At 46.3% G+C, this 71,839-nt stretch overlaps 3 protein-coding genes across 4 annotated transcripts; all 3 read left to right on the forward strand.

The window, feature by feature from the left end:
• The first annotated feature begins 36,055 nt into the window (after positions 1-36,055).
• On the forward strand, positions 36,056-40,320 carry LOC136463983 (cytochrome P450 87A3-like). Its single transcript, XM_066462940.1, has 9 exons — positions 36,056-36,285; positions 36,430-36,757; positions 36,915-37,064; positions 37,417-37,668; positions 37,856-37,945; positions 38,337-38,415; positions 38,535-38,641; positions 40,006-40,136; positions 40,230-40,320. Exons 1-9 carry the CDS (start codon positions 36,074-36,076, stop codon positions 40,318-40,320), a joined length of 1,440 nt encoding a protein of 479 aa, XP_066319037.1. The 5' UTR covers positions 36,056-36,073.
• A 5,315-nt stretch (positions 40,321-45,635) lies between these two features.
• Positions 45,636-50,629, forward strand: LOC136463984 (E3 ubiquitin-protein ligase At1g63170-like). Of its 2 annotated transcripts, XR_010761130.1 has the most exons (6): positions 45,636-46,236; positions 48,021-48,140; positions 48,260-48,392; positions 49,425-49,589; positions 49,994-50,224; positions 50,476-50,629. XR_010761130.1 is itself a non-coding variant. In XM_066462941.1 (5 exons), exons 1-5 carry the CDS (start codon positions 45,704-45,706, stop codon positions 50,168-50,170), a joined length of 1,128 nt encoding a protein of 375 aa, XP_066319038.1. In that variant the 5' UTR covers positions 45,636-45,703; the 3' UTR covers positions 50,171-50,387. The 2 variants fall into 2 exon arrangements, 1 of the variants encoding a protein (XP_066319038.1); XM_066462941.1 differs by lacking the exon at positions 50,476-50,629 and having other exon boundaries at positions 49,994-50,387.
• An 8,355-nt stretch (positions 50,630-58,984) lies between these two features.
• Positions 58,985-60,043, forward strand: LOC136463985 (uncharacterized). Its single transcript, XM_066462942.1, has one exon. The coding sequence runs from the start codon at positions 59,157-59,159 to the stop codon at positions 59,472-59,474; it is 318 nt and encodes a 105-aa protein (XP_066319039.1). The 5' UTR covers positions 58,985-59,156; the 3' UTR covers positions 59,475-60,043.
• Positions 60,044-71,839: the final 11,796 nt, after the last annotated feature.

The raw sequence follows: 71,839 nt of genomic DNA on the forward strand, positions 1-71,839 counted from the left end.
GCATGAGACTCATACTATGTTTCTTTTTTCAGTCTAAGATTAATTGTTCCATAAATGAGAAATAGTTCTTGCATATATTCTTCAAAACCATGACACGGTGACGTTGGTCCAGTGAGTTCTCCCTATCCACAGATTGAAGAAACCAGTGTTTTTCACTAACATTATGCATCTTTTTAAGTGTCCTAGACATGTATTTGATTGATTGAAAAATAACAATTTGACCACATCACCACAGGCCGGTACTTGTTACATCTGTCAGATAATAAACAGTGGATTTGCCAAGTCCATCTTAGTGATAGGTAGAAAACTACTCATGGCTACTCTTAGTGACTTTATCTTGCCTTTTATGATAGACAAAGCAATAGCTCAAAAAATAGTTTTGATTATGCAAAATTATCTTTGGCTGAACTAACTATCAGCTTCAACTAACTACCATCAATGTCTCTGTTAGTTACAAACGCCTTGGTGAGATTAATAATTTACTGGAAAGCACAATTGAAACGCTGACAGAACAAAGTACTACAGTACAAGGTTTTAGTATAATGATGCTCCAGTTTGCTTATCCCTTCTTGATGCCAGCACTCAGCGAAGATCGAGATGAACTGGCCTATGAAAGGTTGGCGCGGGGCCGCGCCGGTCTTTCTAGTGGGTGAACGAATCAAGGCACGGGGCATCTCCAGGTCAAAGTGTCAAATGGGGGAAAAGAACGACAACGCAGATACAGGCGCGTGCTGCAAATTGCGTTAGTTTTCGTGCTCCCGAGGCTGGTCATTGGCAATTGGCATGCATGTCCAAGGTTCCCTTATAGACGAATCTTGCAACAAATATATCACCCTATTCTTCGGCACTACTTTACCGGTAAATCAGCATCAGCATCAGCCAAATTTCCCCAATCATGTAAATCTTGATCTCTTGCACTTGCACACCGATCAATCATGAGACCAACCACTTAAGGCCTTGTTTAGATGCGTATATATTCATTTCAATCCACGTGTGTTGGAGTGGATTGGAGTAGAATTAAATTAAATTTTATTCTAATCCACTCCAATATATATGGATTAAAGTGAATACGCATGTATTCAAACGAGACCTAAAATGGGAACACCTGTCGGAAGATGCTTCCAGCTTTATATGATGTCACTTGGAGTCTCAAATTCGGTGCTTCTAACAGTGTCCGATAGCACAGCGAAGAATACAACGTGCATATGGAGGCATGCAAGGCAACTATGCAAGCATGGGTTGAGCAACTTGCCACTAGAGCCTGATGCATCAGTGCAGCGTGCATGCTAGCCTGCTGGCATGTTCACTTTTGGATGGTGCATGTTGGCATGTCTTAGGGTGGTCGGATCCTGATAGAGTGATATGGTAGCAATTCAATAGTCACCGCAGGAATCTGTTGTCTACTTGTCTTAGCTACAGCCTACAAGTCACAAGTGACAGCTCTAACAGGCTAATTCTGTTCTACACCAGTTGGATCAGTGGGGTCGCTTCGCTTGTGTGTACCATGCCACACTGTCACAGTTTGAGTGCATTCAGAGACGTCGCCTTGTCATCTTGTGCTTAGCAGCGCCTTAGCCATCCACTGTCGTATCGACAAGCGCTAACTTTTTAGGTGACACGATGTACGCCAAGCAGCACACAGCGTCGAGGCCAAGGTTTGTATCAGCTACGAGTACTTTAACTATTTCCTAATCTAATTAGCTGTTTGGATCAAACAATTGTCCGGAGTCAAACACTCAGAGAACCCTTTCATGCTGCGCCTTTTGTATGTGCTGGTCCCTTCACGCCAAATCATCTGAACTTTTGGTCAAAACGTTAAACCTTTCGAAGAATCCAACAAACTAGAGCTAGCTGAGTCAAAGAACTGAATACTTTTAGTGTGCCGTGCAGTGCTTGCCTACCGACACAACAAAACGAAGCCTCACAAGTAATGGTTCTGAAAGCTGATTGCATCTCCTCTTTCTCCTTCTTCTCATCGTTTTGTTCAATCCATGCATGGAGCTACCTTATGCTAATTACCCCAGTAACAGTTCATTGGATATTTCACTCGGCTGAATATTGTGGTATATATACCAGACATTTTTTATGGGGTTGTACTTTGTTTTCATCAATTGATTAAACACAACTATAGGAGTCGGTCCATGGGCCCGTGTTCTTGCATGGCCTAGAAATTTAGGCCATGTTCGTTTCTCTTATAATCTGTCTTTTTCGGCTTGTTTTTTCAGCGAAGCGAATAGAACCTTAAGAGATACAAGCATTAGAAGTCCGTGAATACTTCTCCAGATGAGCAGGCATATGCAGGGGCTGTAATTTAGTCGGTAGTCTATTTAGGCCCTGTTCGCTTGTCTTATAATCCGTACTTTTCGGCTTGTCTTTTCAGCCGGAACAATATTTTCTCCCTCGCAATATATCAGCTGGAACAGTATTTCAGCTTATTTTTTCAGCGAAGCGAACGGGGCCTTAGTAGTTGTGTTATCTAATTTCTTGTAAATCTCCTTCATGTAACATCAGGGGTGGCGAGGAACTCTGAATTCGAGTCCCAAGCAAAATCAGTGTGGCGTAGCTTGTGACACATAGGATCTTTTTTCTCGAATACGCAAAATGTTTGCGTATCTTTGTATTAAGCAGGAGAAGTTTTACAAGATGTGTCAGAAGTAGGTTTCATTTAAGCACAGCCTCCCTAGCAATGTGTTTCATGGGTGACTACTTGCGCACTAGACAACCTAACTTGCACGTCCCGGCGTCAATCACACATAGGACCTTTGTAACTATGTTTCTCTCGTATCAATAAAAACCGGTAACGGATCTTTCAAAAATAAAAAATCCGTGAATAAATTTAGAGTTCATCAGTAGTCAGGATTATTGCTTATATTATTTGCCTCTCTCATTTGGTCGTTTTTCCTAACACGATACACATTAGATATTTTTTGTAGTTTTTATCCATGTGTTAACTTCGGTTATAAGAAATATATGTTTTCTCATCATCCTTCATAGTATATCTCATTTACAATGCACTTTTTTTGAGCAATCAAAAGGGGACAGGGGCTCCTACTTGTTAATTTATATATAAAAATATGTAAAAAAAAAGGAGTAGCAGTTTCACAAAACAATAAAAAGAAAAAACAAAAGGAACAAAAGGTATAAGAAAGAGGGGAGGGGAAGAAAACTACTCAAGGGAACAAAGAAACAAAGAAAAGCCAGGAGCTTAGGAGAAGTTTTCTATCCATAAGCCTAGAAGGGGTGCCGTTCTTTTCTTAGCCCTGAGTAACAACAGGGATAGCTCCTTGATATAGATAAAGCTTGCATTCGGCTGGTCTACTACCGGATTGTTTCCGCTTGTTTCAGCTTATTCTTTCTCACAGAACACTATTGAATCATCCAGAATCATCCAAAATTCACTGTTGAGGCCACCAGCCGAACGGCCTGTTTTGCAGCCTGCTGATGGGCTGCAGAAGGTGGGAGTCGTTAATTCTGGCAGGCTTGGCGAAGTTTGGTTGGAGGACTAGGAATCGTATCGTGGACGAGTTTTTTTCCTTGTTTGCCGTGCTCACTAGCTAGGCGGAAGTTTGTTTTTCTTGTGTGTGAAGCTTTATGGCTTTGTTTTGTATTCCTGACTATCGGTTGTGTATCATCTACGAACGGTAGAGGCTGAAACTTTATTCCCTTATTTTAAAAAAGGTATGACCATATGAGAACAAAATCCTATTTTTGGTGTAGTTTTCTATTCTTTTGCGATTATTGAAAATATTTATTAAGATGGTCCAAATCAATTTTTAGGGGTGATTTCTTATAACAACTGCCTCTAGAATATTGATTTTCAGAGGTGGTTGTAGGCCCGCCTTATAAACTTGAAAAATAGATATTATTATACACCCAACTCCCAAAACAGATAAATTACCTCCTTGCAACATTTTAAAGTTGTTTCCAAGGTGGTTTTGCTAAAACTAGACACCACACACCCTCTCAGCTCTCAAAGTCAAACAAATTAACCCTCCATAACAATTCAAAGTAATTTCCAAGGTAGGGGATTATGACATGTGCGACTCATCGGCCAGGTCATCTTTGGAAACTACTTTGAGCTACCATGGAGAGTTTGGGGTGTGTGCGATGTCTAGTTTTTGATAAAACCACCTTAAAATCCACTTTGAATTGCTAAAAGGAGTTACCTATCCTGAGAATTGAGATTGTATGATGTCTTTTCGAGTACCCAAATTCTATCTCGAACTTCCTATTTTGAAAATAAAAATAGAAAAATAGGAGAAAAGTACATGACACAAAAAAAAATAGGAGAGAAAAAAAAAAGCCGAGAGAAGCAAAAGTAACTTTCGAAGGTTTAGTTACGGCCCAACGGAATGTTCGAGTTCGCCTAGAGAATGACACGATCATCCTGGGCTATATTTTAGGAAAGACGATGTCTTTTCGAGGCAATATATTAAAGGTCACCGTCGGTCTAGCTAAAAACCAACAGCGTGATACTACTTAAAAATAAAACAAAATGTTTATTTCCTAGGACTCAAGCTTGATGCATAGCATTCTTACCTTCATTGCTACACAATAACTTGTGACTACATGCCCAATGCTACTATTTTAAGTTCATATTTACGAATCTTGTATTGCATATTTGATACTCCAAAATGATCTCAAGTGAAAAAAAAATAAACTACAAAGTTGTAGATCATGTCGTGTACTACAGCTTTGATGCTGATTTTCTCTCCTTCCGAGATTGTTTGACATGTCCAAGAGCTTATATTGAATATTTAGACATCTAAATCATTTCTAATGAAAAAGTTTTCAACTAAAAAGCTCTAGATCTCGTTGAACTCTCCAATTTTAATATGAAATTTGTTTTCTTTTTTTGTGAAACATATAAAATTTGTTTTCATCCGACTTCAATTTTATATGAAAAAGTGAGTTCTTTCGTACAAGTAAACGAGTGTTTTGAAGTAGTGTTAGCCATGGCAACTACCGCTGAGATCGTTAGGAAGCCATGTAGGCATCATTGTGATTCACCCGTGTGGATGCAATCTAACAGTTGCTAGCTTATCTTGCTGTGACGTACGTTATCTTCAGTGGCATCGATCGATCGGTTGTGATCTGGTGGCGAAGCTCATTAGCATCAGCTAAAAGATGTCGTGTTGTACTAGCTAGCGCGTGAATCCTATATATCTGTCGTCATCTGAAGAGTCTGTTTCCTGCGCATCCTGTTACGATCGGACGGTAGTTGTGGAGCAGACTCTGCCGGGTCGTCGCCCGTAGGCCATATGCGTATCTTGACGAAATCTACAGCTCGTGTTTTAAACTCCTCGGCCGGCGCTAATAAACTCCCCTCGCGAACAACGATGCATCTTAACAAACGGGAATCATGGCATATATGGAACCAGCCGGGTCGTCCCTGCAACGTCAGAGGCTCGTTAGTCGCTGCATTGCATCCGCATCCTCCTCTGCTGGTGAAGCCGTGAGACGTGAGTTCAGTGCTGCCTGCTGGCTTCTTTTTACTGGCAGCAGCAACGCCTTTCGCTTTCGCTTTCGCAGTCTCGCTGGTGTGTGCAGTGGTTCGGTTCAATGGGTCTCCCGGCCGTCGGCATGCATAGCTGGTCGTCGTCGTCTCCAGTATTTGTATTTTGGGTCTAAATTACTCACCGTCGTCGGTCGGCAGAGGGTCTGTGGCATGCAGGACCATCCATCACTTTCTTTGAATCATACGAATGACTTGTCATCAAAAGCTCATGTCATGCGCGCCTACGTGGTGGGCGCTTTAGCGAAGAAGCAAGGAGCTCCGACTCCGACGGCCGGCCGCGGTTTCATACCTGCAGGTGCAGTCATCGATCATGCCGGGGCGGTGCGACGAAATCAATGTCCATATGGGTAGATATAACTAATGACGACACGTACGTGCGCGTATGGTTGATTGCTGGTCTAGGTGCATGCATGAACAACAACCGCCCTATTCGTTTGGCTGATAAGCCATGCTTGAAAATACCGTTGGCTGATTTATTGTGATAGAAAAATACTATTTGTTGATTGAAAAAGTACGACTTATAAGTCAAGCGAATGTGACGAACATCCCAAGAACGCACGACCACGATCGACAGACACGCATGTGGACAAGATGCATGGCCGGGGGGCAAGAGCAACGATAGCATACAGGTGGCCGGACCTGGACAAAGGCCGGCTGTGTTAGAACCGTCCGAAATAACATGCTTACGGAGGTGCTCGTTTTGCACCAGACACTAAGCACCCCGAAAGCAAGATACAGCGGACGGTATCCGTCGGGCACACCCCAAGAGAGAACCCGAAAGATCCACATTTTTCCCACTGATCCAATAATAAGAACGAATTACAATACTTGTCCATTTCATACAACAGAGTTTCTTAAAATTACATTATTACAATACCAAATGGCACAGTACAGAATGATAAACATCGAAATTTAAAATAAACATCTAACGATAAGAACGAGGATTCGTCTGAGCCCACCAGAAGAATCATCCACACAACGGTACTTGTCAAGCATCACTTGCAACAGGGGTATATAAACCCTGAGTACATTGAGCCCACCAGAAGAATCGTCCACACAACGGTACTTGTCAAGCATCACCTGCACCAGGGGTAAATAAACTCTGAGTACACAATGTACTCGCAAGACTTATTCGACTAGTGAGAATAATTTCCCGACTCCAAGAAATATGATAAGCTTTATGGTTTGCTAGTTTCTTTTGACAGAAAGCAATACTACTAGTGAGTCCTTATTTATATTATTATTATCAGCCGTATTAAGTTATTATCTATCCAGTCTATATAAGCACATGTTCTACTTTCAAGTAAGGGTTGAGCAATCAGTTCTATTTTATCATCTTTCATCTTTCAGTTCTTACTACGATGCTAGAGTTAAGACAAGTCGTACTGACTCGGCGGCGATTCGCGAACCAATGTGCCCAGCTGGGTGCTCCAAAAACACATGTCCCGCTTGTACCCCAGGCACAAGTAGGACTAACCTATCACCCTCCTGTCCTGGGTGTCCAGGTCTCCATCTAAATTTAGACTCCAAGCCCCCACTCCTGAGTCCCGGACTCAGTGTGGTGCAAGGATCTCCACCGTCCCCGCCTCCAATCAATCGGTCCGGAAAGAGACGGATCCACGACATAAAAGCAACAAGTCTTCCCTGCGCTCATACCCAAGTATGCGCTCAGGACAATACATCTGTGACTTGTCTAGCGTCCGTTGCAACGACCGGTCCTTAATTGACACAGACAGAGAAAAAGTGTAACCGAGCCATGCCCTGTTGGCCGCAGGACACAACCCTTTACACCCACCAATACCCAAACCATATCCCTGCCCGGTCACTATTTTTCCTTTCCACCATTTTATCATGAGTGATCATATTTATCATCTATTTATGAGTAACGGCAGGTTACTCACGCTACCGATATCCTGAGCATAGCAGCTACTCGACCTGTACTAGTAGGACTCATAGGTAGATATATTTATGCATATAGTTTTCATAAAATACCTGTAACGTAAATGCACATCATATATATATTCAGTGATCATTAAAAATAAGGGTTATGCATCGGGGCTTGCCTTGGGTAGGCGATGGGTCAGTAAGGTCAGCACCAAACGGCTCCGGGGCTTCCTCCTGCACGAGGATCTCCTTCTCGTACTCCTTAATGACTTCTTCGTACTCCTGTTCATCGACGGGCACGAATTCTATCAGCTCGTGATCTACATGCATGAAATGATGATGCCATGCTTAGTAACATAGCAACAGCAACTCTTAAACGTACATCTGTTTAACTACTAAGCTAGTGCTACCGACCATGGTACTACGTTATCTATTGCTACCGATAACAAGTATGAGGTATGGCATACATTATTATAGCAACTACCGGTATTCTTACTCCTAATGTTGATTTACGCTATATATGATAAAGCAAGGATAATAGCTACTCTATTTATCATCCTACTCTAGGGCTACAAAATTTACAGCAAGTACATAATAATCTAGTGAGCCTACTGTAAAATTTTCATAGCCATATATATCACCAATCTATCACAAAAATTCCTACAATTATTAATTCACATAATATTAAGCACTCCAGTTTGAATTTATGAACCTACCATTGTCATAGTTAACTGTAGTCTAACTATACTAACAGGTAGACGGTATTTTTATGAACCTCACAAAATTAGTTTCACTATTTTTGGACAACTACACAATTTACTATAATTTATCAAAGTTCAGCTAGAAATTATATTGAATAAATGTTGGTATTTTACTGGAGAATTGAAAAATGAATTCACCACGCGGCCCACGAGCGATGGCTCGGCCCACCCTGGCTTCTCGCCCGCACGCTCACGCAGCAACCGGCGTGGCCCACTTGGCGTCGCGCGACGCGGCCCAACGCAGGCAGCCCATAGCGGAGCCGCGCGCGACTGGCTTTTTAGCGAAAAAGCCCCTGTTCTCTACCTCATTCGCAAAACCCACTCGAGCACTATTTCACCGAGTCACAGAGTTTGCATCTAGGACCCTACTTCCACAAGAATTCGCGTTTTACGAAGCCCCTGGCCGGACTAACAGGGCCACGGCCTCGCCGACCAAACGCCGGCGAGCACCGACCCCTCCGGCACACACCAGCACCCCAATGAGCATCTACGTACCATGTGCGACCGATTGAGGTAACAAATGCATAGAACGGCGGACCACGCCACGTGTCACGGCGGGGTCTAGCCGTGGTAGCCCGATGTCGGCGAAACCACCTACCCGAACGCCTCTACTGCTACTCGGTGACCATCTGCAGTCTAAAAGTAACCACCTTGAAGCCCTAACTGAGTAGCTGCTACGCCCAACCAAGCTGGCCATAGTAGCGGCATCAAAGCCAGTTCACTGGCGGCCGCCCCCACGCTCCGACGAGCCTTGGCCCTAATTGAGTCAACCAGCTACTCTAGAAGTAAGAGGACCTAACCAGCGATGTGATAGATGGGCTGGGTGAAATCGCGAGGAACGGCAACAGCCTGGCCACGCACATGAGGTGGTTCCGATTCACGCTGGCCGCGGAGAAGACGTTCCCGAAGACCTGTTGCACCATCATCGGGACCACTGCACGGGCGAGGCAAATGAGTCAAGGAGAGGCAACAGCCGAGCTTGATTGAAACAAAAGAGCAAGGAGCAGTGCCCTAGGCCGAGAACTCATCTTGCCAGCCATTGCGGACCGCCTAGGGGAAAACTCTCCCCATTACCTCACCGAAAGACGGAAACCCATCGAATTGACTCCAATCGGAAGCTAGCTACTCTAGCTATTTGGGCGCAATGTGAATTGGAAAGGGATGGACGGTACACAGCCAATTTGAGGGCGATGGCACTCGGCTTAGAGGTGACAACGTCGACAGCGAAAGCTTAAATCGGCGCCCGACTACGTACTACCGCCCCAGGCAAGTTAGGCCTGACATTGTACTCCCACTCATCCTCTAAACGTGGGCAAATGCGAGAGGGGACAGGCTCCTGGAGTTAGGCCTTGGCCTGGTGTGGCTAGCTGGTGACTCTCCAGGCGATGCGATGGGAAGGCATGGCGTGTTCATGCACGCAACCATGAAGACGAGGGCCAGTGGGGCCAACCCATGCGTGCACAGTCGTAATGTCAATGGGAGTAGTGGCTGTGAAGGCGGTGCATGTGAGCGTACTCGGGCGAGTGGCGATGCTAGTTCGGACGAGCCGAACACGTCGGCAGACGCGATGGCGAGCAGTGGCGCAGACGGACGTGATTGAGGGCAAAGCATCCAGTCTCGCTGGGCCCCAGTGCGTGCAAGTCGTGAGCCAGACGCGCTAGAGCGGTGATGACCGGGCGGCTGAGACAGCCAAACGGCTAGCGTGCTGCGATGACGGCGAATAGCGGTGACTGGGCATGTGCAGCGTGCGCGAGCTACGCTAGAGCTTGGCGGCAGGAGGCCATGGCCAACAATGTTGGGAGACACGTGCGTGGATGTGACTGCACAGGCGCGATAGTGGTGACACAGCTAGCGTGGTAGCGTGCGCTGGGTAGGCTAGAGCAGAGGCGCCAGGCCGAGCGGAGGCGGTGACCGCGCCCGGAAGTGGAAGACGTGTCGTGCACGCTTTTAAAGCTGCTACCACAACCCATTCGACTATCCAAAAACCAAACTAGCCATTCTATCCTCAAGGGTTTATGTAGGGCTATCGACCTAAGCCACGACATCTTGCCACTTCCAAAGCCGATCGCTCTGCAAAAATTGTCGAACATGGCTTCGTCGACCCTTTTATCGACTTACGCAAAATGACTAAACCTCGAACGGTTTCGCATCGAATCCCTTTTCCAAGCTACTTGTTACACTAGCTAGCGAACCCCGTCTTTGACCGCATATATTTCATCGTTGCCTACGAAGTTTGTACTACAAACTTTATCAAAGTTCGCATAAACGTTCTATAGTATTTTTGTTCGATAAAAATTCACTTAGAACCCTAAACCATATGAAGAGACATGGAATGTAACATTTGTTTCTTGTTTCAAATGAATGTTTCAAGTTCCAAAAATTGATGTATACTCTATATTACACACATTTACACACAAGTATGATGCTCATGCAGTGTTTTAGCAAAAACTATACAATGTAACACCAAGAGTGTTACAAATCTCCCCCCTAAAACAAAATCTCGACCCGAGATTTCCTGTGCCTAGTGTGAGGAGATAGGAAGTACATTTCGACGCAGCAACTAACTATCTAAAATAGAGAGGAGATGGGGGTAATGCTTTAATAGGTAACTCTCCTGTTCCCACATGGCCTCATCCTCAGAATGGTTTTGCCATTGCACTTTATAGAATTTTACCACACTGTTCCTGGTTACTCTTTCTATCTCATCCAGGATTTTGACAGGGTGCTCAACATAAGTCAAATCTAGCTAGAGGGGAAGCCTTTCAATTTCCACAGCTTCATCTAGAACCCGCAAACATTTCTTCAATTGCAATACATGAAACACATTGTGTACCGTAGATAAAATGTCGAGAAGCTGTAGACGATAAGCAACTGGGCTACACTACTTCAAGACTTTATAAGGACCCACGTATCGGGGAGCTAGCTTACCATGGATACTAAACCAATGCACCCCTCTCATAGGAGACACCTTGAGGTACACATAATCCCCAACTTCAAACTCCAAAGGCCTTCTACGCTTGTCTGTATAGGCTTTCTATCGGTCCTAAGCTGCCTTCAAATGGCTCTGAATGAGGATGACTTGCTCACGAGCCTCCTTGATGAATTCTGGCCCAAAGTATCCATGATCTCCCACTTCAACCCAGTTGAGTGGCGTCCTACACTTTCTTCCATATAGAGCTTCAAATGGTGCCATGCGGATGCTTTCTTGATATCTATTGTTGTAAGAAAATTCAGTTAACTTCAGGCATCCATCCTACTTCTCAGGAAAAGAAATGGCACAAGCTCTCAATATGTCTTCGAGCACTTGGTTCACCCTTTCGGTTTGGCCATCAGTCTAGGGGTGATAGGCTGAACTACAGAGGAGACTAGTTCCAAGACAAGCTCCTAGAAGTGAGACAAAAACCGATCCCCTATCAGAGATGATAGTGAGGGTAACTCCATGTAGAGTCACAATTAGATCCAAGTACAATCAGCATACTGCTTGGTAGAATATTTAGAATTCATGGGGGAGGAAATGAGCAGACTTGGTGAGGCGATCCACAATGACCCAGATAGAGTTATAGCCCTTGGTTGTGCATGGCAAACCCACCACAAAGTCCATGGAGATATCTTCCCACTTCCAAACAGGAATGGGCAAGGGCTGCAAATATCCTGAGGTACGCATATGATCTGCCTTAACTCTGCCACAAGTGTCACACTCTATGACGTGTCTGGTGATGTTCTGCTTCATGTTGGACCACCAGTACAAGTGGCGCAGATTATGATACATCTTGTTGCTGCCAGGATGGATAGATAGCTTTGAATAGTGAGCTTCATTCAAAATCTTTCTTTTCAGCTCCTCATTGGATGGAACCACCAATCTATCCTTGTACCTTACTACTCCATGCTCATCAACACTAAAGTGAGGGCCACGCCCTTCGGCAATCAATTTTCTAATGTGGGGAATTTCTTCGGGGTCTTGCCTTTGCTCAAGAATAATCTGCTGCAGCAATTATGAGGTCAATGCAATGTGAGCCAACACCTCTACATGGTTGAGAGACAAAGGTGTTTCCTCAACCTGGTGTGACTTTTGGCTCAATGCATCAGCCACTACATTGGCCTTTCCTAGGTGATAATTGAATTCCAAGTTATAATCCTTTATCAATTCTAATTATATCCACTGCCTCATGTTCAGCTCAGACTAGATAAAAATATACTTGAGGCTCTTGTGATCAGTGAAAATATATACTTTGTTACCCAACAGATAGTGCCTTCAAATCTTCAGAGAGTGAACTACAGTAGCCAGCTCTAAATCATGGATGGGGTAATTTACCTTGTGCTTTTTTAGTTGGCACGAAGCATAAGCTATCACACGCCCATCTTGCATAAGCACACACCCTAGCCCCATCTTTGAGGCATCACAATATACATCAAAGGGTCAATCAATATCTAGTTGGGCCAACACAGGGGCAGTGGTCAGAAATGTCTTCAGAGATTGGAAGGCTTCTTCACGGCGGGGCTCCAATCAAACTTTGCTTCTTTTTGGAGCAGCTTGGTCATTAGCTAGGCTATCTTGGAAAAATCTAGGATGAAACACCAATAGTACCCAGCTAGACCAAGGAACTATCAAATCTGGTGCACAGACTTGGGGGATTTCTAATCCAACACATCTTGCACCTTGATGGAATCTGCTGAAACGCTGTCAGGTATCAACACATGCCCCAAAAACTACACTCGATCTAACCAAAATTCACACTTACTGAATTTAGCATACAACTTGTGCTCCCTTAGTCGAGCTAGTACTATCCGAAGATGTTGGGCATGCTCTTCATTATTCTTGGAATATATCAGTATATCATCAATGAAGACTACCACAAACTTGTCCAGCTCCAGCATAAAGACTGAATTCATCTGGTACATGAAGAAGGCAGGAGCATTGGTGAGACCAAAAGACATCACTAGATACTCATATAGCCCATACCTAGTAGAAAAAGTTGTCTTTGGTATATCATGTGGTCTGATCTTGATCTGATGATAGCCTGATCGGAGGTTAATCTTCAAGAACACCTTGGCACCAGCTAATTGGTCGAACAAAGTATCTATGTGGGGTAAAGGATACTTGTTCTTAACTGTTACCGCATTAAGAGGGCGGTAATCCACATACATTCGTAGAGTACCATCCTTCTTCTTCACAAAAATAGCTAGGCAACCCCACGGTGAAGAACTAGGATGGATGAAACCTTTTTCCATCAACTCTTCTAGCTGCTTCTTCATCTTAGCCAATTCTCTCAGAGCCATGTGGTATGGGCGTCTAGAGATAGGAGAAGTACCAGGCTCAAGCTCAATGGAGAACTCTACCTCTCTGTCTGGTGGCAATCCCAGAAGATCTTTGGGAAAAACAACCAGAAACTCACACACCACAGGGGTGGGGGTAAGATCAGGAGAGGCTTCAGCATGGGCAGCAACATATAAGACTGGATCTAAGGGTATAAACAGAGACATCCTATCCTCAGAAGACGGAAGCCGTAACTCAACACTTCTCCGCTTCATATCCAAGACTACCCCATACACCCGCAACCAGTTCATTTTAAGAATAGCATCAATACCTTGCCCAGGCATTACCATGAACTATAGGTGGTAAGTATGGGTGGCTAATACCAAGCTTACTATGTCCATTTGGGTATTGATGAACATTTGTGAACCCATAGTATGGATTCTATAGTCATACGTGAAAGCATCTAGGCCCCTAGTTGGGTTTCGGTGATTAATGACAATATAAGATTACTGTGACTAATGTGTGTCTTGCAGATGCAATTAAGTTAGGTCATGGTAATGGAGATCGATCGGGCAATCAAAGTTGTCATGCCCCTACGATGGAAATCGTTTCGATTTTCAAAGGAAACGACAAGGTTAAGGATGACTAGTTCTAAGTGTTGATTGGAGTTGGAGAGACACTTAGAGTAGTTTAGGACTTTGTTTTTCCTTTATCCATACTATTAAGGGGGGTATGGACGGGTAGCTTGACCTAGTTGAGTCTAGTGAGTTAGGTGTGGTGCACACTTGTTAAAACTAGCTCTAGGTAGCTCCTAAGAAGTCCTTTGATCCCATGGAGCAAACTTCATTCACAAATGATCGAGAGTTGGAAGTGAATGGAGGGTCAAATACTGACCGGACGCTGGCTCCGGTGCGACCGGACGCTGGCCGTAGGGTCCGATCAGTTCATTTGACCGAGGAGATCAAGTCTGGTGTGACCAGACGCTGGAAGGTCAATGTGACCGGACGCTGAGGGCCAGCGTCTGGTCGACTCCAGTAAGGGTCCAGACTTGAGAAAGTGTGACCGGACGCGTCCGGTCAATACTGACCGGACCCTAAGTATCCAGCGTCCGGTCGAGTCCAGTAAGGTTCTAGTAAGGGTTTTATGTGACCGGATGCATTTGGTCAGTGCTGACCAGACCCTGCCAGTGTCCGATCAACTCATTACTACTGGTTCGTTGGTTGAACTGACCAGAGCATCCTGTCAAAACGATTGGAGCGTTCGGTCACCCCACAGAAGCTCATAACAGTTCATTTTTCAGGCTGCCTTATAAATAGAAGCTCCACTTGTGTGTGGAGTGACTTTTGCCCATTTCAATAGCTGAGAAACACGTTTGTGAGTGCTAAGAAGAGCAAGGTCCTAGTGAGGTGTTTGTGATTTGAGAATCCAAGAGTGAAACCTCATTAGTGAATCAAGAGTAGACAAGTGTGCATCCATCTTCTCATTAGGCTTCGCGTGGTCAAGTGAGAGTTCATGCTTGTTACTCTTGGTGATCGCCATCACCTAGACGGCTTGGTGGTGATTGGGAGCTTGGTGTTCACCTGGCGGAGCTTGTGGGTGACCCAACTCAAGTTGTGAGTGGCTTTGGGTGATTCGCCACGATGGAGTGTCGAAGAATCAACCCGTAGAGAGCACTTGATCCTTGCGCGGATCAAGGGGGAGCTACACCCTTGCGCGGGTGCTCCAACGAGGACTAGTGGGGAGTGGCGACTCTCCGATACCTCAGCAAAACATCGCCGCGTTCCTCTCTCCATTTACTTTGAGCATTTACTTTAAGTATTTACTTTGAGCAATTCAATACTTGTCTTTACATTCATAGAATTGCCATGCTAGAGTAAGTTTGGAACATAGGTTGCAAGTCTTTTGTGCGTTAATTTGATAGAAACACTTTTCTAGGCACAAGGGGTTAATTGGGCTATCTATAGGATTTGATTATTACAAGAAAATTTAGAATTAGCCCAATTCACCCCCCCTCTTGGGCATCTTGATCCTTTCAATTGGTATTAGAGCCTCGTGCTCACATTTTTAAGCTTAATCGCTTAGAGTAAGATGTCTCACGGGGATGGACCTCCTCTATCTTCGAAGAGGATGATTTTCCATATTGGAAAATTCGCATGGAGGCATACCTAGAAGCTCTAGACATTGGAATTCTTAGAGCCGCCTCACAAGGGTTCCCAACACCTAAGAATGCCGCATAACTTCAAGGTGATGAAGTAAACTATGAAAAATGGAATGCAAAGGCTCACAACACCATCTTTAGAGGCCTTTGCAAAGATGTGTTCAATTGTGTAAGGAACCACAAAGACGCCCATGCACTATAGTCGGATGTTTGTGTGCTCCATGAGGGAACCAAGAGTGAGCGTGAGGAACGCTATCATCTCGTAATTAAAAAGCTAAATTCTTTTGAGATGCTTCCCAAAGAAAGTGCTAATGAAATGTATTCTCGTTTAAATGTTCTTGTAGAGGAAGTCAATGGGCATGGACTTACTCAAATGTCACCATCCGACATTGTGAGAAAGATCTTGAGTGTCCTCCCCATTAACAAATATGGGCACATTGTGACCGTGCTACATCAAGGTGATCTTTCCGCCGCTACACCGACACAAATCTTGGGAAAGATCAATGCTCATGACATGTATATGCACATCACGCCACAAGATGGCTCATCCTCTACAAAGAAGAAAGAGAAAGACTTAGCATTCAAAGCTAGCCAAGATAAGGGCAAGGCTAGACTTGAGTATGAGAGCTCAAGTGATGAAGATGATGAAGAAAGTCTCGCTCTCATGGTGAAGAAGACCGCCAAGATGCTAAAGAAGCTAAACAAGAGTGGCATCAAGTTTGACGGCAAGAAGAAGAAGTTCTTCACTAGCTCAAGAAGAAAGCCAATCTCCAAGATGGATTGCTACAATTGTGGCAAACTTGGTCATCTAGCTCATCAATGTACAAAGCCCAAGAAAGACAAGTTCAAGAATAAGAACAAGGGCAAGAAAGATGACTCAAGCAATGAAGATGAAGATGAGAAGAAAAAGAACAAGCCATACAAGAAGAGAGATGGCAAAAAGAGGGACTTCTACAAGAAGAAGAAAGGTGGAAAGGCCTACATTGTCGGTGATTGGCTCACGGACATTGATTTATCAAGTGGATCATCCGATGATGACAGTGACGATGAAAAGGTGGCCGCCATTGCTATTGACCTTGCATCCTCACTGCCACCATCGCCATCATCCTCTACACACCTATGCCTTATGGCCAAGGGTGAACGCAAGGTAACTAAGAGTGATGATAGTAGTGATGATGATCAAGCTAGTGATGATGATAGCGATAGTGATGATGATTCACCTACATATGATGATCTTGTCAAAATACTAAGAAAATACACTAAGATCATTAGAAAGAGAGAGCTATAAATGAAAAACTTGATGCTAAAAATGATTCACTCTTAGCTAAGTGTGATACATTAGAAAAGGCTAATGATGAGCTTCGAGAAACTAATGATGCTATATCATCCAAACTCAAGGAGCTCAAATCCTCCAAGAAAGAGCTTAAAGATAAACATGATAAACTTGAGTGGGTGCACAATGAACTCGTCACTAGCCACAATAAGCTAAAAGATGAATACACTACTCTTAAGATTAATCATGATACTCTTGTTATTGCTCAAGAATTTTTACCAAATGAGCCACATGATGCTACTAACCATATTGTCAAGATTGATATAGCTACTTCATATGATGATTTAATTGATGAAAGCATTGAGCATGGATCTAGTAGCAAAGGCAAGCAAGTGGTTGAGTGCAATGATTATGATGAGTATGTCTAGCTCAAGAGTGACAATGAGAAGCTCATGAAAGATCTTGAAGAGATGAAAAGTCACAACACCATTGTGCTAGAAACTCTTGATCATGACAAAGAGTTGATCCTTGAGAATGAGAAGCTCAAAGAAGAAAACAAGAAACTCAAGGAAGAGAAGAACAATGATATTCTCAAGGAAGAGAACAAGAAGCTCAAGATGGAGAAAGAACATCTCAAGGTGGGATTGAGCAAGTTTGCTAGAGGCAAGCATCTCCAAAGTGAGCTACTCATGAATACCATCATAAAGATAGATAGAAGTGGCATTGGATATATGGCAAGTGTAGAGAAGATGAAGGCCCAAGCTCAACACCAACAATCAAAGCCAAAGCCAAAGCCAAAGAGATGTTTTGAGTGTAGACAAGAAGGCCACTTTGCTCATAAGTGTCAAACTCCACCACCACAACCCTTGCCCAAGCATGCTAGACCCTTTACTTTCAATGCTCACTACATGCTTAGAAAAGATTCTAGTGGAAATATGAAAGTCATGTTCTTAGGACCCCCCCAACAAGAGTAGGCCTAAGAAGATTTGGGTGGCCAAGTCACTTGTTGAGAAGGTGAAGGGCCCTCAATAAGTTTGGATCCCTAAAGCTTGAATCTCTTATGTGTAGGTGAACTATAAGACCGGTGGAAGTCATTGGGTTATTGATAGTGGTTGCACTCAACATATGACCGGTGATCCTCGTATGTTCACCTCACTAGATGAAGAGGTAGATGGACAAGAGAAAATAACATTTGGAGATAATTCAAAGGGCAAGGTTAAAGGATTGGGCAAAGTGGCAATATCAAATGATCATTCCATCTCCAATGTGCTCTATGTTGCTTCATTGAGCTTCAACTTGCTATCCGTTGGGCAATTGTGTGATCTTGGCTTTCAATGCTTGTTCACCGAGAAGGAGGTTGTTGTATCCAAGGTAGATGACAATCAAGTGATATTCAATGGATTTAGATACAACAACTTATACCTAGTTGACTTCACCTCCGAAGATGCAAACTTGAAGACTTGCCTATTCACCAAAACCACACTTGGGTGGCTATGGCATAGAAGATTTGCTCATGTTGGGATGAGCTCACTCAAGAAGCTTATGAAGAATGATTTGGTGAGAGGGTTGAAGGATGTGAAGTTTGAGAAGGACAAGCTTTGTAGTGCATGTCAAGCCAGCAAGCAAGTTGCAAACACTCATCCAACCAAAGCTTTCATGTCAACCACAAGAGTGCTAGAACTCCTACACATGGATTTATTTGGACCAACAACATATAAGAGTTTGAGAGGAAATCTCTATTGTCTTGTGACTATGGATGACTATTCAAGGTATACATGGGTGTTCTTTCTTCATGACAAATCTGAAGTTGCATCTTGCTTCAAGAAGTTTGCCAAGAGAGCTCAAAATGAATTTGAAGTGAAGCTCAAGAAGATAAGAAGTGACAATGGCAAAGAGTTTGACAACACAAACATAGAAGCTTATTGTGATGAAGTTGGAATCAAACATAAAGTCTCCGCAACTTATACTGCTCAACAAAATGGTGTAGTTGAGAGGAAGAACCAGACTTTGATCACTCTTGCAAGGACAATGCTAGATGAGTTCAACACCCCCAAAGTTCTATAGGCGGAAGCAATCAACACTGCATGTTATGCATCTAATCGCCTATTCCTTCAAAAGTTCCTTAGTAAGACACCTTATGAGTTGCTCAATGGGAAGAAGCCGGACGTCTCATTCTTTAGGGTGTTTGGTTGCAAATGCTACATCTACAAGAAGCGACAACACCTAGGGAAGTTTCAAAGATGTTGTGATATAGGTTTTCTTGTTGGTTACTCATTGAAGTCCAAAGCATATAGAGTATTTAATCATGCCACCGGCTTGGTTGAAGAAACATATAATGTGGAATTTGATGAATCTAATGGCTCCCAAGCAGCACATGAGAATCTTGATGATGTAGGTGATGAACCCTTGAGAGAGGCTATGAAGAATATTTCGGTGGGAGACATCAAGCCAAAAGATGATGAAGATGATGTACAAGTCATTAACCAACCTTCTTCATCAAGTGTACCACAAGATGGTGAAAAAGATAGGAGAGTAGAAAATGAAGATACGCATATCTCCCATGAGCAAATGGTGGTACAAGCACAAGATGTTGATGCTCCACAACCTCCTCCTCAAGTGGTCAATAGAAGAAATACACCTCTCCTACAAGATCATCCACAAGATCTCATCATAGGGAGTCCATCAAAGGGTGTAATGACTCGATCTCAAAAACTTACTTCATTTATTGCTCATCACTCTTTTGTCTCTTGCTATGAGCCTACCAAGGTAGAAGAAGCTCTTAAAGATCCGGATTGGATCAATGCCATGCATGAAGAGTTGAACAACTTCACTCGCAATGAAGTTTGGACTCTTGAAAAGCGACCAAAAGGTGCAAGAGTCATTGGAACAAAGTGGGTGTTCTGCAACAAGCAAGATAATCAAGGTGTTGTTGTGAGGAATAAGGTAAGACTAGTTGAAAAGGGGTTCTCTCAAGTTGAAGGCTTGGATTTTGGAGAGACCTTTGCACTGGTTGCAAGATTAGAAGACATTCGTATCCTACTTGCATATGCATCACATCATGAAATAAAATTATATCAAATGGATGTGAAAAGTGCATTTTAAATGGCTTTATTAATGAACTAGTCTATGTTGATCAACCTCCTGGGTTTGAAGACCCTAGATATCCTAATCATATTTATAGGTTGTCCAAGGCACTATATGGGCTTAAGCAAGCCCCAAGAGCTTGGTATGAGCGCCTTCGGGACTTCCTTATTGAGAAGGGCTTCACCATTGGAAAGGTCGACACTACACTATTCACCAAGAAGCTTGATGGGCATATCTTCATTTGTCAAGTATATATTGATGATATCATCTTTGGATCATCAAATGAAGACTCATGCAAAGAATTTAGTGAATTGATGTCAAAGGAGTTCGAGATGTCCATAATTGGTGAGCTTACATTCTTTCTTGGTTTTCAAGTCAAGTAAATAAAAGAAGGCATCTTCATCTCTCAAGAGAAATACACTAAAGATCTTCTCAAGAGATTCAAGATGGATGAATGTAAGCCAATCAAGACACCAATGCCTACAAATGGACATCTCGACCTAGATGAGGGAGGTAACCCGGTTGATCAAATTCTCTACCGTTCTATGATTGGTAGCTTGTTATATTTAACCGCATCTAGGCCCGACATCATGTTTAGTGTGTGTATGTGTGCTCGATTTCAAGCTAGTCCTAAGGAAACACATTTAATTGTCATAAAAAGAATCCTTAGGTACCTTAAGCACACACCAAGCATTGGCCTTTGGTATCCCAAAGGAGCTTTATTTGAATTAATTGGCTATTCCGATTCGGATTACGCCGGATGCAAAGTTGATAGAAAGAGCACATCCGGAGGGTGCCATTTGCTTGGTAGATCACTTGTGTCTTGGTCCTCCAAGAAACAAAATAGTGTGGCTTTATCCACCGCCGAAGCAGAATGCATTGCCGCGGGTGCTTGTTGTGCACAAATACTATGCATGAAACAAACTTTGCTAGACTATAGTGTAGTTCTAGAAAAGGTACCTCTTTTGTGCGACAATGAAAGTACGGTAAAACTTGCAAATAATCCAGTCCAATACTCTCGCACCAAGCATATAGATATCCGCCATCACTTTCTAAGAGATCATGTGGCTAAAAATGATATATCACTAGAAGGTGTAAGATCTGAAGATCAATTAGCGGATATATTCACTAAGCCGCTAGATGAGGCTACTTTTTGTAGATTGCGGAATGAGCTCAATATACTTGATTTTAGTAACTTCACTAAAAATTGATCTTGTGTTGTCCCTTGCATTCATTGTAATTTACAACATGCTTAATTTGTGGCAATGCATATAGGGCTTGTCTAACATGGTTAAGATAACCGCCGCAAAGCGTGTGAAGAAGCTTAACCTTGGATCAAACTTGACAAGCAACTAGATTTACTTACAAGTATTGCATATGCATGAATATTGTTTTGTCGTTTTGTTCCATTTGCCCTCTTGTTGCCTATTTTCTTAAAAAGAATTATAGCCTAAGGCAAAATATTTTGAAAAATATGAGGGTTTGAGAGAGGTCACTCATATCAGTCCCAATTGGTGTTTATTTGGATCTTATTCATGTTGGGACTTGATTGGGAATAGGCAGCGTGAAGGAAGTTTGAAGGTTTGCTAGAAAAGGTGCATTGGACGCTGCTGTCCAGTGTCCAGTCAGTTCACAGGAGGTGAACAGCTGCCGAAGGAGTGACCGGACGCTGCGTCTGTGCGTCCAGTCAGGAGGGGATCCAGCGTCCGGTTGATCGAAGGAAGAACAAGTTGTACTGACTAGACCCTGCCTGCATCCGGTCATGGACCACCGGACACGTTCGGTCCCTATTCTAGAGGAACTGGACCTCTCTGGAATCGACCAAACGCTGGGTGGTAGCGTCCGGTCGCTACCACCGGAGCATCCGGTCAGTGGATCTCGCGCGGCTTCAGGACTTTTTTCTCCGTTTCCTTATCTGTCGCATGTGGGGAATCTATTTAACTTCAGCCGTACCCTTTTCGCCCCTCACCTTGCCTCTACCCTAGCCCGAGCCGCCGCCAAATTGCCGCCGCCTTACTTGCTGCACCACCACAACCCCGCGCCAGCCACCTCGCGCCCAAGCCTCAGCGCCCAAACTCGCCATGCTGCCGTAACTCGCCATGCTGTCACAGCTCCGAGCCACCCACCTTGCGCTCGCCTCACACGCCACCGCGCCTGCCCTGCCCTACCTGCGCTTGCCCCTATGCCATGCCAACCCTAGCTCGCGTGCGTGTCTGCTCTGTGCGGCTCTCCGTGTTAGCGCCGCCGTCGGTTCCTCTGGCACCAAGTTTCATTCAAAATCGATTCCAGTGCCTTTGGCCTACCTCCTCTCGGTAAGGCTAGCTCCTTGGTTCAATTTCGATTTGCTTAGATCAAATTGCATTACAATGTGTTGATTTCAAAAAATTCTAGGGCCACCAGTTCATCGCTGTTCCTCGCAACCCTAGTCCCTACCAGTTCCAAGGGTTCCCCCGCGTGTCGCCTTTCCTTTTCTCGGATCACCGGATCGTCAGGTAGCTTGCCCGTCGTCTCAATTTCGTACCTACATTGCTTGCTTCCTAGGGTTTCGCATCTATTAGATATATTGTATTTATTCGTATATCTATCTATTCTATCGTGCAGTGAGTCAGTGCCATTGTGATTCTCGTGGCAGTTGGCAGTCAACTCGGAGCCAAGCTCGTGAGTAAGGATCAAGGCCAAGCCTTGAGAGTGTCAGTTTGTCTATTGATCTTCATCAGTGTCAGTTCATCATCTTGTCAGTTCAGATGGCTCACACCAAGAACGTTGGTGGTGGCCCAGGTAATGATGATCGGAGGCCCCTGCCTCGCCAGCCAGCAGGATCGAAGGGCAAGTCAACCAAGCAGGTGACATCCAAGAAGCGGAAGTACCCTGATGCAGAGATAGCGAGAGCAGCAGCTGTTGCAGAGGCCGCAGAGCATGCCGAGAGAGGTGGTGCCCACAGCGGAGTTGTCATTACAGATCAGCCAGTTTCACCAGCTATGAGAGCTGCGCTTGAGGAGGTTGAGCGTCATCACAGTAGTCCAGCTAGGACTGCCATGCTTGTAGGACGATGGGTTGCCATTGAGGAGGGTCAGTCAGCAGAGCAAGAGCCAGTTCAGCAGACTTAGGAGGGCGAGCAGGCACAACAGACCCAGGAGGCCGAGGCGACAGAGCCGGCACCCCAGCTTCGCCGCTCTAGATGGACCCGTGTACCAGTCTCGCTGAGGCCACCGACACAGCGGAGGGGATCACGTCCACCACCTAGACCACAGGGTCCACCTCCAGTGGTGTATCTTGACTTGAGGGCCGCCACTGCCAGACAGGTTCAGCAGCTACGATTTGTAGAGTTTGAGGTTTGGTTTCCTCCGAGGAGGGATGATAGAGCAGCTGAGGGTTTCTACACGTCACTGTAGGAAGATTTCTACAATGCTTATCTTAACGGTGGGGCAGTGTTCAGATCTCAGAGGGTCTGTTGGATAGAGTCTATTATGGCAGCAGCCAGAGAGCACATTCGGCCTTACTTATCATATTTGCCAGGGTTGACAGATTTGATTGGACGGACAGGAATATATGTACCATCTTGGGTTCATCAGTTTTATGCTTCACTCTTCATTGATCCACATCACAGATTTATTCACTTTGCTTTCAGAGGCAAAGACTACAGAGTGATGAGTGGCAGGGCCAGAGAGGTACTGAGGCTACAGGAATAGCCTGTCAAGATGCATGAGGTTTGTTATGGATAGCGGGAGCCTCCTAGGCATCCTCATGGAGGGCAGGTGCCCCCTATAGATTTAGTGCGACATTACTTCAAGGAGCCTTTTGGAGAGGGGTCGAGCAGGAACCCCAATGACTTGACTCCTACAACGAGAGTACTAGAGGCCATTATCAGGAGGACACTGCTTCCCAGGTTGGGATACAAGGAGGGCCTGACTCGCTTATAGCTCTGGCTTCTCAATGCCCTGATGCAGTAGACAGTATTTGATATCTGGGATCTCCTTCTTTCAGAGATGGAGGATACAATAGCTGAGGGATTCAAGGGTCGTAGGCAGCTTCCCTATGCTCACTGGATCATGTTTCTCATCCGCAGAGTAGTGCTTGATAAGCCCCTAGGTATGATGGATGAGTATACAGGTGCCACCATAGAGTTCCCAACTTACAACCTGTCATAGAGGATCAAACACAGCACTCCTCAGGCACCTAGACAGCCTAGCCATCGTCCCAACGTGCCAGAGTCCGTAGCTCAGTAGGATGAGATTATTAGAGGGATTGCAGCCACTGAGGAGGAGGAGCTAGAGGCACAGTAGGAGGTGAGCGAGTATAGTGATAGCTCTGACGACGACTACTAGCCTATACCTCAGATGCCTCCACGCAGACATGATGCAGAGGCCGGTAGCTCTAGTTCTGCTCCACCTGCTCCGCAGACAGACCTCGCTCTCATTGCTATTCTTGAGCAGATGCAGCAGACACAGGACAGACAGGCACAGGAGACAGCTGCTACTTTTGCCCAGTTTTAGACTCGACAGGACGAGTTCTAGAGGTAGCAGCAGGCCATGCAGTAGCAGCAGCAGATACTCTTGCAGCAGCAGCTTATGGGTTTTATGCAGCATGTAGTGACAGCTCTTGGGGCCCCATAGCTATAGTCTTTGCCCCAGCTTGCTCCGTCTGCCACCACTTCGACGACTCTAGCAGTACAGCCCAGTGGGCTCCAAAGTCAGGGACAGTCTCTAGCTCAGTTTACTTCACCTCTTGTACAGGTGTCCCAGTGGTTAGCCTCACCTGTGGTAGCCCTGCAGTTCACTCCACTTCAGATGGGCTTCACACCAGAGCAGTCTTCCTCGCTATTCGTGCCTGACACGTCAGTCTCTAGGAGTCTTGGAGCATCCTTCAGTGAGTTGACCGGCATGCCTACACTGCCTCATATGCATACCGCCGGTCCATCTACAGTAGCTCCAGTTGCAGTGACTACTCAGAGGCTCCCCTCGTCTATCGCCTCGTCAGATCCTACGATAGACACACTAGCAGCTTCACAGGCAGCACCAGCCCTAGCTCAGACCCAGACCGCTTTAGTGACACTTCCTGCCACAGAGGGTCAGTCAGTTCAGAGCTAAGGGTCAGATGATGATGGTGCCTAGTTCCAGCTTGCCCCATGTTCTTCAGCGCTCGGCTCGTCCGCTATAGCCCCGCCGACCGACCCTTAGGTTTTGGTGTTTGACGCCAAAGGGGGAGAGGGTTCGAGTATGTAGTCTTAGGGGGAGCTACATTTAGGGGGAGCTAGTTATTTAGTATTAGCTTATTATATACATTTGGAGTTCTATTTGTGTGATACACTATTACTTTTGCATTCGTGTGTTTACTTTCACGCACATTATTATATATATGTGATAGTGCTATCTATGTGATTGTGATATATGACATGTGTGCTTTCTACTTTGCATTATTTAAATGTCATATCACTTGTGTTATGCTCATTTGCCTTTGCTTCCGTGTTTATACTCTGATGCAAATGAGCTTTGTTAATTGTACCCATGCTTAACTCACATCCGTTGAGTACATTGTGTTGGTTTGGGTCATATAAGCTTGACTAACACTTTTGTTCTTATTGACAAAAGCTTATATGAACCAAGCCCATCAAAAACCTCACTCTTTCACATACTCGAGGTGGTATTGTCATCAATCACCAAAAAGGGGGAGATTGAAAGCATCTAGGCCCCTAGTTGGGTTTCGGTGATTAATGACAATACAAGATTACTATGACTAACGTGTGTTTTGTAGATGCAATTAAGTTAGGTCATGGTAATGGAGATCGATTGGGCAATCAAAGTTGTCATGCCCCTACGATGGAAATCGTTTCGGTTTTCAAAGGAAACAACAAGGTTAAGGATGACTAGTTCTAAGTGTTGATTGGAGTTGGAGAGACACTTAGAGTAGTTTAGGACTTTGTTTTTCCTTTGGTCATACTATTAAGGGGGGTATGGATGGGTAGCTTGACCTAGTTGAGTCTAGTGAGTTAGGTGTGGTGCACACTTGTTAAAACTAGCTCTAGGTAGCTCCTAAGAAGTCCTTTGATCTCATGGAGCAAACTTCATTCACAAATGATCGAGAGTTGGAAGTGAATGGAGGGTCAAATACTGACCGGACGCTGGCTCCGGTGCGACCGGACGCTGGCCGTAGGGTCCGGTCAGTTCATTTGACCGAGGAGATCAAGTCTGGTGTGACCGGATGGTGGAAGGTCAATGTGATCGGACGCTGAGGGCTAGCGTCCGGTCGACTCTAGTAAGGGTCCAGACTTGAGAAAGTGTGACCAGACGCGTCCGGTCAATACTGACCGGACCCTGAGTATCCAGCGTCCGGTCAAGTCTAGTAAGGTTCCAGTAAGGGTTTTATGCAACCGAACGCATCCGGTCAGTGCTGACCGGACCCTGCCAGTGTCTGATCAACTCATTACTACTGGTTCACGGGTTGAACTGACCAGAGCATCCTGTCAAAACGATTGGAGCGTCCGGTCACCCCGTAGAAGCTCATAACGGTTCATTTTTCAGGCTACCTTATAAATAGAAGCTCCACTCGTGTGTGGAGTGACTTTTACTCATTTCAACAGCTGAGAAACACGTTTGTGAGTGCTAAGAAGAGCAAGGTCCTAGTGAGGTGTTTGTGATTTGAGAATCCAAGAGTGAAACCTCATTTGTGAATCAAAAGTAGACAAGTGTGCATCCATCTTCTCATTAGGCTTCGCGTGGTCAAGTGAGAGTTCGTGCTTGTTACTCTTGGTGATCGCCATCACCTAGATGGCTTGGTGGTGATTGGGAGCTTGGTGTTCACCCGACGGAGCTTGTGGGTGACCCAACTCAAGTTGTGAGCGGCTTTAGGTGATTCACCGCGACGGAGTGTCGAAGAATCAACCCGTAGAGAGCACTTGATCCTTGCGCGGATCAATGGGGAGCTACACCCTTGTGTGGGTGCTCCAACAAGGACTAGTGGGGAGTGGCGACTCTCCGATACCTCGACAAAACATCGCCGCGTTCCTCTCTCCATTTACTTTGAGCATTTACTTTAAGTATTTACTTTGAGCAATTCAATACTTGTCTTTACATTCATAGAATTGCCATGCTAGAGTAAGTTTGGAACATAGGTTGCAAGTCTTTTGTGTGTTAATTTGATAGAAACATTTTTCTAGGCACAAGGGGTTAATTGGGCTATCCATAGGATTTGATTATTGCAAGAAAATTTAGAATTAGCCCAATTCACCCCCCCTCTTGGGCATCTTGATCCTTTCAATACGGTATAGCCATAAGTGGTAAGTTGTGCCGATCTACAAATCCCATGCTCATAAAGGAATGTGATACACTAGAATCGAACAACACATAAGTGGGACGAGAATCGATGGTAAACATACCAGTCATCACCGGTTCCTGCTGTAATATCTGCTCATCATCTATGAAATTCACCTGTCCGGATCTGCTAGACACTTTCTTCTTGATTATAGTCCTCCTGACAAGCCTGGAATTTGCCGTTGGTTGAGCAGACTGAGTTGACTGATTCTGGGGACACGCTTGGGCATAGTGGCCATCTTTGCCACACTTGAAGCAAGCACCAGGCTTGTTCCCAAATCTTTGGTGAGGTGAAACCTGCTGTCCTTGAGGCTGCTAGGGCTACACCTGCTAAGTGGGTGCATGGTACTATGTGAAAGAAGTCTAAGAAGTCTGCTGGGGCTACCGAAACGAAGGCCCGCCTGAGGATTGATAGGGCCCCACTGGACAACCTATACCTTCTAAGTATGAGGGTGGCTGGAAGACCACGTAGCCACCCGCTTCCTCTTCCACTCTGCTTGGGAATCCCGCTATAAGCCCTCCATGGCGATGGCAGCATTCATTAGTGCCCCAAAGGTCTAATAGTTCGTTGTGTATAGCTTCTCCTGAAGGATATGAGAGAGGCCATGAAAGAAGTGGTCCTTCTTCTTCTTGTCAGTGTCCACATGAATGCCAGCATACTAGGACAAGTGATTGAACTTATTCACATAGTCCATCACTATCATACTCCCCTATCGCAGCTTTAGGAACTCAATCAGCTTCCGGTTGATGACACCAGTAGGAATATAGAACTCTCTGAATGCTATGGTGAACTCCTGCCAGGTTGTCAGATGATCTAGCTGCTGCATGGCATGGAAGGTATCCCACCATGCACTTGCGGACCCCAAGAGCTGCTATGCTTCAAAGCATACTTTCTGCTCATTAGCCACATTGAGCAACAAAAACTTCTGCTCTAATATGTGAAGCCAGTGCTCCGCATCCAGAGGCTCATCTGTTGGCATGAAGGTGGGTGGGTGGGTCTTGAGGAAATCCTGGTAAGAGGAGGGTCCCTCAGGATGGCGAGCACCTCACCCGTTCCCACCATTGCCCTCGTGGCCTCCTCGAGCGAAGCCAGCAACAGCTTGTGCCATGATTTCCATGGCACGGGATGACTCTCGGCGAGTAGTCAATAGTTCCACCATCATCTCTATGTGAGCCATCGGTGGTGGCGGTGGCGGCAGAGGAGGAGGAGCCAGAAGTGGAGCCCCATGGCTCTCCCCATTGTGCTCATGGGCTTGGCCACTCTCGCCTTGGCCCTCGCTAAGCCCATGAGCCACCCTAGCACTAGTGCTCCCATGTCTGGACCTTAGATTCATCTGTAAGAGATATGAACCATCCATTTAGAACAACCTTCTTGATCAGAAGCAAGGGGTTAGAGAAATGATAGCACATTTAATTAAAGCATTCTTTTAATTAATCATATCACTTTACTAATCCAATTATACGTGTAGGGGGAAATTTTAGTTTAAGCAAGATGTTATTATTATGATGCATGCTTCGGCCTATACGTTCACTCAAGCCGGAATATAGCGGCGTTCATAAAATTTTTGGCACATCACACACTCACTTTCCATATACTAAGCGATTTCTTATGCAACATAAGTCAGTGTACCTGCAGAAAACTAATTACATAAAACCAGTGCCGCTATCCTAGATAGACCATATTGCTAGGGCTTATACTTATTTAACTAACTTAATCGCATCATACTTTTCGCAAAACTTTTGTTGGTCAATTTTTTAGGTTTTGCAAAAGAGTGATGAAACTCGTAATCAATATTGCTTCTGGTACCAACTGTGGTAGAACCGCCTAAAATAACATGCTTACGGAGGTGCTCGTCTTCAACCAGACACTAAGCACCCAGAAAGCAAGCTACAACGGACGGTATCCATCGGGCACACCCCAAGGGAGAACCCGAAAGATTCATATTTTTCCCAAGAATATGAGAATGAATTACAATACTTGTTCATTTCATACAACAGTTTCTTAAAATTACATTATTACAATACCAAATGTCAGAGTGCGGAATCATAAACAACAGAATTTTAAATAAACATCTAACGATAAGAACGAGGATCCGTCTGAGCCCACCTGAAGAATCCTCCACACAACGGTACTTATCAAGCATCACCTGCAACAGGGGTAAATAAACCCTGAGTACATAATATACTTGCAAGACTTATCCGACTAGTGGGAATAATTTCCTGACTCCAAGGAATATGATAAGTTTTATGGTTTGTTGGTTTCTTTTGGTAGAAAGCAATACTACTAGTGAGTCCTTATTTATGTTATTATTATCAGACGTATTAAGTTATTATCTATCCAGTATATATAAGCACATGTTCTACTTTCAAGCAAGGGTTGAGCAATCAATTCTATTTCATCATCTTCCATCTTTCAGTTCTTACTACGATGCTAGAGTTAAGACAAGTCCTACCGACTTGGCGGTGATTCGTGAACCAATGTGCCCAGTTGGGTGCCCCAAAAACACACGCCCCGCTTGTACCCCAGGCATAAGCAGGACTAACTCATCACCCTCCTATCCTGTGTGTCTAGGTCCCCGTCCAAACTTAGACTCCAAGCCCCCACTCCTAAGTCCCAGACTTAGGGCGGTGTAAGGACCTCCACCATCCCCGCCTCCAATCAGTCGGTCTAGAAAGAGCTGAATCCACGATAAGAGAGACAACAAGTCTTCCCTACGCCCATACCGAAGTATGCGCTCGAGATAATAGATCTGTGACTTGCCTAGCATCCGTTGTAATGACCAGTCCTTAATTGACACAAACAGAGAAAAAGTGTAACCGAGCTATGCCCTGTTGGTTGAAGGACACAACCCTTAACACCCATCAGTACCCAAACCATATCCTTGTCTAGTCACCATTTTTCCTTTCCACCATTTTATCATGAGTGATCAAATTTATCACCTATTTGCGAGTAACGGCAGGTTACTCACGCTACCGATATCCTGAGCATAACAGCTACTCGACATGTACTAGTAGGACTCATAGGTAGATATATTTATACATGTAGTTTTCATAAAATGTCTATAACGTAAATGCACATCATATATATATTCAGTGATCATTAAAAATAAGAGTTCTGCATCGGGGCTTGCCTTGGGCAGGCGATGGGTCAGTAAGGTCAGCACCAAATGGCTTTGAGGCTCCGTCCTGCATGAGGATCTCCTCATACTCCTCAATGACTTCTTCGTACTCCTATTCGTCGATGGGCACGAATTCTACCAACTCGTGATCTACATGCATGAAATGATGATGCCATGCTTAGTAACATAGCAACAGCAACTCTTAAACGTACATCTGTTTAACTACTAAGCTAGTGCTACCAACCATGGTACTACGTTATCTATTGCTACCAATAACAAGTATGAGGTATGGCATACATTATTATAGCAACTACCGGTATTCTTACTCCTAATGCCGATTTACGCTATATATGATAAAGCAAGGATAATAGCTACTCTATTTATCAACCTACTCTAGGGCTATAAAATTTACAGCAAGTACATAATAATCTAGTGAGCCTACTGTAAAATTTTCATGGCCATATCTATCACCAATGTACCACAAAAATTCCTACAATTATTAATTCACATAATATTAAGCTCTCTAGTTTGAATTTATGAACCTACCATTGTCATAGTTAACTATAGTCTAACTATACTAATAGGTAGACATTATTTTTATGAACCTCACAAAATTAGTTTCACTATTTTTGGACAACTACACAATTTACTACAATTTATCAAAGTTCAGCTAGAAATTATATTGAATAAACGTTGGTATTTTACTGGAGAATTGAAAAATGAATTCACTGCGCGGCCCGCGAGCGACAGCTCGGCCCACCTCGGCTTCCCGCCCACGCGCTCACGCAGGAACCGGCGTGGCCCGCTCGGCGTCACGCGACGCGGCCCAACGCAGCCGGCCCACAGCGAAGCCACGCGCTGCTGGTTTTTTAGCGAAAAAGCCCCCATTCTCTACCTCATTCGCAAAACCCACTCGAGCACTATTTCACCGAGTCATAGAGTTTGCATCTAGGACCCTACTTCCATAAGAATCCGTGTTTTACGAATCCCCTGGCCGGACTAATAGGGTCGCGGCCTCGCCGACCAAACGCCGGTGAGCACCGACCCCTCTGGCACACACCAGCACCCCCATGAGCATCTACGTACCATGCGCGACCGATTGAGGTAACAAATGCATAGAACGACACACCACGTAGGCGTGGCCACGTGTCACGGCGGGGTCTGGCCACGGTAGCCCGATGCCAGCGAAACCACCTACCCGAACGCCTCTACTGCTACTTGGTGACCATCTACAGTCTAAAAGTAACCACCTTGAAGCCCAAATTGAGTAGCTACTGCGCCCAACTAAGCTGGCCACAGGAGCAACATCAAAGCCAGTTCACCGGCGGCCGTCCCAGCGCTCCGGGGAGCCTCGACCCTAACTGAGTCAACCATCTACTCTAGAAGCAAGAGGACCAAACCAGCGATGTGACGGATGGGCTGGGCGAAATCACAAGGAACGGCAACGGCCTGGCCACGCGCCCGAGGTGGTTCCGGTTCACGCCGGCTGCGGAGAAGACGTTCCCGAAGACCTATTGCACCGTCGTTGGGACCACTGCATGGGCAAGGCAAATGAGTCAAGGAGAGGCAACAACCGAGCTCGATTGAAACAAAAGAGCAAGGAGCAGTGCCCCAGACCGAGAACTTGTCTCGCCGGCCATGGCGGACCGCCGAGCGAAAACTCTCCCCATTACGTCACCGAAAGATGGAAAGCCATCGAATTGACTCCAATCGAAAGCTAACTACTCTAGCTATTTGGGCGCACGATGAATTGGAAAGGGATGGACGGTACACGACCAATTTGAGGGCAACGACACTTGGCTTAGAGGTGACAACAGCAACGGCGAAAGCTTAAATCGACGCCCAACAATGTACTACCGCCCCAGGCAAGTTAGGCCCGACGCTGTACTCCCACTCGTCCTCCAAACGTGGGCAAATGCGAGAGGGGACAGGCTCCTGGAGTTAGGCCTTGGTGTGGCGCGGTTGGCCGGTGACTCTCCAGGCGATGCGATGGGAAGGCGTGGCGTGTTCACGCGCGCAACCGTGAAGATGAGGGCCGGCGAGGCCAACCCATGCGTGCGCAGTCATAATGTCAATGGGAGTAGTGGCTGTGCAGGCGGTGCGCGTGAGCGTGCTCGGGCGAGTGGCGACGCCGGTTCGGACGAGCCAAACATGCCGGCACACGCGACAGCGAGCAGTGGCGTAGATGGACGTGATGGAGGGCAGAACATCCAGGCCCGCTGTGCGCGAGTCGCGAGCCAGGCGCACTACAGCGGTGATGACCGGGCGGTAGTGATGGCCGAATGGCCAGCGCGCTACGACGATAGCGGACAGCAGCGACTGGGCGCGTGCGGCGTGCACGAGCTGCACTAGAGCTTGGCGGCTGGAGGTCGTGGCCAGCAGCGTAGGGAGCCACGCGCGTTGATGTGGCTACACAGGCACGACGGTGGCGACACGGCTAGCGCGGCAGCGCGCGCTAGGCAGGCCAGAGCAGAGGCGTCAGGCCGAGCGGAGGCGGTGACCGCGCCCGGAAGTGGAAGATGTGCCGTGCACGCTTTTTAAAGCTGCTACCACGACCCATACGACAATCCAAAAACCAAACCAGCCATTCTATCCTCAAGGGGTTACGTAGGGCTATCGACCTAAGCCACGACATCTCGCCACTTCCAAAGCCGATCGTTCTACAAAAATTGTCGAACATGGCTTCGTCGATCCATTTACCGACTTACGCGAAATGACTAAACCTCGAACGGTTTCGCGTCGAATCCCTTTTCCAAGCTACTTGTTACACTAGGTAGCGAACCCCGTCTTCGACCGCACGTATTTCATCGTTGCCTACGAAGTTCGTACTACAAACTTTATCAAAGTTCGCATAAACGTTCTATAGTATTTTTGTTCGATAAAAATTCACTTAAAACCCTAAACTATATGAAGAGACATGGAATGTAACATTTGTTTCTTGTTTCAAATGAACGTTTCAAGTTCCGAAAATTGATGTATACTCTATATTACACACATTTACACACAAGTATGATGCTCATACAGTGTTTTAGCAAAAACTGTACAATGTAACATCGAGAGTGTTACACCGGCCTTACTGAAAAGCCATGACTGAAAGTACCGTTCGTTGATTTATTGTGAGAGAAAAAACACTATTCATTCGCTGAAATAGTATGACTCACAAGACAAAGGGCCAACGTGCGTGTGGAAGCACGTATCTACTGTATCTATCCGGTAGTACTCCCTCGTCCATAAAAGAAAGTCATTATACGAGTCATGCTGATCAATTCTGATAGAATTTATAAAAAATATTAGTAATATTTGTATCTCTCAATAAATTTATTATAAAAATATATTTAGCGTAGTAATTACGCATACTAATATTTTCTTTTATATATATATATATATATTTAGATAAAGCTAAAAATGTTTAACTTCTTTGTAATAAGAATGTCATTTTTAGTATGGAGAGAGTAGTGTACGGTACTCCCTTTATCCCTTTATATTTGTTGCTACGGAAAACACGTGAGTCAAAATTTCTAAACTTTAACTAGGTTTTACAAAATATCAACAATATTTGTATCTCTAAATAAATTTATTATGAAAGTATATTCCATAATCTATCTAATGATACTAATTATTTATTATAAATATTAATATTTTTATATATTTAATCAAAGTTGAGTTCGTTTGATTTTTTAGTAAGGTGAGAACCATAGATAAAAAAGGGACCAAGGGAGTATATCTGATGAACCACCGTCGTCCTCTGGCGTAGGATGATGTACGATCTCTGCTTACCAGCCTGTTGGTTTCGGCTGAAACGATCATGGATTATTACTGTTGGTTGATTTAGTGTGAGAAAAAATACTGTTCTGACTTATAATCCATGATCCTTTATGACCAAAGCGAACAGGACATTCGTGGAAGATTCGCCGATCTAATCCGCGTCATCTGTTCGTTGCCTCGCGCAGGACGCTAATTAAACACAGCCTCCCTCGCTGTGCTGTGTGCATGCTGGATTCAAGCTTGCACGAGCAGTGGGACAGAGAACTACGCGTACTCCGTGACCCTGATGCTAAACTGCTAGCGATGGTGACGTCCGTCCTGCTCGATCAAAAAGCCACCAAATCAAAAGCGACGTGGCCGAGCCCAGCCCAGAATTAAACTACTCGTTACAACTGAAAACTTCAACTCGGCACTGCCGCTACTTTACAGTTCTACTTGTGTGACGGTGCATATTCAGTTCCTTTAATTTCTTGCAAACTTCCCCTGTCGTGTCCCAGACTTATGATAACCGTATTCCATCAAAATCCTAATAAAAACGAGTAAAAAGAAAAGGAACTCTAGTCTTCAAATAAACGACTGCAATTTTCCCAGTAAAACAAAATTGCAAAGAGATCCTAAAACTTGCCGTTTGAGCTGTAACTTTTACGCTTTTTTGCCCAAAAGCTGGCTTTCTAGCTTTTAGGGCACGTTTAGTTTTGACAACGCTTCGCCTCGCCTGGCTGACATAGAAAATGAGGAGCTCGCCCAGCCTAACAAGCCAAATCTGCTCTCTCGCACAAGCAAGTCAGATCTCGCTTGCCCAGGCACTCAGGGCAAAGAACCAAACATTCGAACTCACCCAGCATTCTTGATTGGCAAGGCCAAACAGTGACAAGCAAAGTAACCAAACGTGCCCTTAGCTTCTAATAACTTTTTTTTTTGCTATTGGGATTTTTTAATAAATTTTAAGCTTTTTAGCATACCAAAAGCTAAAAAACCTACTCAGAATATGCTTTTCACCTTTTAATTCATTTTATCAATTAAAAGCTATCTTTCCAACTTTTCAAAAGAAAGCTCAACGGTTGTGCTATTTGTGTCACCTTCTGATTTTTAGCTAACAAGCTCAAACAAACAGGGCCTTAAGCCTACTGCAATATCGATAGGGTCTTCAATAATTTTAAAACAGAAATAACAACATGTGTTTTATAGTACCCCTCTATAATGTGTTCATTTAAGTATAGATGGTCAAAGCTAAAAAATATTCAGAATAATATTTTGAAATTGGTCCATTTGAGGCTGCAAATTTCCATATTTTTCAATTGTCAAACTAATTGATCAGGTATATTGTTTGAACTTATATTATGTGCAAGTGCAACCAAACAAGAATATGCCCGCACAATATGAAAACTGGCTAGTACAGCCAAAAGTAGGCCTGTTTCTGCTAATGCCATAATCTAACTGGGAGACTGGAACAATCCCTGGTCTGGAGAACAGCCGGCAGCCCATCGCTGTACATGTCGTCTATTGCTAAACCACACAGAGCCAGGCCAGCCAACCTTAAACAGGCAACCACGCCGAGAAAAGTTCACAGCAGAACAGCCTATTTCCTGTGGCATGTACCACATTCTTCAGAACAGAACAACCCAAGACGAGCTTCCTGGTGGATGCTTTCCGCTAAGAAGATAAGCACTGGCAGCGATTCTGTGGCAACAATTCCTCCTCCAATTAGTTTTTTTAAAAATGTTTCTGCCTATCTAAGCATGCTGAACGAAGCAACCTGTCGCCTGCTATATATAACAGGCACGCGGCTCTCGGTTGTGCGACCATATCTTGCACTAGCTTCTCCTGCATCTCTGCAGTCTGCGCTCTATCGATCTACAGCCTGCAACACCATTGGCATCAGGAGTAGTCACCACTCGATCGCCAGACCCTTCTCTTTCCTAGCTAGCTAGCTACCTTGACGGCGCGGCCATGGAGTCACTGGTCTGCGTAGCAGTGTGGGCTGTGACCTTGGCCGCGGCCATGGCTTCCATCCTGTGGGCATACAGGTGGAGCCACCCGAAAGCTAACGGCCAGCTGCCTCCGGGCTCCCTCGGCTTGCCTCTTCTCGGCGAGACCTTGCAGTTCTTCGCGCCCAATCCTACCTGTGACGTCTCGCCATTCGTGAAGGAGAGACTGGACAGGTACTAGCTTAATTGTTAACCAGCAGTCATCAGTGTGCAAACCAAGCAGCAGATAATTGTTAAGCAGGCTGCTAATGAATGGTTTACTCTCTGCATTTGCATATTGCGTTGGTGATGTAACAAATTGGATGGATGTGTATATAGGTACGGTAACATCTTCAAGACGAGCATCGTGGGGCGGTCGGTGGTGGTGTCGGCGGACCCAGAGCTGAACTACTACGTGTTCCAGCAGGAGGGGAAGCTGTTCGAGAGCTGGTACCCGGACACCTTCACCGAGATCTTCGGCCGCGACAACGTCGGCTCCCTCCACGGCTTCATGTACAAGTACCTCAAGACGCTCGTGCTCCGCCTCTACGGCCAGGAGAACCTCAGGACCGTGCTCCTCGCCGACACCCACCGCGCCTGCCGTGCCAGCCTCGGCGCGTGGGCGAGCCGGCCGTGCGGCGTCGAGCTCAAGGACGCCATCTCCACCGTAAGAGCTTCAGATCGATCAGCAGCCTGCTGTACCTGTGCTTCATTATTTGACACACATTGCGCTCGATCAGCTTATATTAGTTAGATGACCGACGATGATCTGATCTTTCGCACGATGAAAAATGAAATCAATTCCATTTCCTGCGTGCGTGCAGATGATATTCGATCTTACCGCGAAGAAGCTGATCAGCTACGAGCCGTCCAGGTCGTCGGAGGATCTGAGGAAGAACTTCGTGGCCTTCATTCGCGGCCTCATATCGTTCCCGGTGGACATTCCCGGCACGGCCTACCATGAGTGCATGCAGGTAACTGATATGCTAGCTAGCTTCACAACCGCACATGCATGCGAAGAGCGCGATGCAACGTAGTGAGCAAGACAGCACATGCATCCAGTCAAACATACGACCATTCACTCACATCACATGCATGCAAAGCTTCCTAGCTCACGGTCAATGGTTCTAGACGAATCCCTTCCGCTAATAAGGCCCCGTTCGGTTCTCTTGGAACCGGGCGTTCCTGGCCCGAAAATCTTCCGTGCTTATTCAAATTTGTGAAAGATCTGTGCGGCTGGGAATCATTTCCCTACAACCGAACGGGGCCTAAGGCTTCTAGCTTCTTCTTACTAGTAAATCCGCTTGTACATGTATGGGCCGGCAGGGGAGGAAGAAGGCGATGAAGGTGCTGAGGACGATGATGCGGGAGCGGATGGCGGATCCGGGGAGGCAGAGCGAGGACTTCTTCGACGTGCTGATCGAGGAGCTGAGGAGGGAGAAGCCCGTCATGACGGAGGCCGTCGCGCTGGACCTCATGTTCGTGCTCCTCTTCGCCAGCTTCGAGACGACGGCGCTGGCGCTCACGCTGGGCGTCAAGCTCCTCGCCGAGAACCCAAGGGTGCTCCGGGCGCTAACGGTTAGTGCAGTGCGTGCGTGCTGCAGCAGCATGCAGCAGGAGACTAGCTAGCTGCGAATTGAACGCGATTGTTTACTTCCATCGACGTACGCGCGCAGGCAGGCAACAAGGCCTGTGGCTTGTGCCGGAAACAATTGACCAGCTGATGAGATGATGCTGCGTGTGTGTGTGTGTGTTGTGTGGCCAGGAGGAGCATGAGGCGATTGTCAGCAACAGGAAGGACAGGGATGCCGGGCTCACGTGGGCCGAGTACAAGTCCATGACCTTCACATCTCAGGTGAGCCTAACCGGGTCTAGCTATACCTAGATACGCCACGGATTGCTGACTGCAACTTGCACCGTTAAAGAAGGCTAGCTCGACATATAGACTTATCTTACAGTCACAGTAACACAAATGGTGTTATATATATGACAACTTTGACAGAAAAATGACGATTCTGCAAGTGCATGGTCAGTGTTTTGTGCATGTGAAACCTAAAGCACGGTCTACGAGGAAGAAGATATAATTGTACTTAGCTTAACATGTAACTAAATTAATCTGGGACAAACATGCATGAGTGCATGCATGTGGATCACTAGAAAGAACAAATACAAGGCAAAACGGATTTGAGAGAAACAGAAATGCAATTTTTGTAAATGACGGTGTTCTTTCGGTGTTGATGAAGCAGGTTACACTCGAGATTGTACGACTGGCAAACATCGTGCCGGGTATTTTTCGGAAGGCCTTGCAAGACATTGAGTTCAAAGGTACAATAATACATACTACCTGCAGGGAATATATATACTTCTGATCCCATTTTCGGTAAGATTATTAAAAAATATACTTATTAGATTTTCGTTTGTGTCCGGACCTCTGGATGCTGCAGGCTACACCATTCCAGCAGGCTGGGGAGTGATGGTGTGTCCTCCAGCAGTGCACTTAAATCCCGAAATCTATGAAGATCCATTAGCGTTTAATCCGTGGAGATGGCAGGTTTGTGCCCTTCTCGATCTATTTGTGCAAAACCGAAAGTTATTCTTAGGGTTCTGGGATAGTAGAAAATTGAATCAAAAGGACCCTGTAGTAACACTTTTAGTTTCAGTCTTTCAGGATTTTGTTTGACGGTACCACCCATGTCCATCGAACCGTGCACAATTCCTACCTGAAGTTAGAAAGCGGTCCACATCTTATTTAAGGTGTATCATCATTTTATAAAAACTAACCAGATACTAATATAAGTGGAGAGTAGTTAAGGAGTAGTAAATTAAACCAAACGATGGAAATTGCAATCAGATATACGCATGAATTCTGGAGTTTCAAGTACTCCTTCCAGTCCAAAATAAGTCTCCATCTTGCAATATAAGGAATCAACCAATTTTAACTTTGACTAGATTTTATATATAAAAAATAGTATCAACATCCGTAACTTCAAATAGGTTTAGTATGGACATATATAACGTGTGATTAACCTAATTATGCTTATTTAGTATCACACATATTAGTATTTTTTATACTATATATTTCTCAAAGTTAAAATTGTTAAACTCATCAAAATGCGAGATGGTGACTTATTTTGGGACCGAGGGAGTACTACATCGTAACTTCACTTGGAACTTGGAAGGATAATAAGAAGGACCCAGAAAAAGAATATATACGTATATACACACATGCATGGTCTACCAAGTCCTAAACAGACGAGCGTGCACATATATTGGCAAACAACTGCACCAATCGCCTTGGTAGAGTACTAATATTAGCATATTTTGCAACAAATTGCATGGGATTCTGACCACTTGCCCTAGCTGTCTCCAGTTTAGGGTTCTAGCCTGACATTTTCTCAATGGGGCAGGTGAATGTGCTAGAATCAGTGAAAAGTAGAAAAAACAAATATGTCAAGGGGACATTACACAGGAGTAAATAATCCTATCTTGCCTGTATAGCAAGGTGATGAACCTGGATTTGCAGCAGTAAGCTCAGTTCTTTGTTTGTAGATTATTGCTACGTGATATGTCTACATGGGAATGGTCAAGAAGTCAGCTTATGGAACAGCATATAGTCAAATAAAAGTTACTTAATATGCGCTGTTCCACTGAAAAGAGACAGCTAAGTGTAAAGAAATGAATTAAGCAATCTTAAAGCCATAACAGTTGAGATATTATATTGTTCACATAAGCAAAAAAGATGCAGCAACTTGTAATAAGATATGCCCATAGCTAGAAGCCTCCATGCATATATAACTCGGAAGATAAAAGAATGGACATGAAAAACGGTAGACGATAGATTGCATATTTTCAGTTCTTGACTGACGAAGTTTCTCTAAACTCTAAACAATTCTCTTGTGGGTGTCACTTGAGCAGGACAAGGTGGAAATCACCGGTGGGACGAAGCATTTCATGGCCTTCGGTGGGGGGCTCCGGTTCTGTGTCGGCACAGATCTCAGCAAGGTCTTGATGGCAACCTTCATCCACTGCCTGGTTACAAAGTACAGGTACCAGTTCTTACTTGAAGATGCAGGCACAAATATTTAAATTCTTCTGAAAAATTTAAATCTATATTCTAAGATAAATTTGGCGATTTGTAGTTGGAGGACAATCAAAGGAGGGAACATAGTCCGTACCCCCGGGCTCAGCTTCCCCGATGGCTTTCATGTTCAGCTCTTACCTAAGAACTGACACCTTCTTCTGTCCTGATTTCTGGATATACACAGTGTGTTCCCTGTCAGGTCAATGTGGTTGCTTGCAGGCAAACATATACAGGAAATAAGTATAAAAATATAGCATATATATCTAGGTGATGAAGCAGTCTTATACATACCTGAGGTCATTCAGCCTGTTCGCTTGTTGGTTTCAGTCAGAGCTTATCAGTTAGCCAAGTATTTTCCTTTCACAAAAAAAACAGCACCGACCGGACTTATCAGCCAGAAACCAACCAACGAACAGGCTGATTGTAGGGCACCTCTCTGTTAGTGTAGTATACTCTTGTGACCAATGGATATATTTAGGTCCCTGATCCAAACAATATAGGGGTGTTTGTACTTTGGGATCTCTTTTGTTTCCCGTGTGGTTAATTAGTGGTCTCTATACGGTCTACCCATATGGTGTGTCATGTAGTTTAAATCTGTCATGTACAAGCGCTTAGCGCTTGCCTATATGTAGTGGCCACGATGTTTTGGCCTGCATGCATGCACTGTTTCAGGAGTTCTCTGGTATGTACAAGTTGCTTGGTTTGGTCTCAAGTTTGAATGTCCACATATACTAATCCAATGAGTACATCACAAATGGAAGTAAACTATGCTTTAGAAAAAAATGAATCCCTTTACAAATACGCAAGCCATTGGTTTGAAGAATCTACACTACTCCAGAACCATGGTCGGGTCTAAACTCGCTATCAGAATTGTCTCGGTAGAGGTCAATCGACAGACGGCAGTGATAGGGCTTGCCTATCAATTTCGATTTTATACCGAGTAGTGAAAGTCTTGTATCTGGAACCGACAATGATATTAAAAGGATCATTGTTGGATCATGTCTCTACTCGATACGATAGCAGGGAGTCACTGTCGGTTCATTACATCCAATCAGTAGTGACATTTATTTTCCCCTTTTTATTATATACTTTATTATTACATTTAAATAAAGGTTATTGTCTAATATTTTATATTTGATATTATTTCAAGAGTTTGTCATCAGAACAGGGATGGTTCAAAGTCCAAATCAAAATATTATCTAGACACTTTATCGAGAGTAAAATACACTCGCGAGGAGACGGCACGTCACCGATTAACTTTTACTTCTAAATTTTTGGGTCTCTAAACTTGTGTCAGGCTCCAATACTAGTCCAAACAGCTTTCAACCTGATCTATACGCCAACGTGGCATGTTGACTGAATGCCCGGGATTTTTTGACTTAGTGTTGATATGTATCTAACATGTTGGGTCCACTGCCTAAACTTGCATGACAGAGTCAAGTCTTAAACTTCCAAAATTGCATATACATGTCCACAAAAACTTACTGAACGGGCCACACGAGGTTAATAAACTTGCATGGCGGTGTCATCTACATCCCTAACTTCCAAAATTGTAGACACAGGTCCCCAAACTTACTAATTGGGCCACACGAGGTCCGATTGTCATTGTTTGCGATAAACCGCATGTGTGGCTGCTAATTGTGCACCTAGCATGTGGATCCCATGTGTAGGGCCTGTTTGGTTATTGTCGTAATTTGTCACGCCTAACCTCTAATAAATTGTGGCTACCACAAAAAGTATGAGAAGCAAAATCGAAACCACACTTGACAAGAAAATGAGTTTACGACGTGTGAGATATGTTGCTAAGAAAATATGGCGTGCCATAGTTGTGGCAGTGAACCAAAGAACTGCCAAAAATTTGCGGCATGACTAACCTGTGGCGTGGCAAGTTGTGGTTATAAACTAAATAGGCCCTAAGTGCATGTTTGGCACGACTCCTCCCCCACGTGCTCCTCTGGAGGGACTGGAGCCGGAGGAAGGATCCACAAGAGATAGGGTGCTAAGAAAGTATGGCGCGTCATAGTTATGGTAGTGAACCAAAGAACTACAAAAAATTATGGCATGACTAACCTATGGCATGGTAAGTTGTAGTTACAAACTAAACAGGCCCTAAGTGCCTATTTGGCATGGCTCCTCCCCTAGGTGCTCCTCCGGAGGAGCTGGAGCTGTAGGGAGGATCCACAAATTGCAGCTCCGGCTTCTACATAAAAATTGGCTCTGGCTCCTCTTCCATGCACAAAAATGGCTCCTCCTAAGGAGTTTGGTCTGGCTCATTTGCCGAAGCTGCTATCAAAACTGGAGCCGAAGCCATGCCAAATAGGCTAAAATGCATGTTATTGATTGTCCTAATAAAACTAAGACTATGTTTGGTTCATCAAAATGTAATTAATAATATCTTAGTACAGAAGTGAAGGGTACTGTATCAATGTTTGGTTTACCACCCCTATGTGCATACATGTAATTGGATATGGGTCATTCACACACAATCCCCTCGTCCTAAAGCTTTACTACTGCCATTGCTCCAAGACTCGAGTGCATCCTATCTATTTGCCTGTGGCTCTCCTTACTTGTGCCTTTGCAAGCATTTTTGCTAACAACCACACGCGGCCTCATCATCAGCGAGTCCTCTACTCTCACACCTGAGTGAAGAAACGAATATAAGATTGGAAGAGAGAAAAGAGTAGAGAGAGGGAGAGTGAAGGGGAGGAGAGTGAGATCACGACATCGAGTGTGTTAGCTCGTGAAGCTTCTCTTGCGAGGAAAGGGTGGTTCAAGGGAGCAGATATAAAACACTAGAGTCTTGACAGGTATAAAGGTGTTGCGTGATAGGCCAATCTGAGCTGGATGCTTATACTGAAACCCATTCGTCTATGTAATCAAATACCGTTATAATTTGGTGAACCAAACATCATCTAAATCTTATGCGCTTTAGACGTTTTTGTCAGCACGAAAATGCGTTGACACACAGCAAGCCGACGTGTGAACAATCGACTATTTCACACGGAGATCCGTTTGGCTTCAACGCAGGGATAACCGATCCTGCGTATTCCTCCCGAGACATGCCAGTCAATTTGACCATGCAATTGACAAGGAGAGAAAGTTTATCAGTAATTTAAGGTGAAACATGCCGGTCTGTGCCTAAACAGTTCCAAATGTGCCGCTTCAGGAGCAGCCAGACGGGAAAACGATTAAATAGCCAATACGCACAGAAATCGGCTGTTACGGACTGTAAAGCTCGTGGGTAGCGGTTGATTTTATGTTGATAGGTACAGTACACGTAGTAAATGAGATCATCAGCTAGGTAGATATTACCATTGTGAATCATTGAGCCGATGAATCTAACGAGAAAGGATATAACATGCGAATAAATCGACTATCTAATACAAATGGATCTGCAGATGCTCGAAATCTAATCTGTTACCATCAACAGTGAGGTTCGACCGGATCGATGGCAATTATGAGCTTCGACAGGCTTTCCGATAGACATGTTATATGTGAAGGCTCAGGTGAATCGGCTAAAATAGCTGATTCAGGTGAAAAAGAACTACAACGTGTGAACAATCGACTATTTCACACGGATAAACCTATGAACTCATCAGACCTAACATGTCATCTCTAACCGTGGGGTTCGACCAGATCGATGCAGCCATGATAAAGACAATAAATTAGATCTTCAAAGTAAACAGATCTATTCACATTTAACAGAATCACAGATGCACACTGTAGGCATTAAAGCATAGGCGATTGGCTATTTAGCTGATGCAGACATAGCAAACAGTTAAGGTCACGCCTAATCGAGAATAAATTTACGAACTAGCATCCTCCAATCTACAGTGCCATCACTGGGGATCGACCACATCGTTACAGCTATAATAACGAACTATAAACCAGATTTAACTAATCAACAAACATCTTCAAGATTATACATGCCTTAATCGCGTACCATGCACGATCAAGACCGAAATAGAACCACCGATGAAACATAACCCATCGCTTAGAGTAAAAAACATCATGTTGTGACAAAGCAAACGACGGACTAAAAGGATATGAGGCCGATCTAGATCGATCTCGACCAAGCAAATTGATGTTGCTATAAACTAATAATGATAAAAATATCGGCAAGTTCGGTAACTTAATGAATCTACCCGAAGGACGCCACTCTTAGGTAGAGCCGATAACTTGACCTTAATCTAGTTTGAGCAGTAGAGGTCGACCGGATCGATGCAGCCGTACTTAAACTAGACAAGAGTCGATAACTAGCTTATACTAGAGTTCGCAGTGGAGGTCGACCGGATCGATGCAGCCATATAAACTGAAGTATAAGCCATGACGGTACTTACAGACAAGCCAGAGGTTGGCCGGACCGATACAGACAAGCCAGAGGTCGGCCGGACCGATACAGCCTTGCTTGCTGAAGAACTCGCTGAGATCTACTGTACTCATACTCCTAAGGGTCGGCACGGAGCAAAAAAAAGTAAAATTATATTTGATTGATTGAATGTCCTTTTACAATAGACAGGGTCTAATATTTATATCCGGAATCTAAGAATGAATCCTACTTAAGCACGACTCATTACAATATTTAGTATAAAATAAAGCATTCCTAATTTAAGATAACTTGGACCCTAATCTTTTCTTTTTTTAGAGTCCGACATGTTTCCCTCGACGTCAACCGTAGCTCATTGTCGTTGTCTGCTGACGTCATTCGAAGAGAGCTAATTCCGGTGCATCTGAATCAGCTGATATCAATCCTTATGCAATTGATTCCTCGATTGACATGATCTTGGAAGCTTCGAGTTCCTGTATTTCTCTTCTCAATTTTTGGTGTAAACAGTTTTGTAAATACTTCAAAATTTGCAAATCACATTCATGTACACATACAAATTGTCTTCCATAGGACAAAACAACTAATAATTGAGTAACAAATTTTCCTTTGTCCACGTTTGAAGAGACATGTTCTTATTTGAAATAGACAAGTTTTGACAATCCAAGGAGTCAAAACATTTATATTTTATTTAGGTTGAACATCAATTGTGCCAATAAATTTGTGCTTCAAATCTATGACGTTGATTTTGTAGCCATTGGAGATTAATTATTGTTAGATGTACTATAAAGACATTCCAAACACAAAAAAACGCCTTGCAATTGCAATAACCATTTTATTACATCAGCCGGTACTGTATATAATAAGAATATTTAGGCCTGGTTTAGTTTTAAAAAGTTTTCTCAAAAAGTGCTACAGTAGCCATTACATCGAATCTTGCGATACGTGCATGGAGTATTAAATGTAGACGAAAAAAAACTAATTGCACAGTTTAGTTGAAAATCGCGAGACGAACATTTTAAACTAATTAGTCCATGATTAAATACTAATTGCCAAATAAAAACAAAAGTGGTACGGTAGCCAAAATTTCTAAATTTCGCCAAACGAGGCCTCATTTCTAAATGTCCCCCTTTCCGTAGAGGAAGAAAGGTTACACAGAAACACGCGCTCACCTTCGTACCTTCCCCGATCTCGCTAGGGTTCCCGCGATGGCGACACCGCGTTCCCCGAGCCCCCGCGGCGACGCGCTCCTGGACTCGGCGCCGCTCCTCGGCGGTGTCGGGCGGCGCCGCGGGGGCTCGCTGCGCCGGCCGTCTCTCCGGGGCGCGTCGCGGCTGCTGCGGCGGGGCGGGCGCCGAGCGATGCGGGAGCCGTCGCTGCTGGTGCGGGAGGCCGCGGCGGAGCAGCTGGAGGAACGGCAGGCGGATTGGGCCTACTCCCGCCCCGTGGTGGCGCTCGACTTCCTCTGGAACCTCGCCTTCATCCTCGTCTCCGCCGTCGTGCTCGTGCTCAGCCACGACGAGAGCCCCTCCATGCCGCTCCGTTTCTGGATCGCTGGGTACGCCGCCCAGTGCGTCGTCCACATGGTCTGCGTCGCCATCGAGTATCGCATGCGATACGGCCAGCGCGGCGGCTCGCCAATTCCTGCCGACGAGGAGAGCGGAAGTGGTACATCGTCCTCCTCCAGCGACGACGACGACAGAGAGCACGGCTCCCGTGGTCGAAGTGGCGACTGCCTCAGGTAATTGGTGTACGTGGCGAGAGATATGCAGTTATTACCATTTCCTTCCCTTAAAATTGTCGGCCAGTAGCTGGAGTGATTTTCATGTTTATATTTATAGCTTAGGGATTCTTATTTTCGGTTTAGTATTCCTTATTGAGTTATTGTCTAGTTTCTGGTTGAATGGTCCATAGTCGCTTGAAATGTTGTTTGTGTTGCAATTTTATTCTGGGCAATGCAGGTGGAACACCATATCAAGGGACGACTGTGCCTGTTGAACAATAAACGAATCGTAATAGTGCATTTGATCTGGTTGTGATTTGTTCCTTCGCCCAATTGAAAATTTCTGCCCGATTTTGCAGAATATAGGCACATTTATCCACTCACTTAAATCCATTTGCATATAAGGAAAATTATTCTCATAGCACTCCCGTTGAAGGGGTTTCCTCCTATGTACTATTTTTGTTCGGATTGCTTTTGTTTGGTGTCTTCCTCCATCTAGCACTTCGCTTTCAAAATGTTAGTACCGTCTTCTTTGGTGATCCCCTCATCTCCACGACCTTTGGCAGCAAGGATAGAGCCCTCCAGAGTGAGCCAGCTAATGACGTCGGCCTGCTTCCATCGTAGTAGAAGGTGATGCAGAGATATTGAGCAGCAGTACCAGTCTAGCTAGGGAGTGACACTGAGGAATGTTGCTTGGTTATCTAGATCTGGACGCTGCTAAGCAAGGGGATTGTAGCCTTGAAGGTGGGACTGGATTGTAGCCTTGAAGGTGGGACTGGCATACAACGGTGGCCGTGGATTCTACTGCTAGTGAGCAAGCAGACCAGCTATTGGGGAAGGGTTTAGGCAGCTGTTGACAGTGGGATGGATGGAAGTGCGATCTAATGGTGCAGTGGCAGAAGGAGCAAGTTGAGGGTGGAAGGCGATGCTAGTTTTGCAATCCAGAGAAAAAAAAATGGTGACACAGGAGCAAAACCCTTTGGTGAGAGTGCTGTGCGAGTAGTTTTTCTTCTTATGCATTGAAAAGCTAGATCATATGGAGAGCGGTCTGTGAGGTAATTGGTACTAAAAGCTGAGGGTGGATCTTAAGATGTTGAGGCTGAATTAGTTCCAGATTGAGTGGAGCGCAGCAACTTTTCAACAAGTACCACATACCACGTCTGTGAAGCCTATGTGATGAGATTACTACAATTATTTCTTGCACTGCCCACTCTAGTTATTTTTGTTTCTGAGATCTCCATCCACTTGATCACACAGTAGTACAAGTTTATTTGGCCATACTGGTGCATAGAACCATGATGGCGTTCAAAATTCAAAGATGTGGGACTAATGAATGTCACTGTTCACTTGATTTTGCCGTATAATTTGAACCTTTAGAAAAGATGTTTGACAGATATGTGGTTTTGATAGACTTAGTAAGATAGACACCTGCAGTGCATTTTTAAGTCTGCATTTGTAGGTAAGCCACCTACGGAAGGCTAACTATTGCTTTTGGTATATTCTGCATATTTGGTTATATGTGGACTAACTTGGTGGTTAGCTTTTCGTATTTTATTATGCATTGCTCAGACTGCATTGTTGCACTTCATATGCCAGTGTCCACATTTAATTTTTCGTTGATTCCAAAAAAGAAATAAATTCTCATCTATAAGCTCCATACTTCATCACTTTGAATTCTCTGCTGCCTGCTGAATTCGTCCCACATATTGTTTTCTATTTCCTAGTCCCATTTAACGGTTAATTGTTTTGTTAATATTTCTAACATGTAAACTGCCAACTATGTCCTCTTTGCTGTCTTGCAGTGTAGCTAAACATCTGGAGTCTGCTAACACAATGTTCTCATTCGTATGGTGGATAATTGGATTTTATTGGGTATCTGCTGGTGGAGAAGTTCTTACCCATGATGCGCCTCAACTTTACTGGTACACATAGTTCTCTGTTTAGATAATTGTATACACAATTCTTGAAAATATAGTCACCTTTTATATGGCTCATCATTTGTGTCCATTAGAATAATGCTTCTTTATAATTTCTTTTGCAGGCTTTGCATCGTATTTTTGGCATTTGATGTTTTCTTTGTCGTCTTCTGTGTGGCTTTGGCCTGCATCATTGGTATTGCTGTTTGTTGCTGCCTTCCTTGTATCATAGCAATTTTATATGCAGTGTCGGATCAGGTACATCTTCTCAAATATATGTTGATAGAAGTTTCATTAACTACTAAAGTTTGTTAGTTTTTTCTATGTATGATGTGGTAAATTGGTTTGCTAGTTTCACTATCTACTTTTGTGGCATAACCTTACGTAGTTTATCTCTTATAATATAAGCTTCAGTATGCCACAGTGGTCAGTAGATAAATCTGGTAAAGGTTCTTCAAATCAAGCTGGTTAGGCCTTGTAATTCACTACGTATGAGGAATATTGGTAATCTTTCTGAATGGTTGCTAAACTATCTGGTCAAAGCATAGCTAAATAATCATCAGGCTAGGCTGGTAAACATCTACCAATTACTGGGTCTGTTTTTACATGTTCCGGTCATTGTAAAGTTTCCAAAACTCATGTGTATCTTGCCAATCATGAAATTGAAATTTTGAGTAAGTCATGTTACTGCTATGCTATGCTGTTGAATTGTCAATTGCACCTGCAAAATTGCTCAATTGAAATATTGATTGATTATGCATGCCGGCACAGTTGTGATGATTGAAACCAATGTCTAGTGGAAATGAAAAACATCTAGCACTGCCACCTATCTTGGCTGATCCGAGTTGGAGACGTGGACATGTTCCCAGTAGGAAAGTTGGCTCAGCTCATAGCATTGTCTTTCCCCCCTATATGAGTAGGCCGTGTAAATACTGGAAGCTCAATTGCCAATTTACCACATATACACTAGCCTGTGGTGATTCTGATTGATGGAATACCATTTTCCGTTTTGTGAACTTTCCGATTCCAATCTGGTTTTCAAAACATGGTGTATATAACAAACTTTGAGAACTTCCAATGTATGAGCTTGCTGTGCTAGATGTACTGTGATGAGTGACATGGTAAAATTACATGCCTTTCTATGTTTAAATTTACTTTTTTCTTTTTCTTTTTCTTGTAGACCATGTGTTCTGTTTTATTGCTTCTCTTTCTTTATAACTTTTATTGCACATTTAATTTGTTAGCATGATTTTAAAAATGATTACGTTCTTTCCATACGATTGAAAACAGGAGGGAGCATCTGAAGATGACATTCGCCAAATTCCAAAATACAAATTTCGGAAGATGGAAGAGCCTGAAAAGGAGTCTGTTAGTGTGCCTGGATCTTCTGGTGGAATAATGATAGAATGTGGCACCAATCAACCTATTGAAAAAGTACTTGCAGCTGAAGATGCGGTAAATTCTCTAGTTCTTGATTCTTAACTTATTGCATTAGGGAGACTGAGATTCTGAATTATTTGTTGAAGTGAAAGAAGTTTGATAAAATAGGTTTGACAAACTATTGATATAGGTGATGTGTTAGCTCAAGTAAAAAAACATCAGAAAGGAGAAGGAATGTCTGAAAGAACAGATAGTAGCCAAACTTTATTATTACAGTACTCGTTCATGGCCAAAACTGTAGCTATCACTCTATGATGTACCTTAGATCTTCCTGGCAAACTTTGTTGCAAACTCATCATAGATTACCATGTAACAAGGTTCCATCATATGACGTCTCTTAATTCTGATGGCCTTGTTTCAGTTGTATGTTAATTTGCGAATTCTAGTGCTAATGAATTTGTTGCTCTTGGTCTATGCAGGAGTGCTGCATTTGCATCTCAGCTTATGATGATGGCGCAGAGCTCCGTGAACTCCCTTGTGGCCACCATTTTCATTGTGTCTGCATCGATAAATGGCTGCACATCAATGCCACATGCCCCCTGTGCAAGTACAATGTTCGGAAAAACACTAGCAGCAGTGGCAGCGAAGAAGTATAAATCTCTATATGAGAACATCGAGAATTCGTACCCAACAGTTCTGGCTTCTCGCTGGTAATCTTTTATCCCAGAATCCCATGAGTGTGCATTTATATCTGTGCTAGTATAATTAAGAAAATGATCCATGTAAAATCTTGTATTCTTAATACGCCATATTGATAATTATGTGCCAACTTTGCCGTGCAGTTGTTTTGTTGTGTTTATATTCTTTATAGTATGTGTACGTGTTTTAGAATTTCTGTATAGCAGCGTCCTTCCCAGCACTTGTTTGTGTAGTCTACTAATGTTTTATAATAATCATACAGCAATCCAGGTTTTTGCTCCATTCGTTCTTCTGGCCAATGATGGTAGTAAAAGCAAGTAGCTGAAGTTGTTGAGTTGTATGTAGGCTTGTGGCAGAATATATAATGCATCATGTTTATTGCGGTGTCATGCCAATCAAATCTAGCCTTCAGGTCAGGTTTTCCATGGTGCCGCTGGCACCCACTTGACTGATGATGGAGTAGATTCCAAATACTTGAGCGTGCAAAGATTATCAAACTTGTGCCATGATTAAAAAAAATCCTTAAATTCAGCTTTCAAATCCAAAACCAAAGTTGCATATGCTGCGCGGAAGCTTGCACGTTAGCTCGCTGGCAGTCCACGTCTACCTGTGGTGCCCGCGTCTAGCCATGAAGCTATCTGCATATCTCCTGTCTTGGGCCATCCCACTAAGCAAGGTGGATGCGAGGCTCTGCGCACCGGCGGTGATGTTTCACGACAAAGATGGCCCCGTGCCGAGTCTGCAGGTGACATTGAGGACCATTAGAAGGGGAAGAGGAGCAAGGAGACGGCGAACAAAAATGTCGTCCATGTCGAGTGAGCTTTATGATTTTCATCTCTCCCGTTCTTCAGGTCGGTGCCTAGATCAAGCTATCTACGCGATTGTGCATGGCATTTGACGGAGCAGAAATTTTCTAGGCGCTCGGTTCAGAACGTCGGTGAGCGAGCTCGTGACGAACCATAGTCCACTCCTAGAGATTGACTCGTACTATCCAATGGTTGCCCCCGGAAAGGTATCCATTGTGTAGAACTTACCTAAATTCAGGCATAAGCCTTCCACGATAGTCCCTCGCCATTCGAGCAGGACACGGAAGATAAGTATGCACGCTGACATGACAATCCGCAGTGGGATATCCTAAGCAGTAGTTAGCCAAGCTCTTTCAGTTCTGAACAGTGCTATAGATATTTTGAGGGTACACCTTCCAGCCAAGCTCACAGCACGGAATTTCCCCGGAATGGACTGCCGGAGCGGCGAGCGCCCTGCTGATTGCGCTGCCGTCAGCCGACTGGACAGTGGACACAGCATGGGCCGCACGGCCCAATTTTTTTATTTTTAGCCTTTTTTTGAATTTTTTTTACAAATATGTCACTGGAGGAAAGATTTTAAAATCTAGATTCTTAGCTTGGCGCCATCGTTGCTAGCGCCAAGCTTACACATCTCGGCGCCAGCGTCACTGGCGCCAAGCTCTTGGCTCGAAACCAACGTGGCGGTGACATGGTAGGAAGCTCGGCGCCAGTCACCCTGGCGCTAAGCTTGTGTTTTAACCCCGACCCCAACCTTCCTGTCCGAGCCTTCTTCCTCTTCTTTCTCCTCCCTCTCAGAGTTTTTCTCTCCCCACTTCGCCCTACCTCACGAATTGGCATATTGGACCTTGGAAACTTTGATTTGATCCGTAGATCTTCGAGAGCAAGGTATCCTCGCTCCCCTCCTAGTTTTTTTCGCATCGATTCGGTATATATTAGTCGGATTTTTCAACCTAAGAATCGTCATTACTTAGGGTTTCATGCAATTTTTAATATTTGTATTAAACCTAGGTAACCGCAGCGCATGTTGTTATGTTTTATGGGTTCATTGTTTTGCATAACATTGGAAACCCTAGGTTTAGGGTTTAATGTTAATTGGTTTCGGTTCTTACAACGGAATTTGTTGTATTGTAGTTATGGTTCTCATTGGCATTAATTTGTGATGTTTTGATTTTTGTTTGTTAAATTACATCCGTTTTGTTAGATGCAAGAAATGTATCGGGAGGAGTTTTGGTGGAAACGGGGTCGTCCTCAAGAATTATACCCCGACGCATCTAGCAAAGATGCCCCCGTCCCTCCTGACCTTCCTGTCCCTAACTGTGACTGTGGTCATCCGGCCGACGTGTTTCAATCAAGACATCCGGACACAGTGTCTCGTTGCTTCTACACATGCAGTCATTTTAATGTAAGTTATTGTTTTCACTATCTTTTTTTCTTTATTTGTGTAAGTATGCTGCTAATATTTTGTTGGAATCTCGTTGTGTAGGATCATGAGAGGTGCTTTTTCTTTCAGTGGATGCAGACAAGTTTGACCCTAGGTACCTCATTTTCGACGATTGGTTTAGAGGGAGACATCCACGTGAGCACTTCAAACGGTGCGTTCCACCCCCCATAACCCCCGCCAATGACGGCTAAGGAGAAGCTCCTAGCCGTAGTTAGACGACTCGAGGAACCTCCTCTGGCGAATGCGGAGATCGGTCGTGATAAACCCTGATAATACTTTGGAGTTTGTATGTCCGAACAAACACGAAGTAAGTGGAAAGTATATCTGTTTAAATGTTTAGCTCTATGTGTGCATGTACTAATGTCACCTTATTTAGGTGTTTTCAATGGCGAAGTGTCGTTTCAAGGAGTAGTTGTATGGTCCTAAGAACCAATGGCCGGAAGAATCGTGAAAGATTAAGGAAAAGAAGAAAGAAATGGTAATTTACAAAGCACCTCCTGTCATGTGCGAATGTGGTATTAAATCCAACTATGGCATAATCCCTTTGGAGCTTGAAATATGCTATTATTGCGGCCATATGGTTGACTATGATGAGGTTCGTTATTTTTACGGTAAACATGAAATCGTATTTTGTTTATTTTGCTAAGACATCCTACAAAAAAAATTAATGTATTAGAAATTCACTATACAATGAAACATGAGCCTAGAAATATACAAGTAATTAACACAATTACAAGCATAAATTGAGACATGCATAATTAATTAAATGGTTGCGACAAATATAAAATAATAAAATCAACCAATAGTCGTACCTCACTAATCTGTCAATGACAACTTCGTGAATTGTGGCCAAATCTACCACACTTGCCGCACTCGTACTGCTCGGGGTTAGTAACAAATGGGGTTCCTCTCCCACGCCTCGTTCTTCCAAGTATCTGATCCATAATCATCCTGTGCCTCGTCCTCTTTCTTGATCCACGCTTGTTCCAACGGTAAGCTGGATCCGTAATATACTTCGGCCCATCATATAGAGGCCACTCTCTAGGGTCCTGGAAAGACACGAAGTGGGGGCTCCATGTGTGCACAAGCGTGTCGACACTGAACTCATGAGGTATCCTGCTCTTGATATTATAGTTGTGATGTCTAGCTGCTGCCACCAAATGAAAACATGGAAAATGGTACTGCCTTGGTTTACCACAAGTGCATTTGAGATATTGGAGGACAACCACATGCATCCTCGACTCTTGGACCTCATTGTCAGATGTTGTACCGCCCCTATGCTCGACCTGATAAGTCCCTGTGGTGTGGTCAAAGCATCTAACCTCATGTGTGCCAGTCCTTTCATTTGCCTTCTCTAGGTGTGTCTTTGGTTTCGGAGCCCATATCTATCCATCACTTCGCAACTTCAATGCATGGACATGTCTATCGTTGAACCAGGCAACATGCTTATAGAAGGTGAATTGAACGATTGCATTCATGGGCATACCATGTATCCTCAATAGCAACTTATTGAATGACTCCGCCATGTTGCTGCACTGAAACTCGTACCTCCATCCACCGGTGTCGTGAGCTCTCGTCCATTTCTCTAAATCCCTCATCAAACCTATGAGCCATTGTCTACCTTCTACATTTGATGCGGTTCTGACCTGCTCCAACTTTTTCTAAAAGTACTTGTCCTCAAGCTGTCGAGCAGCCTCCTAGAACCGATCAAAGTTACCCTTCACACCATCATTCCGGAGTAGATTCTCGGCAAGGTGCCGAGTACACCATCGATGGTGCAAAGGTGCATACCCCTCTATCTGCTCTTGCACGGCATTAAGTATGCCCTGGTGCCTATCAGATATGACACCAACCTCCCTGTTAGGCCCAACCACGTGTATCCGAACCAGCCTCAAGAACCATCCCCAACTGTCATTGTTCTCGTTCTCAACCAAAGCAAATGCCAAAGGAATCAGCTTGTTGTTCATGTCATAGGATATGGCTATAAGAAGTGTGCCCTGGTATTTACCAATCAAGAACGTACCATCAATAGAGAAGACAGGACGACAGTGCCTAAAGACCTCGACACACTGAGGGAAGCACCAGAAAGCATGAAAGAACATCTGCCTCCCATCCTTCCATGCATTTGGTTTTGGGATGTACTCATAATGCATGCCTGGATTCGCCGCTTTGATTACATTGAAAAGTACTGGTAGCTGCTCGTACCCATCCTCCTAGTCCCCATATATCATCTTCCACGCTCGCTGCTTAGCCCAATAAGCTTTACCATAAGTTATCACATAACCTCCATACAACGCCTCAACGGTCCTGATAATTGTCCTAACCTTCATGTTCAGTTCTCCCTGCAATATTCCCATCAACCGCTTGACAATAAGGGTAGATGTCAACTGCCGATGCCTTAGTGTCAGCTCATGGTCAGCACAATTGTGTGGCCCGACAACTTTTGTGATCTTTTACTTTCCGGTGACCTTTTGCTTCCTTGAACAAACCCTCCATGGGCAGCGTTCCTTGTCACACACAACTGTGTAACGGCGCTCCGCATATGAATGCAAGACCTTGTAAGGTCTCTTTCGTATCATTGCAAACATTTGCAACCACCTCTTCAATGCAGGGAGGTCATTGAACACCCTCCCATTCTCAATTACCATGTTAGGGCCAGCCTCAAGAGCTTCTAGGAGCTCATCATGTCCTTCTACACACGCCTGATCAGAATGAGCAAGATCGCCGAACTCGTGAACTCGTGGATCACGGCGGCCGGGAATGATACACCTTAGCATCTCAACATCACTCTTTGTCAGCTCTCCAACAAGGCAATTATTATCAGAATCAAGAGCCCTTGCCATCTTATATGGCTCCGAATCATGCATAATTTCAATACTATTGGAGCCACAGAATCTATCTCCAAAGTTCACTTGCACAGCAACAGGGGGCACATCCACATTCTCAGGAATATCTCCTGCAACATAAGTAGAGAAATAAGAAAAGAATGAAAGAAATGGATGTAAGTGAAAGGATCAAGATGCCCAAGAGGGGGGCGGTGAATTGGGCTAATTCTAAATTTGCTTGCAATAATTAAACCCTATGGTTAGCCCAATTAACCCCTTGTGCCTAGAAAAGTGTTTCTATTAATCTAACGCACAAAAGGACTTGCAACCTATGTTCCAAACGTACTCTAGCATGGCAATTCTATGAATGTAAAAACGAGTATTGAATTGCTCAAAGTAAATGCTCAAAGTAAATTGAGAAAGAGGAACACGACGATGTTTTGTCGAGGTATCGGAGAGTTGCCACTCCCCACTAGTCCTCGTTGGAGCACCCGCGCAAGGGTGTAGCTTTCTCTTGATCCGCGCAAGGATCAAGTGCTCTCTACGGGTTGATTCTTCGATACTCCGTCGCGGCGAATCACCCAAAACCGCTCACAACTTGAGTTGGGTCACCCACAAGCTCCGCCGGGTGATCACCAAGCTCCCAATCACCACCAAGCCATCTAGGTGATGGCGATCACCAAGAGTAACAAGCATGAACTCTCACTTGACCACTCGAAGCCTAATGAGAACGGTGGATGCACAATTTGCTACTCTTGATTCACTAATGAGGCTACTCTCTTGGATTCATAAATCTCAATCACCTCACTAGGACCTTGCTCTTCTTGGCACTCACAAACGTGTTTCTCAGCTGTTGGAATGAGCAAAAGTGACTCCACACACGAGTGGAGCTTCTATTTATAAGGCAGCCTGAAAAACGAACCGTTATGTGCCTCTGCGGGGTGACTAGATGCTCCGGTCATGTTGACCGGATGCTCCGATCAGTTCAACCCGCACACCAGTGTTTAAGTGTTGACCGGACGCTGGCAGGGTACGATCACCACTGATCGGACGCGTCCGGTCGCATTAAACCCTCACTGGATGCTTACTGTACTCGACCGGACGTAGGATCCTCAGGGTCCGGTCAGCATTGACCGGTCGTGTTCAGTCGCAGAATTCCTTCTCTGGAACCTTACTGGAGTCGACTGGACGTTGCCTCTCAACGTCCAGTCGCACCGAACGCAATCACCTTGGTCAAATGAACTGACCGGACCCTGCAGCTAGCGTCCGGCCGCACCGGAGCCAGCGTTCGGTTAGCATTTGACCCTCCATTCACTTCCAACTCTCGAACATATGTGAGTGAAGTTTGCTCCATAGGATCATAGGGCTATTGTGGAGCTACCTAGTGCTAGTTTTAACAAGTGTGCACCACACCTAACTCACTAGACTCATCTAGGTCAAGCTACCCGTCCATACCCCCCTTAATAGTACGGCCAAAGGAAAAACAAAGTCCTAAACTACTCTAAGTGTCACTCCAACTCCAATCGACACTTAGAACTAGTCATCCTTAACCTTGTCGTCCATCCTTTGAAAACCGAAATGATTTCCATCGTAGGGGCATGACCACCTTGATTGCCTAATTGATCTCCATTACCATGACCTAACTTAATTGCCTCTGTAAAACACACGTTAGTCATAGTAATCTTGTATTGTCATTAATCACCAAAACCCAACAAGAGGCCTAGATGCTTTCAGTAAGGAAGGGGGTAAGCTCCCAATAACCATGCGGTTAAGACATTTACTCGGATGATTTTGTGTCAAAGGGATCTCATGAGGAGGATCTGCCACAACAACATAAGTCTGACAAGCATCTCTAACTACCGTATTGGGGGTAGATTGAGCATTGGGAACCGTAGGTGCAACCTCCACATCCATATCAGGTTCCGGGACGGGAGGGTTGATGTGTGCCTGCTGACTCATTGGTGGGGAAAACCAATGAGGGATAGGATCAACTAACACCCGACGCACAACCACATCCAAACATTGCAGTTGGCTCTTCATAGCCGATCTCACATAGTTCTTCCACTGATCCGCACAATCAATTATGATCATTCGCCTGAGGATGTTGGGAGGAGAACCTAGGTGCAGTACACCCTCAACTGCAATGCCATCATCTCCAAGACAATGCAGCTCCTCCCAAGCCCTTGCAACCATCTCACTAAATGAAGGCCTATCATTGAATAGCATATGCACGCTTTGCATGTCAACAAACTCAACATATTTATAGCAATCGTATTCAACGGTGCCTCCATGCTATATGGTCACTAGGCTGTCCATCTAGTTCAAACACATAACGAAACACATGTCCTTTTGTCCAAATTAAACGATAGATAGTACCTAACAAGTACTTTCTAACTACAAACTAAATAAATAAGATAATAACTACATACATAGATACAATGTACTAACTAAATAGCTAGATCCTATTTAGTTAACTAAATATGTAACTACCTATCTGAGTAGCTATCTAACTGTATCTATGTACCTATGTATCTATGTTTCTATCTATCTAAATATCTATCTTACTAGATCACTAACTAAATCAATTACCCGAGTCATCACATTAACTAGTAAATAACAAATGCCAAAACTACTACACTACAATTAAAGCTAACTAAGTACGCACATTGCAAATTCATAATTTTTACCTGTCCGACGACAGAGACACGGACGTCGATGGAGTCACAGCGGACGTCGGGTGTGGGTCGGGCCGATGAGCCGGGCCGGCGGTGGCAAGGGCGGGCACTGCAGGTGCCGGGGCCGGGCGGGGGCATGGTTGAGGAAGGCGGTGGCGCGCGGCGAGGCCGGCTCGGCGGGCGCGGGCGGCATGGCGGGCGCGCCCTAGGTCGGCGGTGGCGGCCAACACGGTCACGGTCACGGCACCAGCGTGACAGGGCGCGGACGGCACGTCGGGCGAGCCACGGGCACGGGGACCGGCGCGGCGGTCTGGCGGGGGTGCGGGGGGCGGTGCGGCCTCGGGTGGCGGCGCGACGCGGGAGGCTGGCGCGGGCGCGGGGCGCGGCGAAGGAGAGGGCACGTGGGTGTGGGCTGCGGCGGCGGTTCTCTGCTCGGGGAAGGAAAAGCGACAGAGAGAGGGGGAGAGGAAGCGAGGAAGATTAGGGCCCATACGTAAGATAGGCTCGGCGCCAGTCACCCTGGTGCCATGCTTGGCACCAAGATCTACGACGCCGAGCTTGGCGCCAGAGTGACTGGCGGCGAGCTTCCTGCTATGTCACCGTCACGTTGGTTTCGAGCCTAGGAGCTCGACGTGGCGCCGATCTAATGGTCGAGATTTTAAAATCTTTCCTCCAGGAACATGTTTATGATTTTTTTTCAAAAAAATAGCTAAAAAAATAAAAAATTTGGCCGCACGGCGCACCAGCTTTGATCTTCGCTGGAGTGGCCCGGCCAGATATTTCTCTGGCCCTTTGGAAGTCGGAACCAACACCAGCGTGCGCTGAAGTCAGAAAAGAGCGGGCGCTTTTGATCCCCATATCACACTTTCGTGCGAAAAAAACTTCTCTGCAACGCTTTGATCCACCTGGCGTCGCGTTCCTATCCTATTGGCCCGCCAATCCTGTCACCCTGACGTGACCAAGTCACTTTGACGCGTCGATCGGTTAGTAGCACCGGCTTGCCGGTAACAACAGGTCGTAATTAGTTACACGGTGACGGCGTTATATAAGGTAGTCACCCAGCTAGCCTTAAGCTTCGTCGCTAGATATTTCGGCCAGCAGCGGCACCACATTCTCCACTCTCCAGCGGCAGGGCAAGAACAAGCGGAGATCCAACACCCTCGGCCGGCCGTTGTACGTGCGTGCCGATCCATCCGATGGACGATCTGGCGGCGCTGGCGCGCGCCGAGGGGTGGACGGAGGAGCGGCACGCGGCGTTCCTGGACCGCATGGAGCTCTCCTTCGTCCAGCAGGTGCTCGGCGGCAGCGACGTGCGCCAGACGTCCCGTAGGCTCGGCCGCCGGCCGGCGCCGCAGGCCGAAGGCGAGCGCGGCCAGGTCCCGGCCCCGCTCCCGCTCGACCGGCCACTTCCCGACAGCGCCGTGGAGTCCAACCGGTCGGGGCCGGCCGCGGCACGGCGACGCGAGGCAAACGACGCGCGCCGCCGGCCCGTCGATCCAGCTGCAGGTTGGTGAAGCAGAAGCTGAAGCCTGTCGCAGGCGCTTGCCTTTGGTATTGTGCAAGGTGGAAAATGTACGCGTCTAGTCACTTGTTTCCGTGCATAAGTAGCGCGTTTGACTGCAGATCTGTATATATGATCACGGGCGTGCTGATGAGTTTTGTGAATTGTGATATGAGACAGAGAGTCCGAGATATATGAGCATGTTATGACCTTAGCTTTGTCATGCACGCGCCTTTTGGATTGCGAGAAACACGAACCAATTGGATCGTGATCAACATAGATAGCGTCGGCGACGTGGGCATCAACACGCCTTCTGAACAGTTGGTTGCAAGCCCTGACCTGTTTTGTCATCTGAAACAGGAAGTGTTTCCGTCTTGCGCCAATGTTGTTCTTCTAATCAGCGTGATGCTAACTGTCTAGCAGCTTGACTTGTTAGCTGTTTGCTACGATTTCAGTGTACGGATCTTGCATTCTTGCCTAAATAATTCAAAGATAAATGGATTTATAAAATGTGGATGCCTCCTTTATTTTAGATCAATCTGAATTCAGCTACTGGCATCTTTCCTGTTTGCTTGATTTTTAGGTTTTTGACAAACTCCTGAACAACCTAGCAGGTCAAACTCAGAATGAACTCAATGAAGTTATTTGAATCTTAAGGTCCATTCTTTTCTTGTGCTTGTTTACCGACTCAGAGTTTGTTGGTCAGCGGCGGAGCGTGGGGATTAAACAAGCAGGGGCTAAATTATTTTGTACAAATTAATGTATTGGAAAAATTTGCTGCTTTAGTTTGTTTTCTTATTATCTTGTCTTAGTTGAAATTAGTAGTTGCGTATAGCAAAGAAAAGATTAGCATTCTATCAAGTATCAACCTTTCTTTCCACCTTAATTAGCATATCTATATTATTGAATAACTACTACATGGTAAAGCGTTGGCAGATAGGGGAATGGTGGCCCAGTTTCGCCTCTAAGGCGCTCCGCCAGTGTTGTTGGTGGCATTACTGTCTTCTTTCTTTTCTTTTTCGTGTGTAGTTGAGGGGGTCGCCTCTAAGGCGCTCCGCCAGTGTTGTTGGTGGCATTGCTGTCTTCTTTCTTTTCTTTTTCATGTGTAGTTGATAGTCTCTCAGGACTTGTTTCGTAAATATCAGCGGCCACAAGTCTTTGCCTAAGCCAGGAGGGCTACGCTTCCAAATAATATTTGGACCTTGTACCGTTCCTGAATAAATTATTTTTATAGTTATTTGAAATTATTTTTTTTAATTTGATGGAGTCAAGCTATACTTTTCTGGTTTTCTAGTGTTATATATGTTAGTACCATAGTTATTAAGGCGTCGCCTAGGCGTCGAGGCGCTAAAAGAAACCTGGGCGTCCCCGACGCCACGACCAAAAATCAACTAAACAAGAGAGGAGGAGAGGCAGAAGAGAGAGGAATGTAACGTCCCACCTCTTCGGGGCCAGGCCCGCTTACATCTGGCAGCTTCTCTAGGATATAGACTGCCCTTACAGACCAATACAGGTCTTTTCTGCACACTTTGTCCTCACTTGTGCGCACCCGGGAAGAACTTCCCGGTCGGTCACCCATCGCTCTAGGCCAAGCACGCTTAACCTCGGAGTTATTTGCAGATGGGCTTCCAGAAAAGAAGTTGCAACTTATTGGTATGAGTATCATATTAATCCTGTTAAGCCCTGGGCCACGGGATGTTACATCCTCACCCCCTTAAGAGATCGACGTCCTCGTCGATCAATCCCAAGCCAGGAGCGTCCTCTCTTGGCCACGTCCGTGTGTCCAGAGCCAACGCATGTGCCATGCTGTGTGACCACGTCGGATCCACACCAGCCATGCGCAACATGCCTGCGCAACTGCGACACACGCGTCCGTGAAACCGCGAGAGTCGGCTCTGATACTATTCTGTAACGTCCCAGCTCTCCGGGGCCAGGCCCGCTTACATCTGGCAGCTTCTCTAGGATATAGACTGCCCTCACAGACCAATATAGGTCTTTTCTGCACACTTTGTCCTCACTTGTGCGCACCCGGAAAGAACTTCCTGGTCGGTCACCCATCGCTACAGGCCAAGCACGCTTAACCTCGGAGTTATTTGCAGATGGGCTTCCAGAAAAGAAGTTGCAACTTATTGGTATGAGTATCCTATTAATCCTGTTAAGCCCTGGGCCACGAGATGTTACATCCTCACCCCCTTAAGAGATCGACGTCCTCGTCGATCAATCCCAAGCCAGGAGCGTCCTCTCTTGGCCACGTCCGTGTGTCCAGAGCCAACGCATGTGCCATGCTGTGTGACCACGTCGGATCCACACCAGCCATGCGCAACATGCCTGCGCAACTACGACACACGCGCCCGTGAAACCGCGAGAGTCGGCTCTGATACCATTCTGTAACGTCCCACCTCTCCGGGGCTAGGCCCGCTTACATCTGGCAGCTTCTCTAGGATATAGACTGCCCTCACAGACCAATACAGGTCTTTTCTGCACACTTTGTCCTCACTTGTGCGCACCCGGGAAGAACTTTCCGGTCGGTCACCCATCGCTCCAGGCCAAGCACGTTTAACCTCGGAGTTATTTGCAGATGAGCTTCCAGAAAAGAAGTTGCAACTTATTGGTATGAGTATCCTATTAATCCTGTTAAGCCCTAGGCCACGGGATGTTACATCCTTACCCCCTTAAGAGATCGACGTCCTCGTCGATCAATCCCAAGCCAGGAGCGTCCTCTCTTGGCTACGTCCGTGTGTCCAGAGCCAACGCATGTGCCATACTGTGTGACCACGCCGGATCCACACCAGCCATGCGCAACATGCCTGCGCAACTGCGACACACGCGCCCGTGAAACCGCGAGAGTCGGCTCTGATACCATTCTATAACGTCCCACCTCTCCGAGGCCAGGCCTGCTTACATCTGGCAGCTTCTCTAGGATATAGACTGTCCTCACAGACTAATACAGGTCTTTTCTGCACACTTTGTCCTCACTTGTGCGCACCTAGGAAGAACTTCCCGGTCGGTCACCCATCGCTCCAGGCCAAGCACGCTTAACCTCGGAGTTATTTGCAGATGGGCTTCCAGAAAAGAAGTTACAACTTATTGGTATGAGTATCTTATTAATCCTGTTAAGCCCTGGGCCACGGGATGTTACATCCTCACCCCCTTAAGAGATCGACGTCCTCGTCGATCAATCCCAAGCCAGGAGCGTCCTCTCTTGGCCACGTCCGTGTGTCCAGAGCCAACGCATGTGCCATGCTGTGTGACCACGCTGGATCCACACCAGCCATGCGCAATATGCCTGCGCAACTACGACACACGAGCCCGTGAAACCGCGAGAGTCGGCTCTGATACCATTCTGTAACGTCCCACCTCTCCGGGGCCAGACCCGCTTACATCTGGCAGCTTCTCTAGGATATAGACTGCCCTCACAGACCAATACAGGTCTTTTCTGCACACTTTGTCCTCACTTGTGCGCACCCGGGAAGAACTTCCCGGTCGGTCACCCATCGCTCTAGGCCAAGCACGCTTAACCTCGGAGTTATTTGCAGATGGGCTTCCAAAAAAGAAGTTGCAACTTATTGGTATGAGTATCCTATTAATCCTGTTAAGCCCTAGGCCATGGGATGTTACAAGGAAGAACTAGAGGAGGACTGGGAACGCCAAGCACTTGTCTCTGCTCCATCCCCATCGGCTCTAGATGCTATGGCCGTCGCAAACTTCTGCGACATCGGACATCTAGAAGGGGCAGCAGCAGTCAGCAACCCTCGATCTGCGATCTACAGGTGACTAGAGAGGATCTGGAAGGGGGCGGCACCAGCAGTGAGGACGGGGAGAGGAAGAGGTAGGGAGGAATGGTTGTAGGCAGCAGCGGCGCAAATGGAGAACGGGAGAGGGAAGGAAGGAGAAAAGAGTCCCGCACGGGCAGTGGCGGCGGAGACGGAATGAAGGGCCGAGGGAACTCACCAGGAAGGATATATGGGCTGGCTGGTGGGCTGGGCCTTTCTTAGTGTCTTGTCATTCTTCTTTTCTTCTTTTCTTTTTCTTTTTCTTTTTCTTTTTCTTTTTCTTTTTTTCCTTCCTCTATGCTGTTGCTTTGAAGTTTCTTATAATCATATGGCGTCGCCTTGCCTCGCCTTATGATCGCCTAGGCGTCGCCTAGGCGATTGGAAGGGGGTGGCTCGCCACGTCTCGCCTTAGCGCCTTAATAACTATGGTTAGTACTCTTTTGTATAGAATTAATTAAATTTGAGAAAATTTGATTTAAAAGATGATTTATTAAGGAGCGAATGTAGCAGCATGTTTGCTCGAGAAACAGCTTGCTAACATGCCTCTTCATAGGAGGATTTGAAGTTGAATCTATGCCTAAATGCTTACTGTCGGTGTTTTCGGACCACCGACGAGTAAATTTGTATTTGCACGTCTGGCTCGGATGGTGTGATCAGAGGATACAAGGGTTTATACTGGTTCGGGCGGAACGTCCCTACGTCCAGTTTGTTGCTGCTCGTGTTACCGGCACTTGGTTTACAGTAGGGGTTACAAACAGGCGATGGAGGGAAATGATCCCAAGTCTTTGGTGAAAGGAGTGAACAGGTGCCAAGAGCTCGATCGCTGCTCAGCCATGTGCTTGTGTCGTGCTCTTGTGTGTTTTATATCGTGGTTCGGTCTCCTACGGATCTGGATCCCCCTTTCATGGGGCGCTCTGCTTCCCCTTTTATAGGCGAAGGAAAAGCGCGAGTTACAGCGAAGGAAAAGGAAAAGAACGAGAGAGAAGAAGGCTTCTAGGATCATCAGGTTCTTCTCCTTCATGTGGGTCCCATTGATCCTGTATATGTCGATAGGGATGGCTCCACATCGTGGCCCTATTCGTCATTGGCCCCTTGCGCAGGCGTCATCTGCCGATCATGACGCTCCAATCTGTCCCGGCAGACATCGTGGTGAATTGACGTGTCTGTCAGCATTCGTATGAGGGTTAGGCAGAATAGCATCGGCATGCCCGATGCTATTCTTGATGTGAATCCTCAGGTGTGGCCTGTCATGGCCACGGGTTACATCGAGTCGTGCCAGTCTCTTCTATGGTGTTAGAGTTTTGACCTAGGCCCGTACGCTTGGACCTAGAGTGGTTGACGACGGTATGGGTACCCGTCGGACGAGACAGAGCCCATGGCCTTAGGCTTGGGCGAGACGGAGCATGAACCCAAGGGGTCGGGCAAAACGGAGCCCGTGACCTTGGGGTCGGGCGAGACGAAGCCCACGGTCTTATGGTCGGGCGATATGGAGCATGAACCCAAGGGGTCGAGCGAGACGGAGCCTGTGGCCTTAGGGTCGGGCGAGATGGAGCACAAACCCAAGGGGTCGGGCGAGACAGAGTATGCACCCCAAGGGTTCGAGCGAGATGGAGCCCATGGCCTTAGGGTCGGGTGAGACAGAGCCCATGGCCTTGGGTGAGACCCCCGCGGCCTCAAGGTCGGACAAGATGGAAACTGCATCCTTGGGGTCGGGCGAGATGGAGCCCATACCCAAGGAGTCTGGCGAGACCTTTTAATACGTCTTGCTCCATCCAAGGAAGTTAGTGTGGGTGCTAACTTTCTTGCTTTGGATATCCCTACTATCGATACCCGACAGTAGCCCTTGAGCCTGCGGAGGAGTAGAATACTTCTTTGCAGGCTTTTTCGGACGGGAGGACTCTGAGGGCCTTGGCCTTCTTGTTGTAGCCCGCGACATGTCCTGGTTGGATGGTGGTTCCCTCTTGTCACAGTCGATCTTCTTGGGGGCTTGTAACCGTAAGATTCGGGAGGTCGGAAAGGTCTTTCTTGATTCTGGTCCCCTAGGATCCGATCGGTCCGCCATCATACTACGACCGCGTGTTTGGTCTCCTTGCAAGTATAACTTTCCTCGAGCCCCTACGTGGGGGTCCACCATGGGTTAGCTGGTGACCGACTCTAGATTCTCAGTGGCCAATCCATATAGCTCTCGGGTTTGTTCGACCGGTTTTGAGGGCTCGTTGCCTTTCTTCGAGGAAAAACTATGGACCGAGAACCGACCAAGACTCGAACCTATGCCGAGATGCCCGTGGCGCTCATGCACCTAGGTACTGGCCACTAGTGGGCCCAACCCTTTCCACCCCTCACTCTAAGGGCGCCCCAGAGCGGCTGTGAACCCATCGGTGGGCTAGCCTTCGAACTCCTAGGCCTAAATGGGCCGTGGGAGCGTTTCAACTCCGTATCCCACCTTACCTGCGATGATTCTTGGCCCATTGAATGGGAGAACCATCATCCGATGTATCCTTCGAGGGTACGGCTGGAGATTGCATGCACGTGATCTTTGGAGGGAGGTGACATGATGCGGCATAGCGGGCGCGTGAATCTAGGTGGACGGTTCACCCTGCTCTGTCCTATAAATAGCGGCCTCCCCCTTTGCGTTCCTGCACACCAACACCGCAGCCTTACCTTCTCTGTTTCTCTGCCGCTGCCATTCGGATCTATCGTGCTTGCTAGTCCATCGCCGAAGCCCTAGATCTATAGCCTTCGCTCCTCCGGTGCTGCCTTTGCTTCTCCGTAGCATCCTCCATCCTCCACGGATTCGTGGCATCACTTCGATGTTACCTATGCGCGCATGGAGGGCCTCGTCAAGCGTGGTCTTCTCCGTGGGAGGATAGATGTGGTAGAGTGGCATGTGCCTAACTGTGAGGAGGCACCGGCGCCGCCCAACGGCAACATCATCTCCTTCGTGCTCTTCCATGAGCGTAGACTTGCGGTTCCTCCTCACTCATTCTTCCAGGGTCTACTGCACCATTATCAGATCGAGCTACAGCACTTGAACCCCAATGGGATCTAGCACATCACGGCCTTCATCGTGATGTGCGAGGGCTACCTGGGGATCGAGCCCCACTTCGAGCTCTAGAGATATTTCTTCTCCATCTCTTTGATGAAGAAGGAGAGAGGCCAAGAGACCCTGATGCCGATGGGATGCGTGGGCATCCACCTCCGGGGGCAGCAGGCGGCCGAGTACATGCCCTGCCAGCTCTCTAGATTCAACAAGAGGTGGCACTCGCATTGGTTCTACCTAAAGGGTGACCCTACCACACCCTTGCCTATTTTCTCTATGCATTTGATCGAAGAGGTTCTGCCATCATGGCCATGGGGGCCACCCATTAAGGAGAAGAAGAGGATGTGTGACCTCCATGAGGCCATTGCATTCCTGAAGACCCACGGCCTCCATGGGGCTAGCGTCATCAGAGGGGGGATCACGCGAGGAGGGTGGCACCCCTGATGGCACGCGTCCTCCCATTGTATGAGATGACGCTCGACGCGCAACTCATCAGGGCGACGCTCGCTCGGGGTCACTCCATGATAGCGAGGTCACACAATGCATCAAGGTGGCCACGGGGGAGGCCAACGCCGTGTTCTAGATCCCGGGGCATCCTGTGATGCAGCCGGACGTGGGCTTAATCGAGCTGCCAGCGGGGTTAGTCTTTCGGGACTCCATCATGCCGCTGCCAGAGCACATAGCCGTGAGGGTGGCGAACTGTGCCATGGATGAGCAACCGAAGAAGAAGAAGGACGTCGAGGAGAAGAAACGGTTGTTGAAGCAGTGAGCGAAGCTGCAGCGAGGGAAGCGGCGTCAAGGCTCGTTGGAAGAAGAGGAGGAAGAAGAGGGGGAGGAAGAGGAGGAGGATGACGGCTCCATGTCGCCCATCTCGTGGGATGGTCTGGCCACTGGGGACGAGGACCCACCTTCATCACAGGCAGGGCCCTTCCCATGGCATGTCGTGAGGCAGGAGGGGGAGGATGCACCCCCAGAGCCGGTGAAATCAAACTGCCCCGCCCCATCCCGACCATTGATGGCGGCCCTAGAGCTGGCGGAAATAGGTCGCCCTGCTCCAACCGAGCCCTCGGTGGCACCTCAAGAGTCGGCGACAGGCGGTCATTTTGATTCGTCTGAGCCCTTCGAGCTGAGGGAGGGCTCGAAGCGGCAACGTGTCGATGAGGAGCGGCCGGGGTCGAGCAAGCCAGCCCCAAAACATCCTCATATGCTGGCATTAATGTGAGTCAAGAGTTTTTATCATCCTTTTGTCCTAACGAATTTTTGTCATGAACTGACCGCAATGTTCCTTGCAGCGTCGGAGGACGTGGGACTCTCCTACGGCTTGCTCCGTATAAGATCCTCCTCTGGCAAACGCGCTAGGAGCCGACTATCACTACGTTGGTGGAGGGCGTCAGTGGTGTCGAGGTGGCCATGGCATCGACCAGGGAGGCACAACCGGTGGCTGTGTCCAAGGGAGAGCAGGCGAAGGACGGCATGTCCGGGGCGCCCGTTGTGGGCGTGATGTGGCCAATCATGTCCTCGGCATCACAGGCGGAGGAGACACGACCGGAGCCGCCGTTCGTGCAGGTGTCCATGTCCATGGCTAGGTGGACAGAAGGGGGTAGACCCAAGGCATCCTTCGTGGATGTGGGGACAGGGCATGCCTTCGTGTCCGCGTCACCCGCCCCCTCTGTCTCTAGAGGAGCCGCTCTGGAGGAGCTACCGCCGCTAGAGAGGTCAGTGCCGCTTGAGGTGGACGCAGGGATGTCTCGGTCTCTGGTCCGGGTGGCTGCCCTTGATGAAGCGGCAGAGGAGAGGGAATGGGGGAGCATCCACATGGAAGATGGGGAAGTGGTTCACGCCCTAACCACCATGCTGGGCTTGATGCACGACATTATCGCCTTGGTTTGCCAGGTATGATATGACTGTGCTTTCGACCCCCATGTTCTCTTTCGTGCCTCTAAGTCTTGTCTTCTTCGCAGGTCCTTATGTCCCACGGCTGGGAGAAGTCCTAGCTCCTTGCTAAGGAGATGCGGCGGAGTGAGGGGCTAGTCGCACATCTCGCTGTCGCCTGTTAGGAGGTGGCTAAGCTTGCCCCTACCACCTGAGAGGTGGCCGACCTCTGAGTCAAGAAGAAGGACGCTCGCGACGATGCCCATGAGTCCGAGTAGAAGCTCACGGCCCTGATCGAAAGGGCGTGCACGGACGCCACGGAGGCTGAATAGCTATGGAAGGAGCAGGACAATTTGCTCCGAGCCATAGAGAAGCTCCGCATGGGGACTGAGCTGGCCAGCCAGGAGCGCGCTGACGCTTAGTAGCGGGTCGGCCACCTCAAGAAGGAGCTCCAGAGGGAGAGGGACCTGAAGATTGCAGCTGAGGGTGTGTTCATCGGGCTCGCCATGCAGGTCAGGCAGCGCTAAGAGGAGGTCCGGTGCCTGGAGGTCGAGGTGACCTGACAACACAATGAGGTGCGCAGGCTTTAGGCGGACGTGGATGGTAAGTCCCTGGTTTCCCTTGTTGTCTTTCTGCCTAGAATCCGTGGTAAGCCTTTTGACACGGTCGGTATGTGACTTGGGTAGGTCTCAACTACAAGCTCAGGGCGGAGGTGGTGAAGAGCTGTGGCCTAGAGATGGAGCTCAGCGAGGTGAAGGACACCCTCCTGAAGGAGAGAGATGAACATGACAACCTGCGCGTCGCCGTCTAGCTGGTCTGTGACGAGGTCGAGCTGGCCCTGGAGCAGGAGACAAGCTCCCTCGCGGTTCACGCCACCGAATTATGGAACGGGCACGTGATATGGCAAGGGGCGCGCTTTGCTTTGGTGTTCATCGATCATTCGCGATCGCCCATTCTCATTACGAGAACATTGATCTGGCGACGATAAGCCAAGGCTTCATGCCCATCTATACCGACACCGAGCGGGACGTCATCGAGGAGGAGGTAGCCCCCCTGGCACAAGACCTTTCTACCAAGATAGAAGATGAAATCATCCCCCTAGGGGTGAGTTTTGTTAGATAGGTCAGGCGGTGCTTTTGTAATATGGGGACAAGTTCTGACCCTTCTGTATCGTTTAAACAAGCTTGTTATTTTGTTTCATTTGAACAAATTTGTTCTTTCTTCCTTTTTATGTATAAAAAAAGGGTTAATGCGTTCCGATCCTTCCTATTGTTAAGACCGTAGAGTTCAAGGTGTGGGTGGGACACTCTAGTCACGCTGGTAAGCAAGAGTGCCGTAGCCGCTGGGGTGTAGGTTTCTTATAGTCCGACCAGTTTTGCTTAGCGTTTGTTTCCGCAAACCTTGCCTCTAGGTTTTAATCATGAGAAAGAGTCGGGCACGACGACTGTTGCAGAAAGGGTATATATATACCCTTATCAGCCTCCAAGTGAGACTCAACCCCTTGCAGTTGCCGGGGTCGGGTTTCGCTAAAGATCGAGGAGACGATAGTGAAACTAGTAGGAGAAAGCGTCTCTTGTTTTAGAAACATTATTTTTAGTTTTCATACGTACCCCCTCCCTAGGATCCGAGCCATTGTTCTGTGACCGAGCATTCGGTCTCCTTGTGAGTCCAACTTTCCTTGAGCCCTGCGCATAGCGGGGGGTCCGGTCCAGGGTCGGCTCGTCTTTGTTATCGTCACCCCATCTATGGTTTCTGCAACTAGAGGGGTTGAGCTAACGTCACTTGCCTCGATGGCTTGAGTGTTGCGCTCGGTGAGCTCGCTAATGGGCATATCCAAGTAGAATCTGGGTCCATCGTTCGTAACGGGGTCGGCATAGCCCTCATGTGGCATTCCACTACTCCTTAACCCGCCTCCCGCTAGATGTCTGAGTCCTTCTAGAGACTAACTCAGGTGGCCCGCTGGTCTTCCCTTGATGGAGATTCTATGGGCATGGCTCGAGGTTAGGATCGAACAAGAAGGTCGAGATGACCCTGTCTGCTTCTGAGCGGGTCAGGCAAAGGCCGCTGGGGCTCATCTGTGTTTTCTCCCCTAGCTTTGTTCGACGTGATGTAGCCTCATGCGCTTCATGGGCCAGCCTTCGAACCTCGATCGATTGCCTCTCATGTTTAATGAGATGACTATCGCTTCGTGTCATGATGCGAAGCGTTGTGATGCAATAATTGCATATGCGATGCTTGGATGTATGAGAATGGATGAATGAATGCTCATGCACTAGAAAAGTAAAGTGGGGGTTGGTAAAGTTACCTCAATGGCTCGAGTGACAGGTCTAGGAGCTCTTACCGGATATGTTCGAGTGGAATCTGGGTTCGTCGTTCATGACGGAGTCGACATAACCCGCATGGGGCATCCTACTGCTCCTTATCCCTCTGTTGGCAGTGGCTCGAGCCATCCGATCGACTTGGGTGACCCGTTGGCATATGACTTACCTTGATGGCTCGAGTGACGGGTTTGGGGAGCTCTTATTGTATATGTCTGAGTGGAATCTGGGTCCATCATTCGTGACAGAGTTGGTATAACCCACATGGGGCATCCTACTGCTCCTTACCCATCTCTCAACAACAGTCCGAGCTGTCTGATCGACTTGGGTGACCCGCTGGCATAGGACTTACCTGCCAAGATAGAGGATGAGATCATCCCCCCCAAGAAATTATTTAGGCAGATAATCCAGGCGACGAACTCGTAATAAGTAGACGAGCTCTTAAATTTTGTTATGGCCAAATAGACTTTTAGCCCTTCTCCCCTTTTTGGTATAAAAAGGTTAATACGTTCTGACCCTTCACGTCGTTAAGGCTGTAAAGTTTGAGGTGCGGGTGAACAAACTCTAATCACGCTGGTGAGCAAAAACACCGTAGCCGCTGAGGCATAGGTTTCTTACAGTCCGATCAGTTTTACTCAGCATTCATTTCTACAACCCTTGCTTCTAGATCTTAACGTGCGAGAGTTAGGCAAAGAGAATTTTCGCTTGGTGGATATACTCTTAAATGCATTTCGACTATTTCCGTAGTTAAGGCCTAAAAAGCTCGGGGTGTGGGAAAAAACTCTGATCACGCTGGTGAGCAAAAATACCATAGCCGCTAGGGCATAGGTTTCTTGCGGTCCGACCAATTTTACTCAGTGTTTGTTTCCGCAAACCTTGCTTCTAGGTCTTAACGTGAGAAGGGGTCAGGCATAGAGAATGTCTACTAGATATATATGCTCTTATTAGCCCTCGAGTGAGTCCTGACCCCTGCTCTTGCTGGGGTCGGGTGTCACTAAAGATCGAGGAGTTGATAGTGAAACTAATAAGAGAAAACATACATAGATTTAAGGGTAAAAGTGACATAGCTGTTCGATGTTCTAGACATTGATGAAGACTTCATCGTTGATGGTCCTGAGTTTGTAGGTGCCTGGTCGGAGTAGCTCTGTGATGACGTACGGTCCCTCCCACGGCGGAGAGAGCTTGTGGCGGTTCTTGTTGCTCTAGACAAGGCGGAGCACCAGGTCCTCGACGTTGAAGGCCTGACCCCGCACTCAACGGCTGTGGTACCGATGCAACGCTTGCTGATACTTGGCTGAGCAGAGGAGGGCAACATCGTGCGCTTCATCTAGTTGGTCCATGGCATCCTCGAGGGATGCCTCGGCCCCCTGTTCGT

The sequence above is a fragment of the Miscanthus floridulus genome, chromosome 7 (assembly GCF_019320115.1).
Source record: "Miscanthus floridulus cultivar M001 chromosome 7, ASM1932011v1, whole genome shotgun sequence".
Lineage (NCBI taxonomy): Eukaryota > Viridiplantae > Streptophyta > Magnoliopsida > Poales > Poaceae > Miscanthus > Miscanthus floridulus.

Excerpts from the sequence above, each read along its gene's own strand:
- LOC136463983 (XM_066462940.1), top strand. The coding sequence starts at position 36,074 with ATGGAGTCACTGGTCTGCGTAGCAGTGTGGGCTGTGACCTTGGCCGCG. Across the intron at positions 36,758-36,914 it reads TCAAGGACGCCATCTCCACC|ATGATATTCGATCTTACCGC; the intron begins GTAAGAGCTTCA and ends GCGTGCGTGCAG. Across the intron at positions 37,669-37,855 it reads GGGTGCTCCGGGCGCTAACG|GAGGAGCATGAGGCGATTGT; the intron begins GTTAGTGCAGTG and ends TTGTGTGGCCAG.
- LOC136463984 (XM_066462941.1), top strand. The coding sequence starts at position 45,704 with ATGGCGACACCGCGTTCCCCGAGCCCCCGCGGCGACGCGCTCCTGGAC. Across the intron at positions 46,237-48,020 it reads CGAAGTGGCGACTGCCTCAG|TGTAGCTAAACATCTGGAGT; the intron begins GTAATTGGTGTA and ends GCTGTCTTGCAG. Across the intron at positions 49,590-49,993 it reads TACTTGCAGCTGAAGATGCG|GAGTGCTGCATTTGCATCTC; the intron begins GTAAATTCTCTA and ends TGGTCTATGCAG.
- LOC136463985 (XM_066462942.1), top strand. The coding sequence starts at position 59,157 with ATGGACGATCTGGCGGCGCTGGCGCGCGCCGAGGGGTGGACGGAGGAG.